A 72,089-nucleotide genomic window follows, 5' to 3' on the forward strand; every position below is an offset into this window, starting at 1 on the left:
GTTATCTGGTCCATTACATCACCCATGTGGGAACAGGGGGAGACGGGAAGTGATGAAAACATGCCGATGCTCATGCTCCTTGCGATAGCATTAATAATAAAGTCCTTTGTCTCTGACCTAGGAGGCTCATGTCTGTCAGCATCCATAAAATTTTGCTATACTGACTTATTAGCTTGAAAATGGGGGGAAATTCCATATCCTCACAGTTTTTGAAAGTCCCATGTCCTCCTATCTTGTTCTATCTCTCATTCTATGCTCCAGGTGTACTAAACTGTTTCCTGCCCCTGTGCCTTAAAGATACTTGTCTGTCTTCCCAAAATTGTATTTCCTTTGTTTTCAACCAGCTAAAAGTGCTTCTCTTTCAGGAAGCCTTCCAGATTGTTAGTGTGATTTTGATGCTCTCCATTTCTATTCCCATAACACCATGTGCCCATCTCTATGGAGCTCTTGACAGAGCAGCTTATTTCACTCCTGCAGCTTCTCCACCGGGCAGAAAGCTTCCTGAGGGTAGGGGTCATGTTTTATGTTTCTCTGTATGCCTGGAGCCTAGAGACTTTGTATCCTGCAACACTTGGCATGGAAATGTTCAATAAATGTTATGCTATTGAGTGAATGACTGGGCCTTAATGGGTCTGGTTCCTTTTGAAGGATGAGCTTAGAAAGAAATTATCTTCTGTCTCCCTCTTTGCCCTCCACAGTTTCTCTCTTTTACCTTCCCAGAGCTCTCCCCGCACCCCGCGCCCCACTCTAAGCTACAGCCTACTCTGTGTGCTTAGCTAGATGCATAATAGACTTAAGTGCAGCAGAAGTGTGACAGCCCAGCACTGATTCCGTGGGAGAATTAATCTCACCAAATATAATCTGTGACCAAAGAGAGAGGCTAAACTTCCTCCCCTCTCCCAAACTGCCTGAGAAATTGCAAAAATGGATTAAGTAGCAGGGATGAGGTAGTGTTTGTATTCTTTTAATATTTTAAAATTGATGCACACACATACACACACACACAGAGCCCCCTTGGTGATAAAGAGTGGACTATAGTAAAAGAAAATTGCTTAAGACCCTGGCTGACTTCAGACAAATTTGTTATGGCCACAGTGGAAAGTTTTGCTTTAAATAATCCCTCTCTTCCATCTACAGAATCCTCAGGCAGCAAACGCCATAAACCTAGAAGGTATATCCTGACATGTGCTAAATAAATGCATGTGCTAATAAATAATGTTCATAGTATGAATGTCTAACCCCCAGAAGCTGCGTTAGAAAGAGACCTTCTCAAAGGAAAAGTGACAAGTTCTGTCCCAGCTAAAGTATATGACCTCTCCTACTTCCTCAATTACTGTCCGGATTCTGACCACGTCTTCTAAGTGAACTAAAAGATAAGTGGCCTAGATTTCACACTAGTGCACGTTGTTCGCGAGCCCGTTAGTAAACGGTTCTCTCTCAGCTCCAGTCTCACCCTCCCATGCCCAGCGTGTAATTCTGGCACTGACTCTGCAAACCCCACTCCTGCTTCGCCCATTCTTTCCACGTTGCCTCCTCCAGGCGGAGGCGATGCAGGAAGGGGCTTGCTCCTTTTTGCCCTGGTTTGTGAACATTGCTGTCAGTGTCACCCAGTCTCACTTCATAAATTTCAAGAACCTCACTCTTCTCCCATAAAGGGCAGGGGAGCCCATCCCCATGGGCCAGCACCTCCGCAGAGCTGGTTTCTGCTCCCTCCTTCTTGCTCCTGGCGGGCTCGCCGCTCCCCTAGTCGGTGCATCACTCTGCCTTTCCCCTGTCCCCGCCCTCCTTATAGCACCCTGTGAGATCACAGCTCTGCCTATTTATAGGACAATTGCTAAAATAGCAACTGAGATGGGACCAAAAACTAGCAGCCAAGACATAAATGTTTGTGCTTACGTGCTTAAAAATAACAAGGCTGAGATGACGTCATAGGAAGAGCAGATAAACAGCATTGGCCCTGCTATGAGGTCACAAGTGGCTTTACTGCTGCGAGCGCTTTTTCCCTTCTGAACCAAAAATGTTTAAAAGCAAAAATAATCTCTTGTATTTCTTAGTCTTTTTCCCCTCTGAAACACACTAAAGAATTAATTTTACTCGTTTAGTGTCCAGTATTACTTATTCCATTTTAAAAGGGAATAGATTGAGGAGCCAGCAGTTTTAGTAATATCTCATAATTTTCTACTCAACTAAAAACTCAAAGCCTCATTAATTTCTTGAAGAGATTATGCAGCTTTAGGGGGAAGAGGAGGGGAGAGTAAAACAGAAGGAAAAGCAGCAGAAGCAGCAGCTGCCACTGCTGTCCCCCCGTCCCCTGCTGGCGTCCCTTATCACACAGGCCCCGCCTTGCTCTGTGCCCCCCCCCTCACCACCCTTCCATGTTCTAGAAATGCTCAGGAAGCTGGGCGAGCAACCTTAAGAATGCTGATCAGCAGCCTGGTTGCTGCTCTTGGAGTTGTCTGCACAATCTATCCTAGGGCTCTTGTCAGTTTTTCAAGGGTAAATGATTTGAACAAGAATGTCTATGATCTCCTCGGTGAACAGAAGTGGCATGCTGGAAGAAACGCCCGCTGAACTTCTCACGGGCACATCAAAGTCCAAAAAGACCTCAGCAAGCAGACCAATGAGGTTGATTAGGACATTTAAGTCCAAACTGATGTATAAGATAAGGGAAGGTCGGCAAAAGTGATAGGGATGAGGCAGTTTTATTGATTGAAGATTCAGTATCAATCATTCATAGGACATGGTTGTTTATAGGATCACACAGGATCCCTTGGCACCCTTTGCTGAATCTTATTACAATGCTCATCACACAGTAGGTTCCCTACTGCATTTTAAGCACTTTGAGGGCAAAGATTATGTCTTTTTTTTTTTTTCTCCCTTCCCTTCCCTTCCCTTCCCTTCCCTTCCCTTCCCTTCCCTTCCCTTCCCTTCCCTTCCCTTCCCTTCCCTTCCCTTCCCTTCCCTTCCCTTCCCTTCCCTTCCCTTCCCTTCCCTTCCCTCCCCTCCCCTCCCCTGTCCTCCCCTGTCCTCCCCTGTCCTCCCCTCCCCTGTCCTTTCCTTCCCCCTCCCCCTCCCCCTTCCCTCTTTCTTAGTATATAACCTACTGTGGGAGCTTAATGGCAACTATCGAAATGAAGTGGATTATAACCTTTAACTATAAAACTCAATACCATTTATACTATACCCAAATGAAATTATTTGAAGACTGCAATACTATTTGTATTGCATTAAGATAAGGTTATATGAGATGGTACAATAATTACGGATGAGTGCTCTGGGATTAGACTGCCTCAGTGCTGGTCCTGCTTTTGCCACTCGCTGGGTGAATGATCTTGATCAATTTCCTTAGGCCTTTCTGTACCTCAGTTTCTGTATCTATTATAACCACCTACTTCATAGGCCCATGATGAGAATTAAATGAGGCCCATATACATAAAGTACTTAAGTAGGTCTGGCACAAGGGTAAGCACTCAGTATAATTTAATTATATTATTAGTAGTAGTAATATTAAAATGACAATGACTCTATAATTGAAGTTATAAGACAGTGAAAGACTAGAAGGCAATATTTGCAACATATAAAACAGACAAAGAAGTAGCATATAGAATATATAAATAACTTCAAAATTCAGTTCCAGAAAATAACATTAAAATGAGGAAAGGAAATAAGATGCTATTCATTGCAGTAGAAGCTCCAATAGCCAGCAAACACATAAGCCCAAACTCATTGATAACTTGGAAAATGCAAAGTGAAATCCATGAAATAACATTTCTTCCCTAAGGAGTTGACAGAAACTTCAGTCTAATGATATCAAATGTGGTTGGGTATCTAGAGTGCTGAGAACTCTCCTGCACAGACAGAGCAAGTGTAAACTGGCACAAACACCTTGGGGGCATTTGGCGATATTTATTAAAACTGGACTTGTCCATATCCAAGAATCTGGTGGTTTCACACCAGGACTGTTCAAGGCCCTCACAAGCACACAGAGATTTGCTGGTTTGACCTAAGGTCTGCCTGTTCACAAAGATCTTTCCACATCCATCCCAAGCCTCACTTCAGTGCACTGCCCTTGAGTTCAAAAGCTTTGGTAACCAAACAAAATAGAAACCTCCTTGAATGATTACTTAGGGCACCATAAAGGCTTCGGTCTTCTAGTCTTTCCTACATCACACACATTTCCGTTAAGAGTGAAGCTTTGTGTTAAAATGGAAGGTTCCGTTACATGGTAGAGGGTGGTGAAAATGATAACATTTTTCCTCTATTATTTCCAGACTAATGTTAAAAACTGCAACTCTATTGGAGGTGGGGGAGGAGTTCATGAGAACAAAGAGTAGGAAAAATATTTTTAATATTCTATGACATTTTCCATGTGTGTAGGTATAGCCAGTCTGTTAGGCTAGCCTCAATATTTATGCCTAAAATGTATCATCAGCTGGAAAGAAAAGCACCTTTGAATAATCAGAGGAGTATATGTTAGTGACTGAGTTTTTTAAATGCACCTGAAATGTTTTTCTGGAATTACCAACCTGCCCAAAGTAAGTTGGATAAAAATCCACAAATAAAAAATGTTCATAATTTCTTTCTTATCTGGGGTATGCTCTTCAATAAAGCAGTTAAAAAGCACATTATAAAACCATATTATTAAACATCTATTCTAGTTGAAGATAATGCTAATATAATTATATTTATGAAATGCTTAATGCTTTCTACTACCATTAAGAAAAGAAAATAAAATTATATGGTTGTTTCTAGAAGGGAGTTTTAGCACTCGGTAGCCCCTTCCTTCCTTCCTTCCTTCCTTCCTTCCTTCCTTCCTTCCTTCCTTCCTTCCTTCCTTCCTTCCTTCCTTCCTTCCTTCCTTCCTTCCTTCTTTCTTCTTTCTGTGTAATCCTCACCCAAGGACATGGTTTTTTTTCTTTGTTTGTTTGTTTTTAGAGAGAAGGAGGGAGGGAGAGATAAGAGAGAAACATCAATGTAAGAGAGAAACATCTATTGGTCGCCTCCCTTTTGCGTCCCAGCTGGGACTTGAACACACAACCTTTTGGTGTATGGAGACGATGTTCCAGTCAACCCAGCCACCTGGTCAGGGCTCATTCTCTTTCTTTAAATACCAGGAAAATTTCATCCTCAGGTTTAGAAACTAACTGCATTATTTATGATATTTATACTTGGTTCTAATTTAATTATCCTTATAGCAGGAAACCAACAATCAATATGTGCACAACAACACAGACCAAAGTAATACCATGCTTTTTAAATTACATATCTCACTTCAAAAGTAATTACAATTCTAGCCAAATAGTACACTACATTATTATAAATTAATGAGAAACAACATAATTCATTTTCTTGTTTGCATAACTTATTAGAAAGTGAATGAATTAATTATATCTACATCATTTAAATCTCCATGATATGCATTCTGAAATTTACTTCTCGGTCGTTCTACTAGTATTTAATATTTATTCAATATTAAATTCCAGAAATAGTTAATGAGATTTTTGACTCCTATATTGCCATTCACTTGAATTAAAAATGAAGGTAAACTATTTGTGTCAGAAAATAAGTCTTATTTTGCTAATAGATTTAATACGGATATTAGTTTTGTCAGTATAGGGAAGATATTTTTATAAATTAAATGAGATAAATCTGCAGCTTCAATGTTTTGATAAAAATGTATTTTAAAACATGGTAAGATAAATATTTTTATCAGTAATAGAATTAACAATGTTTCTATTTTTCAGCTATCACAGACCCTATTGATGTCCCTCTGTGTATCCTAAATGGCCCACCTCTGACTTCATGGCGCCTTCTAGTCTTAAGGGCCCGCGTCTTTCTGCTTCTCTGCCTAAGGTCTCTCTCTGGTACTCAGCCATGGACAGGGGCAGGCAATGAAAGTGCCTGCGTCCCCAACTTCTCTGTCCTTTGTTGGAACAGTTCTAAGGTACATTCTACATGATACTCACAGAGTCCTCATTGAGATACAGTTTGTGGGTCCAACTCTCAGGTAAACTTCTAGAACCTAAGCCCTACCTCATCTTAGAGTTTGCTGTTGGGAGAACCCAAACTAAGACACCACTCTGATCTACACAAGGTGCTTCAGTGACGAGCAGCAGGTCTAACTAGGAGTTATTGGGTAGCTTAAGTATATCTCCCAGAACTTGAGACTTAATAACACTCATAATTGGAAAACAGATCTTTTGCATGTTGTGTGGTTTTCAGCTTTTACCAATTTGAAGAGCTTAATAGAATGTTTAGCAGAGAGAGGACTTAAAATAATTTTTGATGATAAATTACTAGGTGGTGTTTAACATATAATTTGGATGAAATTGAAAGACTTGGATGAAACTGCTATAACAAATGCCTTTCATTCCCATTTATTCATTACCATAAATGCATTTTCTCAGCAGTTACCTCTCTTAAGAAGATGGGGGACACAAATAAAATCAATGCAGAAATCTGCTGTTTTAGCATTGAGCCATCCATCAATGGACACATGAACAAATTAAGAGAGAAGCACCATTCACATCAATTCAAGAGGAGCATTTTCAATGAAATTTATTCTGTTTAATAAATTACAAAACAGTAATTATTTTATAATAGTTTTGTTGTCTTGATCAGTTGTGTAACAATAACGATTGCAACAACTCAAGCTAGAGTATTTGTCAAAGAGTTATAATAGGTGGTTGAAAAAGGGGCTTTCTGGCTTGAAAATATATTATATGAAGATAAACTATATTACATGAAGAGAATTGGCATGGAAAGAAGGAAAAGGAAAGATACAAAATTTCCATAGGAAATTATGCATGCATTTTCTAATAAATTATGATTATTAAATCAAATTGCTATGGTATTTAGATTCCTTTGGATGCACTTAAAAGAGTAATCATTTTATTTTAGTATCAATATTTACAAAACACCAGTTTATCTTTTGGAGCTGATTTAATCCATGTTTTAAATTGTCGATATTTAAAGTGTCTATGTTAAACAGTGTGAGAGGGACATAGTTTTTCCAGATTCTTTTAAGGGCTTTACAGAAATAAATTCGATGACTTATAGGTTAAATTGTGTCCCCCAACATTCATTAATCGACGTCCTAACCCCAGTACCTCAGAATGTGACCTTATTTGGTGATAGAGCCTTTTAGAGGTAATCAATTAAAAGAGGTCTTTAGGGTGGGCCCAAGAAGTGTCCTTAAAAAAAGAGAAATTTGGGAATAGAAACCAGACAGAAGAAAGTCAGTACCAAGAGATACAGGGAGAAGATGGCCATCTCCCAGCCAAGGAGATGGGCTGGAACAGATTCTCCCTCATAGTCCTCAAAAGGAACCAACCCTGCAAACACCTTGGTCTCAGATTTCTGGCCTCCAGAACTGTGATGAAATAAATTTCTGCTGTTTAAGCCCCTAGTCTGTGGTGCTTCTTATGGTGGCCAGAGCAGACGAACAGGAAGACCGTTCGCCTGGGAAAACCCTCACGCCTGCGGGCAAGGAGGCAAAGGGACTTCATTGCCTCACTCTTTGCATGAGCGGCAGTTATGTAAAATGCAGTATCCCAGGCATTCTCTGTTGAGTGCTGGGGATGGGTTCCTGAAAATGGGAATGAAATTCCGGGTCTTTCTCACATAATCCCTTTGGAGACATGCTCCCGGCATCCAAAATTAGCAAATGGTCTTCTGGTTTTTTCAAATGCCCTCAAGTCATTCACGCAAGACTTGGACCATAGTTTCCTTTAGCTTTTTCCATGCGATTGTTTGGCAATCTTTGAGGTTACAGTGACACTTTTGCCACACTTCATAATGTTTAAGGACTTTTCTCAGCTCCTAAATTGTAGGCTAATTTTTACTCTCCACTATATTCTTAAATGTGCCCCCTTTCCCACATCTATAACACTTGAGTTTTAAAATCCAACATGATTCTCTTCTTTTGTCTCATTACAACAAACCTAGTTCAATTTCCTCACATAGTGTGGGCAAAATTGGCAGAATTTGAAATAAATTACAGAATAAAAAAAAAGAATAAATGGATTGAAGTGATGAATGCTGGAATAGATAGACAGGTAAGTGATAAAGTGAGAGTAGTAAAAGACCATTGTAGAATCTATGTTGGGTGTATATATAAAGTATTATTATAAAAATTTAAACTTCAAATCATAATAAGATATAGGCAAAAATGAAAAACTAAATTGCAGAGTGGCTACAACATAAACAGCACACATTACAGAGCACATCTAACTCGGGTAACCAAGATCGATGCCAACTGTAAGTCATGTTGAGAGCATGTGTCCTGGATATGTTGTGATGAGAATGGCACTTAATCTCTGTAATTTTCCTCCCACAAACATATAACCCCAATTTAATCAGGAAAAAAAAATCAAACAAATCCCAATTAAGGGACCATCTACAAAACACTTGACCTGCAAACCTTAAAATTGTAAAGCCATCAAAAAACAAGAAGAATCTGAGAAACCTTCACAGCTAAAAGGAGCCCAAGGAGACATGTACTAAATACAATGTGGTATCGTGGATGGGATCCTAGAAGAGAAGGAGCTACTGGGTAAAAACTAAGAAAATCCGAATGAAGTCTGATCTTAGTTAATAGTAATGTATCAATACTGATACATTAATTTTAACATACTTATACCATAATGTAAGATGTTCACAACAGGAGATGTTAAGAATAGGGTGTAGAATATATGGGAACTCTGTTTTATCTTCACCATTTTTCTATAATTCTAAACTGTTCTAAAATAAATTTATTTTAAAAATACATAGCAAACAATTACCTAAAGCAATTAATGTTACTTTACAATAACATGCAGGTGCTGTTAGATATATCACCCTCTAAATGCACTTGTACTTTCTTTATTTGTGTGTCCCTAAGAAATAAATGCTTTTCTTTTCTTTTTTAAATACATTTTTACTGATTTCAGAAGGAGGAAGGGAGAGGGAAAGAGAGAGAGAAACATCAATGATGAGAGTCATCGATTGGCTGCCTCCCGCACGCCCCCTGACTGGGGGTCGAGCCCGCAACCCGGGCATGTGCCCTGACCTGGGAATCGATCTGTGATCTCCTGGATCCTAGGTCAACGCTCAATCGCTGAGCCACGCTGGTGGGGCTAAATGCTTTTATTTTCAGTGTTGGTCACTGTAGTACAAACTAAAAGCAGGGCCAAGGCATAAGAGTTATGAGTGGAATAAAAGTATCTAGTTCGCTTGGTATCATCAAAGTTTGTTGGTGGTTTTTGGAGGATGAACTTGCAAAATGGTTTGCTGAATTATGGAGAACATACAAATTCGAGTGGAAGCGGCAGCATTTTCCCAGACTTGAATTGGTAATACGTTACACAGATGCAAGCACAGTATTCTTATTCAACTTATTTGCAATAGGCACATACAAGAGTTTAAAGTGCATAAGTGCATTAACTTTAGTGCTTTTGCTTAGATATCCATTATTGTTGCATTTTAAAGCTACAAAAATAGCTACAGAAAGAATGTCCTTCAGGGAATCAGTTCTCCTTCCCTTCTTTGGGGCCCTCTGCTGGTTCCTTGTGAATTAATGATGACTGATGATATGGATTTAGAATTGACACCCCCAGGTATTTACCTGTTTTAAACAGCACATTATATATATTATAACACTAAATGTGCCTTAATATTTTGTGAAAAGTCAGAAGGCGATCCATAAGCATGGCATTAGCTGCATTAAGGACTAATTTTATGCCTCCAGAGATGGAGCCCGAAGCAGATTCCTTTTCTTGTGAATGAATGTGCCTTTCGCTAAGAACACAGGCTTGTGAGGAATCCATAGTATGCGAATTCCAGCTCCCAAACTTCCAAGGCTCGGTGCTTAAAAGGAGGAAGCCTGCAAAACCGAACTTCACCATGAGGAAACATTAGATAAACCCAAACTGAGAGGCAGGCCTCAAAACGTCAAGGTCATGAAAGACAAGAGGACACTAGGAGCTGTCCCAGATTGGAGACGTGACTCCTAAGTGCAATTGTGAGATGCTGGCTTGGGGCCCAGAACACAGAAAGAAACAGTGTGACAGCTGGCAAAGTCTGCATAAAGCCTGTCAACTAATTCAAGGCATTGCATACAGTTTTTACTTTCTTGGTTTTGACCACTGCATTATGAATACATTTGCAGGAAGCAGAAGAGCATATGAAAACTTTCGAGACTATTTTTACAACTTGGTTCTAAGACTGACGTTATTTCATAATAAAGTTTTTAAGACATCCCTAAAATAAATTAATAGACAAACAAAAAACACAAACAGATAAAAACATAAAATGAGAGGGAGACCATTTCTATGCAAAGAAAGTTGTAAGGATTTAAAATTTCAGGCAGGGTTGGTCCAAAGCACAAAACGAGATGAGTGGGACCTGGCCTGCGTGGCTCAGGGGGGAGCATCGACTTATGACCCAGGAGATGGTGGTTGGATTCCCGGTCAGGGCACATGCCTGGGTTGCGGACTCGATCCCCAGTCGGAAAAGTGCAGGAGACAGTGGATCAATTACTCTCTCTCATCATTGATGTTTCTCCCTCTCTCTCTCTCTCTCTCTCTCTGTGAAATCAATAAGAACATATTTTTTTAAAAAAGATTTAGCTTTTTTAAAAAAACAAGACAAGATGAGCAGAAAAACAGAACTGATCCTATTGAACCTCTGGCTCCTCTAGAAAACGGAGTCTTATTTATACAACAGAAGAGCAGAGTCATCCCCACTGGTCTCAGCAGATACCACAGAGAAGGCACAGAACAGGCACTAGCTCAGCAGATGGGACCCAGAAACCTTCATTCTATGGAGCCCACTGGGTATGGGCCTAAGGAAGCTGAGGGTCCTTATGACTTTAACTAAATTTAGTTTTAAATCTTAGCTCTAGAAATCACATACCTCTCTCTGTATATACACCTCACAGAGACCTAACCTTTGCCCCTGGATAACCAGCACCCCCAGGGCAGCAGAAGGCAGCAGCCTGGGCCTCACTAATGGTAACACAAGTCGTGACCTCTGCAGGTGAAAGATAACATCTTGACCTAAGTTGTGTTTCAGCTCCTGAGCCCTAAGGTGGAATGACCCGTGGCTACTTTCCCATGAGAACAGAGAGGGGGACCCTGGAGCAGACCTCAGAACTGTCCTCAAGGCCTGAAGACGTGATTCATTACCCTTCCCTCCCCTCTGACCAATCAGCTCCCAGCGTGACCTCAAAGCCCTACCCAGGGTGTGTGGTGATTTTGCCCAATAGAATATGTAGCCCACACATCACCAAGGACTTCGGGCTTTTGAGCATCAGCTTCCAGTTCTCCTGGGCGGCACCGTTCATAAAACAGCTGGCGTTTCCCCTGCAATTCTCATGTCTAGTGTTTGTCTCTGCCGGCACTGAGTGTCAGCTACAGTGGCCAGGGACCAGGCTATGCCGCCCAAATACAAGGAAGCCACCAGTCCTTTATAAACAGGCACCTAGAAGCCAGCAACATGCTTAGGTTTCAAATACAGCACTGGGGCCTCAGCTCCAGCTGCTGTACTGAAGTCAAGCTATTGGTCCAGTTTTTCCCCTTGAGACCTCTGAAGCTCTAAATAGAGAAACTGGTGACCAGAGAAATAAAACATTTTCTCAAAGTAGCAACAACAAAAAGGCACCGCCCTCTTTAAAACAATTATGATCCATGTTGTACATGAAGAAACCTGGGCTCCAAGGAGCTTACTGACCTGCTGAAGATGAGCGGGGACCCAAGAGATGCAGCGACTGAAGCCCAAATCCAATACAATATTGGGAGGAATAACTCGTCTCCTCCCCCCAGGCCTCAGTTTTCCAATTGGTAAAAGTAGTGGCTGAGCTAGGTCATTCCCAAGGTCTCCTCTAACTTTAATGACCTATCCTTTGTGAAAGAATATTCATTCAGGACAAAGGATACAGGCTAAACCAGTTGCCGCAATGCCCGCTGCAGCCAGAAGCGCGCTCGGCACTGCTGGACCAGGGGGGTTCTTCTCTCTCGTGAGAAAAATAGCCTGCTGGGTCTCCCCAGGGGTCTGGAACCTCTGGCCTCCGAGCTTATCATTCCTTTTCCCTGTGCATTTGCAGTCCTTCCCCACTGGCATCTTTACATCTCTTCTCTTCTACCTCAAAAGAACACAGAAGTGAGCACCTCCCTTCATAGCTCTCTCCACCCGCTCACAGCCAAACTTCAGGAATAATTATAGCTTCATTATATCCATTGTGCTCCCTTCCCCTGGCTCCTTAATCTACTCTGCCATGCTGTGGGAGAGACATTCAATAAGGCCACCAACAGCCTCTGTGTCGTGAAACCCAAGGGTCATTTTCAGGTCTAGCCTGATAGACTTCTCAGGCTGTTGATTGCTGGGAATCGCTCTGTCCTGGCCTTTCTCCTATTTCTCTGGCAACTCCCCCTCAATGTCTTTTGTGTGCCTGTCCTCCACCCAGCTTATTAAATGTGGGAACGTCTGAAGACTAAATTGCAGGATCTCAATTTTTCTACTTGTTATTCCTTCCCTAAGCAATCTCACCCATCATTTAAATATCATCTGTATGTTCTGGACCTGCACATACTTAACTCTGAGTCCCTGACCATCAACTCAACAGCTTCACTCTCGCTAGCACCCAAAATTCAGCATGTCTAAGATTAGTTCACTCACCACACCCAAATCCCTGCACACGTGTCCTGTTCCTTCCCCACTGCCTGGGTCACCACCGTCCTTGCAGTTGTGTCCTCCAGAAACCTGGGAGTTTTGCTGACAATTTCCTCTCCTTCATCCCACATCCAACACCAGGGAAACACTTCCCACCTTACTACCTAAACATCTCACACCCATTCACTTTCCTCCGTTTCTACCACTATAATAAATGACTGCAGTTTCATGAATGACTGCAGGAAACTTCCTAACTGGCCTCCCATCACTTACCCTGCACCCACCATTCTGCCAGTTCTTCTCTTCAGTCTCTTTTCCATGCAGCATCCAAAGTGCCCTCTGCTTTTTTAACTTTTGCTTTTGAAATAATTATAGATTCGCATGAAGTCTCCAAGATAGTACAGAGAGGACCCACGTATTCTGCACCCAGCTTCTTCAATGGTTGCATTTTACATAATTATGGTACAATATCAAACCAGAAATTTGACATTGGTGCAATATGTGTGTAACTCTGAGTCATTTTATCCCAGGTATAGATTGATGTTACCACCATTGCAACAATCAAGATACAAAACTAGTCCATCACCACAGAGATCTGCCTCATGCTAACCTTTATAGCCATACCTATCTCCCGCTCCTGCCTGCCTCCACCATCTCTAACCCCCGCAATCTCCTATCTGTTTCCACCTCTATAATTTGGTCTTTTTTAGAATGCTACATACATAAAAATCATAGAGTATGTGACTCTGAGATTGGCCTTTTGCACACAACATAATGCTTTTGAGATCCCTCTAAGTTGTTCCATGTATCAATCGTTTGCTCTTTTTTATTGCTGAGTAGGATCCCTGCTATGGATGAATGAATTCATGTAATTCATTTTTGTTGTTTCCAGTTTCTGGCTATTATAAATAAGGCTGCAATGAACAATTGTGTACAGGTGTTAATGTGGACATAAATTTTCACTTATCTGAAAAGCCCAGGAGTGCAACTGCTGAGCTATATGGCATTTATCTATTTGGTTTTAAAAAAAGCTACCAATCCAATTTTTAGAGTGGCTGTATGTATCATTTTGCATTCCTACCAGCAACATATGAGAGATCCACATTTTCCACATCTTTGCCAGCATTTGGTACTGTCACTATTTTTTTATTTTAAGCTATTTTAATGGGTGTGTTGTGATATTTCATCTTGGTCGTATTTGCATTTACCTAATGGCAAGTTGTGTTAAATATTTTAAATGTGCTTGTTTGCCATCCCTATATCTTCTTTGGTGCAATGTGTCTTCATATCTTTTGTTTATTTTCTAATTGGATCATTTCTTATTGCTGTTGTTTTTGAAGTTGTACTTTGAGAATTCTTTATATATTCTAGATATGAGTCCCTTATCAGATATGCGGTTTGCAAATGTTTTCTCCCAGCCTGTAGCCTGTCTTTTCAGCCTCCGAACAGAGCTTTTTACAGAGCAAAAGTTCTCCATTTTGATGAAGTCAAATTCATCAGTTTTTTTTCTTTTGTGGATTTCTTTTAGTGTCACGTCTAAGAACTCTTCACAAAGCCCTTGGTCTCGAAGATCTTCTCCTATGTTATCTTCTAAAAGTTTTACAGTTTTATGTCTTACCTTTAAATTTGTGATGCATTTTAAGTTGTTATATAATGTGTGAAGTTTAGGTCAAGGTTCATTCTTTAGCCTGTGGATTTCCAACACCATTTGTTACACATACACACACACAATTCTGTTTTTCCTCCACTGAATTGTTTTTACAGCTTTGCCAAGTGTCAGTTGGTGTACTTGTGTAGAGCATATTTGAGTTCTCTAACCTATTCCACTGATCCTCTACTAATATAACTAGTCTGGATAATTGTAGCTGTATAGTCTTGATATTTCTTTTTAGAATTGTTTTAGCTATTCTAATTCCTTTACCTTTCTTATGAATATTTTAGAATAACCTTATCTATATCAACAGAAAACCCTGCTTGGATTTTGATAGGAAGTGTATTAAATCTGTAGATCCATTGATATGTTTACTATGTTGAGTCTTCCAAGTCATGATACAGAATACCTCTCCATTTATTCAGATGTTTGATTTCTTTAGTCACTGTCTGGAAGTTTTTAGCATATGAATCCTGTACATATCTTGTTAGATTTACACTTATGTACTTTATTCATTCAGTGACTGTAAGTAGTATTGTATTTTAATTTCAGTTTCTACATGCTAGTATATAGAAATACAATTGATTTTGTAAGTTGGTCCTGTATCCGTACTGAACTCAATAGCTGTAGCAGTTATTTTGCACATCCCTTGGGATTTCTATGTGGAACATCATGTAACCTGCAAATAGGGACAGCTTTAGATTCCTTCCTTTCCAATCTGTATTCCTCTTAGCTCCTTTTCTTGCTTATTGCACTGGCTAGAATGTTCAGTTCTTTGTTGAATGGAAGTTGTGGGAGCGTCTATCCTTGATTATTCTCACAGCATTCAGCTTTTCACCCTTGAGTTTGATATTAGTTACAGGTTTTTATGAACATTCAAGGAAGTTCCACTCTTGCCTATTTTGCTGGTAGTTTTTATCATGGATGGATGTTGAATTTTGTCAAGTGCTTATCTTGCATTGACTAATATGACCATGTGGCTCTTTGTTAACCTGTTATTATGGTGGACTACATTGACTGATTTTCAAACATTGACCCAGACTTGAATCCTCAGAATAAACCCAAGTTGGTCATGGTATATAATTATTTTTAATTTCATTTATTGTTGTTGCTATATAACAATAATTTTTTATTCATATATATTGCCCCAGGATGATTTTTTTATAATATGTGTAAGTTTATATTTTCTAGGAGCCACATTTTAAAAAGTAAAAAGAAACAGATGAAATTAATCTTAATAATATTTTATTTAACCCAATAAATCCAAAATATTATTTCAACGTTTTTTCAATATAAAAATTATTCATGAGATAGTTTACATTATTTTACCATACTTAATCTTCAAAATCTTATGTATATTTAATGCTAACAGCTCGTTTCAATTCTGACTAGCCACATTTCTTTTTTTTTTAAATTTACCTTTATTGTTGAAAGTATTAGAAATGTCCCCTTTTTCTCCCCATTGACCATCTCCACCCTGCACCCCTCCCCCCAGGCCTTCACCACACTACTGTCTGTGTCCATGGGTTATCCACATATGCATGTGAGTTCTTAGGTTAATCTCTCCCCACCCATCCACCCACCCCCACCTTCCCTCTGAGATTCCCCAGTCTGTTCCAAGCTTCTGTGTCTCTGGATCTATTTTGTTCATTAGTTTATTTTGTTCATTAGATCAGGATGATCTTTTAAAATATAAATATAACTATGTAATTCCTCCGCTTACATCCATCAGTTGTTTTCAATTACCTGTAGGAAAAAAATCAAAGCCTTTATCTGGCCCTGGTCATGGGACAACCTGACCCACCACACCATCTTGTCCTATGGTCTGGGGCCCTGGCTCCCTTTTTAAAAAAAATTTAAATTTATTGATTTGAGAGAGAGAGAGAGGAACGGGGAGAGAGAGAGGAACATTAGTTTCTTGTTCCACTTACTTATACATTCATAGGTTGCTTCTTATATGTGCACTGACTGGGGATGGAACCTGCAACCTTGGTGTATCGGGACAATACTCTAAGAAACTGAGCTACCCGGCCAGGGCCCTGAGGCTCCCTTACAGCCGTCACTGTTCTCTCTGCCTCTGACACTTCCCCGACCTCCTACCAAGTTAATTCCTATATACCCTTCAGATCTTGGTTTAGGGATACCCCCAATTTGGGTCCAACCCTTTTTATTTAACCTTAATGGTTTTTTTACCAATTTCCTCTGCACACAGCCTATAGTTACATAATTCTATGTGTTATTACTTAATGTCTTCCTCCCACACAAGAAGTCAGGTTTCACAGTGGACAGGGACTGTGGCCATCTTAGTTTCCATAGCAACCCCCTTACCGGGTCAGCAGAAGGCGTGTAAATGCTTGTTGAGTTAGTGCCTCAAAAAGAGTCTAAGCAGAGGGGTAGGCAAAGGCTCACAGAGGGAAGAATAAGTGAGCTCAGGGTAGTTGCCTACTTTGGGAAGGTATAGAGCCCGGGGGGTGGGGGTGGCGGGGCAGAGCCCAAAGGGTGGGCCTCTGATTTCCGGTTGGAAGGAGGCTCTGGCTTGTACACAAAGTGGAGCCATTGGTTTCTGGGTAAAGGATGTGCCTGAACTTGTTGTTATCAGTTGTTATAAACTTACCTATGCCTTAACGTTTAACATCTTTTCTCTCATGTTTATATCTATATAAATTGATCTTTAAGTAATGAGTGTTTATTTCTCAGTATTTGTATGTATACAAATTGATTTGATCTTCAGGGTCAGCTTCCAGAAACAGAGAAAGCTAACAAGGCACCTTGATAATCTCAGAAAGTTAAGATGAGAAGCAATATTCCAACGCTTTGCTAATGACTTTCAAAAGCCAAACCTAAGGCCTTTTGAAACCTGTTTTGTTCTTTCACTCAGTTGTATCTGATTCTGATGGAATTCCCTTTCCTCATCTTCTATGACTCAGTGCTTTCCTGAGACTGCTCTCAACTTCTGTTCCACTCCATCTTTTTTGTCTTTCCCACCCCCACCCCCTAATCACAAGCCCCCCCCCCCAGGGTTTGACCCTGGACTTTGCCTCTCCTCACCTTTTCCCTCCCCACTGAACATCTCTTCATCCAGTATATTTATGGGAATAAGTCCCTCTCTGGATGCTCTTCAGGGACCACTGGTTAGAGGTCATATCTCTGCTTTCAGGGCCCCAGGATCTCCCAACCCTTTAATTTAAACCCTCCCACAGTCGGCTCTACTACAGTGTAGGATTGGATAAAGAATTCCCTTTGCTACGTAGTATGTGGATGATAAAACTTTTATTGCTACTATTTCCCCACAAAATCTATGTCTTTCAGAAGGAATGGAGAACCCAAAACACAGTGAATAAAATTCAACTCTACCTCTGGGAATGAGCTATTTTCATCTATCCCAAGAGGGTCCTGAGAAAACGATTCATATTTCCCTAAGAAAATAAAATTTGGTTCTAGCCCAGAAACATTTAACCACAGGCTTATCTTATCATAAGCATTAAAAAGATATTGATTACCTATACAATACTGACATCCATTTCTTCACAGTTACGCACTACTCCACTGATTCACGGGAATGTGCATATTGTAATGATAACCACTCTGTGACCTCAAGATAAGATTTCTTATTGCCTCCTTTTTGCAAGATTAGCTAAAATAGTTGTGTGTGTCTGTGTGTGTGTGTGTACATGTATACAGGTCGGAGATTTTTAAAAAGTTGCAACTGCTCTTGGTTGCTTTCTTAAGTCTTGCTTCTGGTTTTCTTTCTGGAAAATGCACAGGTTCCCTGTGTACATATCAACAACTCTGAAATTTACATTTTTAGCCTTCACTTCTTTCAGAACTCTTCCCGCAAATTTCTACCTGCTTGACAGACCCTCCCACTTGAAAATTAACTGTGAATTCCTTACAATATCAAATTTAACTTCATATCCTCCATGCCTAGCACAGTGGAGACACTCACAAATATTAAAGAAATAAACGAATGTTATATAAAATTATGAGATTATGGAATAATGTCTGTGGAAAGCAAAATAACAAGAATAACAACCAATACTTGAAGATATGTTAAGATCTAAATAATGGATTAACGCCTTAAACATAATTTATCACTATCATAATGTGTCTGCAACCTTAGCTCCTACTCACATAAACTAGCAAAATTAGTCTAATGACTCTCTTTGGAACACATTTATCTTTATTTCTTTGATAATGTAATCCCCATCTTGCTAAAGTTGGATTCTTATTACTCGTGTTTAAATTTTCTTCAAGATCCATCTCAACTCCCACCTCCTGTACAAAGTGTGCCTTACGCCTTCAAGCCAACACATCTCTCCGTGTCCTCTTAATTCACAAAACTCATGGTGTAACCTCCTAATGGAAAATTGGGATACAACTGTGTGTCTAAATTCCAGCTTTATCATATTCTATATAAACTTTCTCAGTTATTTCACCTTCCTGAACCTTGTTTCCTGATCTGTGGAGAAGAGATACTAATATCTGCCTCTAGAGATTCTTTTAAGGGCTGGCTGAAATAATGTTTATAAAGAACGTACCTAGTATGTTCTACGTGTTCGATGAAGGGTAGTTCTGGCACGTACGATTTACCGTCTTATTTTGTTGTGGGCTTTTCTTGTAGTTTGGAGATATTTCTTCGTGATTCTTTAGTTACCAAGAGTGGTGCCTTACAGAAGGCCTTGCTGATTTATTTAATAATGACTGTTACTGCTGTTATCTTATTACTATATCTCGGGTTTATGTAATACTTTACAGCTTACAAAGCACTTTCATGGGCATTATTTCACTTTATCTTCAAAACCATTTAGTGAAATGGGCCAGGAAATATTGTTAGAACCCACAGTTTATTGAATAAGAAAGAAACTCAGAGGAGTTCCACTTCCATTCAAATTGAATTATCTAGTAATAGACTTGTTCTTCCACTGTAAACAAATGTAAACTCACCCAGCTCCAACCCAGGGGCAGGAGAGAAAGATCCCAGGAGCCCCTTCCCAAGACCTGCGGGGCGAGTGGGCATGCGAGGCGCTCAGGCCAGCCCCACCGTGACCACACCGTGCGCCCTTCCCCAGATGCTCACCAGGGACTTCGCAAAGTGCGGGCTGTCCGCAGGGATGGAGGCCTCGGCCGAGCAGCAGGCACGCAGAGGGCCCTCAGGCTGGCGCAGAGCTCAGAGACCACCACCCGCACGCGGGGCTCCTGCAGCTGCGGGGACCTGCGGGACCTGGTGCACCCAGGGCCTGGTGTGCAGAGTCAGCGCTGGTCCCCGCAGCACCGTGGCCGGGGCTCTCCAGGAGCCCCCTCGGGGCGAGAGGACACGCTGGCTTCAGTCTCCTAGGGTTCCTCCACGTCCAAGCCTGTGGGAGCCAGGGGAGGGGCCGGTGGGTGTGAGGCCCACCACATGCTGCTCTGTCCCCAAAGTCGATGGTGGACTCCATGTAAACAATCCGGAGACTTGGCCAAGCAGGGCCACACTTCCCGAGGACCAGCTTCTCCACGTCCAGAGTCACCAGGCCGCTGTCCTCCACACGCCCTGCTCAGCTCTTGGACTGGGAGCGGGTGCTGAGGCCTCTGGAACTTTCTACACACACACTCTGGCTGGGGAAATGCCAGGGTCCTGGGCTGTGTTCAGGTCCACCAGGTGCAAGGCATCATCCAGGAAGTAGGAAATGGTGGCAGTGTCATGAATGGGGACAGAGATGGTGTCCTCCTGGTCCCTCCAAGCCAGCTTGATGTTTGTTGTAGGCAGACAGGCAGATCCCCACATCGTGATCCTGAGTCAAATGTTGGGGAGCTAGTGGGATTCCTACACTGTCTGTGAAATGCACAGTTTCATTCCTACTGAAGGCCTTCAGGTGTCCTTCTCTGGACGTTAACTGCCCTAAGGACTTCACCTCCTTCTCCATATGGTCACTCAGTTGTCTGTCAGGTTCCACATGCTCAAGGGGAGGACAACACCACAGTGTGCAGAGGGTGGCTCTTTTTCTGGGCTTTCTTATCTCTATTCTTTAACCTTTTAGGAATATTCCTTTAAATGAGTGGATTAAAAAGTTGTGAGACATTTACACCATGGAATACTATGCAGCTGTAAAAAAGGATCTCTCACCCTTTGGGACAGTATGGAGGGACCTGGAGGGTATTATGCTCAGTGAAATAAGCCAGGCAGAGAAAGACAAGTATCACATGATCTCACTTATATGTAGAATCTAATGCACAAAATAAACTGATGAACAAAATAAATCGAGAGACATGGGAAGCATGAATCAGACTGAGGGATCTCAGAGGGAAGGGGAGGGCGGGGCAGGAAGAGATTAACCCAAGAATTCATATGCACATAAGCATAACCCATGGACACAGACAAAAGTGCGGCGAAGGCCTAGGGGGCGGGAGCAGGCTGGAGGGGATTAATGGGAGAAAAAAGGGGGGACATCTGTAATACTTTAGCAATAAAGATAAATTTTTTTTAAATGGTGATGTAATTCCAGGCTCCTTGTGCTTCTTCCCCACCTCTTCCATGTCATTGTCAAAACTGAGTGAGATTAAGCAAAAAACATTTACCAAATGTTAATACATTAACTATGTCTTTTTAATTTTTTTTAATATATCTTTATTGATTTCAGAGAGAGGAAAGGAGAGGGAGAGAGAGAGAGAGAAACATCAATGATGAGAGAGTCATTGATCGAGCCCACAACCCGGGCATGTGCCCTGACCCGGAACCAAACCCCGATCGCCTGGATCCCAGGTCGACGATCAACCACTGAGCCATACCCGGCAGGGCTAACTATGTCTTAATTCACTGTTTAATCCTAGTAACAGAGAGGATGACTTTAAATATTAATATTTATCATGATAGATTTTGATGTTTTCTATGTTAAGAAATAGTTTGTAGGGTAGTAAAAAACACACTTTCTTCTCTAAAATAATTGATTATTTAATAGGTATTTGTCACTAAAACTGATATCTCAAATTCACTTACAGAAAGAGTATGATTTTATACATTTTAATTTTATTTAACAGGATAATATGCATAGTTTCCTCTTCCACTCAAGTCTCCCAATAAACAAGTCTAAAGAACCTGAGAAAGAATATTTAATAATTTATTTAATAAAGTAAGTCAGATAATTCTAAGTTATGTCAACATATTATAGTTCTTATTTAAGTTGTTTTTCCCCAACATTAATAGAAAAGCTTTTCTCTTGTGAAAACATTTAAATATAAGATACCTAACAATTATTTTTTCTCCTCTGGTATGTAATTTAGACTCAAGTTTTTAATGGAAGTTTTAAAACTTAAATATGTCTTCATTTCTAAATAATAAAGCAAGACAAGTAAGTGAAAGACATGCATATGAAAAACGATGAAATGAAACTTCCTGTTAACATATAGCATTATTATATGTGCATAAAATTTTGTAGATTCCATAGATTATAGAACTATGGAATCTAAACACGCCACTGAAACAAATAAGTGCATTTAGCAAGGTCACAGAGTATAAGGTACATATACAAAATCAATTGCATATACTTAGGGATAAATTTAACAAAATATATGTGAGATCTGTACACTGAAAACTGTAAAAGAGTACTGAGAGACATTTTTGTTTATGGATTGAAAGACTCAATATGGTTAAAATGTTCGATTATTCCAAATTTATCTATAACCTCAACACAATTCCAATTCAAGTTCGAATAGGACTTCTGAATACACTGACAAGTTGGTTTTAAAATTTATATGGAAATACAAAGGTCATATAATTACCAAATGAACTTTGAAAAAGAGCAAAGATGGAGGACTTATCTTAGCTAATTTTAAGATTTAACATAAAGCTATAATCAAGAAAACATGGTATTGGTATAGGAAAAGACAAACAGATAAATAAAGAGTTAAAAATTATACCCACACATATATGGCAAACTGGTTTTCAACAAAGACAATTATGTAACACACTGGTGGAAAGACCCTTTTCAACAAATGGTACTGGAACTGAATATTCTCGTGGGGGAAAAAATTAACCTCAATCTTGCCTTGCACCATACAAAAATCTACTTGAAATGCACAATAGACCTAAATGTGAAAATTTAAATATTTAAAACCTTCTGGAAGAAAACATGGGAAAAAGTCGTCATGACCCTGGTGTGGGCGATAATTTCTTGGATAAGACACAAAAACCACTAACTATAAAAAAACAAAATTGATAAATTGGATTTTATCCAATTTAAAACTTAACTACTTGAAAAACACACCATGTTGGACAACATGTTGGACCAAAGACTTATGTCCAGAATACATAAAGAACTCTTACAGCTATATAACAACAACAAAAACCCCACAATTTCTAAAAGGTCAAAATATATGAACATATGTCTCAAAAATGAAAATATATAAATGGTCAATAGCTCATAAAAAGATACAGTCATTGAGAATATTAAAATTAAAATCACAGTATACTTCACAAACCACTTGACATGTATTGGACTAACTAAAATTTAAACTATTGACAATAACCAGTCTTGGCCAGGATATGGAGCATCCAGAATGCTCATAGAAAATGGTACAGTTTGGCCCTGACTGGGTGGCTCAGTTGGTTGGAGCACTGTCCCTTACACCAAAAGGTTGCGGGTTTGATTCCCAGGCAGGGCACATACCTAGGCTGCAGGTTCCATCCCTGGTTGGGGGGCTCGGGACTTGTACAGGAGGTAACCTATCAATGTTTCTCTCTCTCTCTCTTCCTCTCTCTCTAAAAATTAATTTAAAAAGTACATATCTTCAGGCAAGGATTATAAAAAAAAAGATACAGTTTGTAAAAGTGTGGTTGTTTTTTATAAATTTAAATATACATTTATCATAAGACCCTACAATTTCTTTCCCAGGTTTTTGCCCAAGAGAAATGAACATAAACACCAACAAAAAGACTGTTGCATGAATGTTCATAATGGTTTTGTTTATAAGACACAAAACACCCAATACCACCAATAAGTGAGCAAATAAACTGAGACATATCCATATAATGAAATATCGCACAACAATAAGAAGGAATAATAAAAAAGAAGAATTATTGATAAATAAAACAACATGGATAAATTTTAAAAACATGCTGAGTGAAATGAACCAGATACAAAAGAATACATACAGTATGGTTCTATTTATATGGAATTCTAAAGTAGGCTAAACTGATTTAGAGTGACAGGAATCGACCAGTTCCTTGTTGAGGGGGGAAAGATTGACTGCAAAGGGGCAAGACTGAAATTTGGGGGCTGATGGAAAAGTTGTGTATCTTGATTATAGTGGATGCATACCTTTATCAAAAGCTATGGACTACCCACTTAAAATGGGTGCATTTCATTGTATGTAAATTATACCTCAATAAAGTTAATTTGATTTAAAAGAAAAGAAGGGGGGGGAAATGGGAGGGGTCACTTGATTTGCTGAAGACCAGGGCCCACGCCCAGGTCCTCTGATTCCCAGTACACTGCTTTCCCCACCGGACCGCACAGCCTCTGACTTACCTCTGAATGGCACAGGGCAACTCTATTCATTACACTCTGAATGTTGAGAAAAGACAATCATATCTTTTCAGAAATTATAACTGCTCATCTGTTTCCAATCCAGTTTCCAAAATTGGAATCCAATCTGTGTTCTAACCTCCAGTCAGAGAAACACGTAACACTGGTGAAAGACCCAGCCTGGGGTAGGCCTGGTGGGCACCATGGGGTGATGTGTGACTGAGTGAGGACACTGCCCAGGGCCTCTCCTTCTCCCCTCCTGTTGCTCCGCACCACACTGTCCTTCCTGCCAGAGCTGGTGCTAGGGCTCTGCTTTCCCAGCTCATAGCCCAGGGCTTTAGCTGCTCTACCAGAAGCAAATATCTACAGTAGTGCCCCCCATCCTCAGGGGTACATTCCAAAACCCCCCGTGGATGCCTGAAATGCCAGTAGTACTGAGCCTTATACACACAAACCTTTTCACTTAAAGGAAGCACTTTATGGCTTCTCTCTGGGGTATCCAAATTGCCAGCATCACTACTCTTGCGTTTTGGGGACATCATTAAGTACACTAAGGGCTACTTGAACACAAGCAGTGGATCTGATAACCAAGGCTAGCTGCTAAGTGACTAACAGGCAGGAAGCGTGTACAGCATGGATGAGCTGGACAAAGGGATGATTCACATCCTGGGCCGACAGCGGGGCAGTGTGAGGCTTCATGAGGCTACCGAGAATGGCCCCAGTGCCCACCGCTGGATGAGTGGATAAATCCGCTGCGCTACTTTTACACAAGGCCATACTACTCGGCCTTAAAAAGGGCGAAAATTTTACCCTTTGGGACAGCATGGATGGACCTGGAGGACATTATGCTAAGTGAAATAAGCCATCAGAGAAAGACAAGTACCATCTGATTTCCCTCATATGTGGAATTTAAATGAACAAACCAAACTAACAAGCACAATAGAGACAGACTCATAGATAGAGAGCAGGCAGACAGCTCTGGGGGGTGGGTGGAGGGATTGAGCAAAAAAGAAAAAAATAGAGAAAGAACTCATGAGCTTGGACAACAGAGTGGTGATTGCTGGGGGAGGCAGAAGAGGGTATGGGGGGATAAATGGTGATGAAAAAAATGAAATAAAATACAGAAAAAATATTTTTAAAAATTAAAAATAAAATGTTTTAAAATATTTTTTTCTTTCTTTATTTTGATTTTCCCATCTTTTATGATCAATAAAATCTTTCTAAATTAAAAAAATCCCATAATTTTGAAAATGAGCCAATATCGCCCGGCCGGGCGTGGCTCAGCGGTTGAGCGTTGACCTAGGATCCAGGTGATCAGGGTTCGATTGCCGGTCAGGGCACATGCCCGGGTTGTGGGCTCGATCAATGACTCTCTCATCATTGATGTTTCCATCTCTCTTTCTCCCTCTCCTTTCCCCTCTCTCTGAAGTCAATAAAGATATATTTTTTAAAAAAAGAAAATGAGCCAATATTTTAGAACATGGAATGTAGATTCCATGTAGTTTAAAGAAAGGACCGTCTGTGATCCTGTTTCCAGGACAGAACTCTTCCATGCCTTAGTATAGATGTCTGCATTTTCTATGTTCTAATTATGTTTCTAGAATGTATTCAAAGCTATATTTTGAGGGAATAAAATAAAATGAAAATTTATGAGCTGTTTCATTCTGGAATTTTCCATTTAATATTTTCAGACCGCAGTTGACTATAGGTAACTGAAAGCACAGAAAGCGAAGTTGCAGATAAGGGGGGACTACTGTCCTGTGAGTTCATGATGTTCAGCTCTATACTCAGAATTTACGTGGATGAGTGCTTTGGAGATCCTGGGTGGGAGGGAACATCTCGTTCACTCCACAGCTTCAAGGCAAAAAGACCTCCAGCTGCTTTATCTTTCCCCAGTGAACACACATGCTCACCAGACGAGCAGGCTGTCAACCAGCACTCAGGCCTGAGAGCCTGGGCATCTCATGCGGAGCATTTCCCAGCCTCTTACCTGCATCTCAGCGGGAGCAAGGAAAGCTGGAAGCAGAGGAGGAAGGAGGGTGAATGTGAGGCACCCAGGATGAGGCAGCTCAGGATCTGAGCCACGGCAGACACCCAGGCACCCAAGAGAGGGTGCCCGCAATCAGGGAAGGAAAAGCACCTAAAGCATAGCGGTGCTGACTCTGATATTTCCCCCCAGAGCATGGACAGTGTGGTTTAGTGGAAAGTACACGACTTTCAGAGCCAGGCAGATTCTGGGTGAACTTGGGCTGATGATTTAACCTCTCTGAACTTCCACTTCCTCACCATGCAATGAAAATAATAAAGTCTTCTCTTTGGTATTATTAGGAGAATTAAAGGGCCATGGCACATGAGGTCACAATAAATTTTGTGTTCCCCCTTCCCTTCCTTTCTTCCTTCTTTCCCCCATCCTGTCTTCCTACCTCCCTTGATATATAAAGTAATGGAAATAGAAGAGACCCTAAAATCCTTTGACAGGCAAGAGAAACAAGAGACTTGCTTGTGACCCCACTGCTGGCCACTGGCAATGCTGAGATCTCTTTAGCATTATAATCTTTCCACCATGCCATGAAGGCTGGAGAATTAGCAATTTTAAGCTCCAATTTCAAAAATGTATACATGCATGCACTTAAAAGTCCAGATCCAAAGCGACATCAAAGAGAACAAGTCTCTTATCTCGCATTTTTCCCTCAAGAACACCAAATTAGACTGTCTCCTCTTTTAAAAGTTGCTCTGATGAATAGTTTATAAACCTCTGGTACTTTTATAATCCAAGATATACTTGCTGCCTCTCCACAAGCACCTCTGAGTACACTCTATATTCTGGAAGGAGGCGGTATCAGGAGTTTCCCAAGACAGAGCTCCTCAAACTCCTCAGAGGTGAGCCATTATCACATTGAGGGGCTGCCTCATATCTAGGTCTCCTTCCATTTTTCAGAGAACTTACCTATTTTGTGAGTCTCCGGGGAAAGCCGGACTCTGTCAGGCACAACAGAAGAAAGAGACAGATGTCTCTTCCCACCCCTACAGCTAAAACTGGGTCACCTGACTTGCCTTCTGCCAGTCAGACAGTCTCATCAGACCATGATCCTTATGCGAGTGATGCTCAGTTTAAAATTCAGGGCAGCGATGTAGCACTCATGGCAGCAGTGTCTCGAGCTGTTTCTCAACCTTTTAATCATTATTGCTTTCCTAAGGAGACATTTCCCCCTATATTGCCTTCCCATGAAATCTTAAGACAACAGACACAGTATATACGTATATGCTTATGTACTGTATGTATGTCCATGCCTTATACGTAAAGAGTGGGATGTATATATGTTGCTCCCATAGAAGGAGATGATATGTCCCTGTTGAGAATGCATGGTCTAGAAGATGTGGAGTCCAGCAGGGGACTATCCCAACCAGATGTTCCTATATATTAATAATGGAAATATATTTTATTCCCTAGTGTCTCTTGTCCCCTACCTATTCTCATAGCCTGCATCTTTATTCATCTCTGACTGGCCTGAGATTTTCCCAACAAGGTCCCATCTTAGTTTGCACTTGTCTGGAAGCAGACTCTGAGACAAGGATTTAAGTGCCAGTAGTTTATTTGGGAGGTGATCCCAAGAAAACCCAGCAGGAGAGTGGGAAAGTGAAACAGGGAGAAGAAGGAAGCCACACAATGGACGCATGTCCAACCAGTTACCTCCATGGGCAACGAGGGCTCAAGCCCATGAGGGTGCTTTAGGAAAGAGGGTAAGTAAGGCATGTGCCAGTCTCATCCACCCAACGGGACAGGCAGCTGGAGAGTTTGTGCACCAGTTCTCACCAGTCACTGGCTGAGTGCTGTTGCCAAGGTGCTACTTCACTGGTCTGTGCATGAGCAGAGCAGCTCCGAGACCAGAGAAAGTCTGCAGGTGCAGAGATGAACACGCGGGCAGCTAGAAGTCTGGTGTGTGCGCACTGAAGTGAAAAGGGTCAAAAAGACATGGGTAGGACACTGACATCGAAGGACAGATTAAAGCATAAATCATGGACCTTATGCAAGTATTTCTATGACTACGTCAAAAGAATGGGACTGAGATAGCTGGGGCACAAAAGCAAGGTTTGCCCTAAGGTTAGTGAATTACACTGTCAGTTGAACTTACCTCATCATGTTTCTTCTTTTGTAGGTGTAAGCACATTGATTAGAAGAGAGCTGGAATGGAGGTGTATGGGAAAATTTAGAAATCTCCAGTTTTCCCAACCCCCAACCCACTCTTAGTTCCCCCACCTCTGGCTTTCCTCAGCATCCCCTTCTTCCTGTGTACTTAGGCTCTTCATGTCTGAACTAAGGACACCGCTACCTTCTCCCACAGGCCATTGGTTACCTTGGAAGAGGGAGCAGATTCTCTTCATTCTCTATCCACCCCCTCCCACCACACTCGTACATATTGACCCCTGATATCCCAGAAATGTAACTAAAGTCAGAGCCCAGCATTTCCTAGGGGGAAAGGGAGATTTACGAAGTCAAACCCAATAGAAGATTTACCCACCAAAAGATGCACAAGACTTTACTCGAGTATACTGGTAAAGATCTGGGAATGTGTGAGGAAAGGGATCCTGAGGCCATTGATCAAGGAGAAACAGACATCATTTTGCTCAGGATAAATATGAGCACACTCACCAATGACTCTGATTCTAGTGATGCTGGCTTGAGTAGCTCAGAGTGGTTCTCATAGCTCACTTGCTCGCCAAGGAAGAAATGGGTTCAACTGGAAGTACAGTCTAGGGAAATTTGAGGTGCCAGAAATGGCGAGGTTCAATAGAAGAAAACAATTCAGAGACATTGAGAGATAGGAAGGGGGCTATAGGTTTAGCCCTATAAATGATCTCATCATCAAAGCCTGGAATGTACGCTGGGGAGGGAGCACCAGCATCTTTGGAAAGCAGTATAGTGGCTATTCCCTGTGGGCTGGGGATACTGGCAGAAGATGATGCCTTTGAAAAGGACTCCTTGATTATGATGACCATGGTCAAGTCCCAAAGTGCCAAAGGACAAAGAGTTACACTTAAATAGCCAGATACAAATGGATATGGTTACATCAGTAGACATTTAGGGCTCCTCAGAATAGACTGACCTGCAGCATCGTAGGGTGCGGTAGATTAATCTTTGGTTTGCTCACCAAGCTTGATGTATATGACTCAAAAAAGTCCAGGTCTGGTGAATCAAGGCTGCCACAATATCAGAAAATTAAGGCCATTTTTAAACCCCAGTCAGTTCACAGATCCATATCCCCTATTGGGAGTGCATTCTATGAATTTTCCTTCCCCAAATAGATTTGTGTCCATTTACCTGGGTCACTGTACTGGGGAAAGGGGAATGCCCAAACTTTTCAGAAATATTTGGACACTAGCTTCAAGCCAACGGTACTATAAAAGCAGGAGACTAGTAGAGATCAGGTGATCAGTAGAATTTTGGAGTGCGGGTGTGTTCGGCCTCTTTTTTCCTCGAGAGGGAAATATAATAAACATGGAGAAGAGTGCAACAGTCACAGTGAGGTTTTGTTCATTTAACAGCCCCTGGTCTACCCTTCCTTCACTGAGTTCCTTGCCCACCTGTATCTCAGTGTCTCAAACTCCCCATTCTCCCTCCCATCTCGGGGTCTTTGAACTTGCCGTTCCCTGGTCTGAACATTCTCCCTGCCTCTTCCCATTCCTTCACCTAATTAACTACCCACTATCCTTCCAATCTCAGCTCCAGGCAGGGCCGCTTCCTTAGGGAAACTTGTCTGCTCCCATCTCCCCTGGAACCTAGGAATCAAGGTCAACTTCTTCGGTTCAATGGCATCACAGAACAGCGTTGCTGTCCTTCAAAGCACTTTCCTCAGTTTGCTGCTGTGCATTCCCGTGGACAACCTGGTTAGCTTCTGGGTCTTTCACTAGACAACAAGCACCCCAATAGCTTGAGGCACACTTTTCCTTCATCGCTGTATCCCTGGCTCCTAAGTACAATGCCTGGCATGGTGGGCACTCCATAAGTATTTGTCAGATCAATGAATATGCAAGTGAATTACATGTTGTGGTGTTGTTTTTTTAAAGTCCTATAAGAATGAAAATTTGGCCTAAATCAGCCAATATTTTTCAGGATATTTTATCTTCTGGTTACTATGAGCAGAGGCAGAAAAATCCATGTCCTTCAGCACACAGAGCCGGAGGTGTGAGTGCGCCCTTTCACAACAGGGCCTGGATCAGTGAGGTTCCACTGTGATACTCTCTTTCCTAAACAGGGCGAAATTTTAACCAGACCATAAAAGCTGCCTGGGAAACTGAAAAAAAAAAAAAAAAAAGATTGTGCAGCAATGAGAAAAAGGGAAACTCAAACCATCCACCATCCCGCTGTCTTTGGTTTCGGCACCTCGCATACTCGCAGGCCTAGAAGGAGCTATGGAAGGGTTTGTGGGCCGACAGGCTGGATTTTAATTGTCTACAAAACCCTAATAAAGCTTTTAAGTCTTTCATTTCGCCATACTTCCCTTTTTAACAAATTTCAAGGAAATAACTCATCCTGAACTGCAACCGTGTCCTGCCAAAGCGCCACCAAATAAGAAAGGCGCATTTCCTGAATGTGGGTGAATGAACCACAACACTCACTAAAGAGGCATTTTTACTAGCAGAGAGGATGCAAAAGAGGTTTCAATTCACGCCACTGTTTTTCTAAAGAAAACATTTAGTGCCACCTGCTGGCAAAATTCATGCTGACTTCTTAGCACTCAGAGGATGACCGTCTCAGACAGGAAAAACCCTGCTACAACTAATCTGGTAAGTTGCTAAGAATATGGAGAATTTAAATTTATTATTTTTTATTGAAAAAAAAATCCCTCATGAGATACTCCACCACTTGAGGCAATTGTGTTTCTGCATGGGTAACTTTCAGAGAAAATTTTCTTTAAGGTAAAATACTTCATGATTGTTCATTTTTGAGCTAAAAGAAGGACAAGAAATTGCCCAGAAATTCTTAGGCCCCTTTCAGCTCTAACATGCTAGGATTCTAAGAAGGTTCAGAAATGTTTCTGATGCAAACGCAAATGTATCTGGTTGGTCAGCTTTCCCTTTGAGAAAAGTCTCACATTCCACATCTTTAGGTGAAACCTAAACAGACCCAGCTACTTTTGCTGATGTTTTATGAACTGGAATTGTTTTCTACCACTCATTTCTGAGTATGAGAAAAACAAGAGGGGAGATAGTTAATGCCTGAACAAGCTCATGTTATGATACCAATTTTAACTAGCTGACAAACACAAATTATATCTCAGAGTAAGTCACACCCTTACAAATCAACAGTGTTTAAAAATCTACACATAAGCAAGCCACGTGTATAAAGAGCAAGGATGAAAAGTAATTTTCCTGGAAATGTGTAGGTTGATGAGCCTCATATGCCAAAGGAGCATTCGCAGTAAAGGGGTTACTTAGCGTGCTGGCCCCATCTGCTGACTGTAGGACATTTGGGTCTAAGTATCAGCCAGTGCAGAAAAACGTCTACAAGACTTAGTTAGCAAAGTGGTGGTCTCTGAAGGAGCTTTTAGTTCAAGCCCTTCTATTTACAGACAAATAAATGGAGGCCCCAAGAGTTCAGGTGACCTTTCCATAGGCCGTTATCAAATTAGACCAGAGCCAGAGAGAAATAGATGATAGATAGAAGATGACTGATAGATAGATAGATAGATAGATGATAGATGATAGATAGATGATGATAGATAGATAGATAGATAGATAGATAGATAGATAGATAGATAGAGATAGATAGATAGATAGATAGATAGATAGATAGATGATAGATAGATAGATGATAGATAGATGATAGATAGATAGATGATAGATGATAGATAGATTAGATAGATGATAGATAGATAGATAGATAGATAGATAGATAGATAATAGATGATAGATAATAGATAGATGATAGATAGATGATTGATAGATAGATAGATAGATAGATAGATAGATAGATAGATAGATAGATGATAGATAGATAGATGATAGATAGATAGATAGATAGATAGAGAGATGATAGATGATAGATAGATAGATAGATAGATAGATAGATAGATAGATAGATAGATAGATAGATGATAGATAGATGATAGATAGATAGATGATAGATGATAGATGATAGATAGATAGATAGATAGATAGATAGATGATAGATAGATGATAGATAGATAGATGATAGATAGATAGATAGATAGATAGATAGATAGATAGATAGATAGATAGATAGATAGATAGATGATAGATAGATAGATGATAGATAGATGATAGATAGATAGATAGATAGATAGATAGATAGATAGATAGATAGATGATAGATAGATAGATAGATAGATAGATAGATAGATAGATGATAGATAGATGATAGATAGATAGATAGATAGATAGATAGATAGATAGATAGATAGACAGATAGATAGATAGATAGATGATAGATAGATAGATGATAGATAGATAGATAGATAGATAGATAGATAGATAGATAGATAGATGATAGATAGATGATAGATAGATAGATGATAGATAGATAGATGATAGATAGATATAGATAGATAGATAGATAGATAGATAGATAGATAGATAGATAGATAGATAGATAGATAGATGATAGATAGAGACAGATCTCCTGATTTCTCACTTTCCACTGCTCCCTCACCACCATGCTTCCTGTAGCCAACGTCCTCCTGCAAGCTGATGCAAAATACAAAGGTGGTGGGAGAAGTGGTAAAAGCCAGCTGTGAGTGTATCTAACACATTACTCAGACTGGGTGTCTTTCTTCTTTAAAGAAATAAATACAGCTCTAACGTAACATGAAAGGGAAGGGAGGAAGCGTGCCTCAGCGAAGCAGAAGGCATGCAGCAAAGCACATACTGAAGCCCATGCTGCTGAGCATCTACTCTGTGCCCAGGCACTCTGCACGCACTATCTTCAGATCTCATAAACGCAGCTCAGTGGAGCATGATTATGTCCATTTCAGAGGTGACAGACTAATGCTAAGAAGGGTAAAGTGCCCACCATCGTGTGGTGATAAGGGGCAGAAACACACGTGAAACCAGGACGCCCTGACTCCAAACCTCAGCACCGGCTCACTTCCCCAGGCCTCCTTCCCCCGGCGCCTACAACTACACCCATTCTTAAGGATAGGAAAAGAGGCAGAGGTCCTGAAGTCCACGTAAGTATGTCCTGCTTCAAGAACCTAAGAAGGTGCTGTTTCTAATAAGCCAAATTAAGACACAGTTACTTACTCCAGGCAGTGCAAACTGGTTAGCTGTTGAGCTCAACATTTGCCTTTAAAATGTGAATTATTGACTCAGGGTAAAGACTTCATCAAACATGAATCATGCAGCCTAGCAGACCTGTTTGTCTTTAGCCAAATGTGGGGGGTGTGTTTCACCAGCAAAGCATGTCACAGAGGATGCAGACTTACACACTCGTCTGCCTATGATAGCTGCCCCAGGCATCTCTCCCCTGACAGAACAGGGTCTGTTTCCAACCCCCACACATCCTGCAGGAATGTGATCTTTGCAGAGATCAGGGACAGGAAATGACCTTGAGAAAAGTTACTTGATGTCATTCCTTGAATGTTCTGCTGTCAGCTCCTAAAACTGTCAGGAATGAGGTCATGAGTGTCTCCTTCAGCTGCACAAACAAGCCACCGAAGGATTCCAGAAAAGAAAAAAGCAGTAATCACAGTCATTCACATTTCAACCAGTCGCGGCAGCACCGATGGACGGCTGCTTGGGATTGTGATTCAGACAAATGCGAGATCAAGCTCTACAGCTGCCGTTTTCAGGGAGTGGGATATGGAACAGTGTATCTGACGCCTCGTTTTTCCCATCTGCTTGGTGGCCCTCAGAGCATGATGTATCATCTCTCTGACCCCCAGGATGTGGCTAAAGATATCCGGTGCCCACCTGAAACAAGAACAGTGGCCCACGCAAAGGTCTCACCAGCCCAGCTCCCCTGCCATTAAGGTGACACTGATGCTAAAATGGAGCAAACCTTGACATTTAATATAACACTGCTTGCAACAGATTCTCAAAGGGATCCATCACCCCCTAAACGTTTAAGAATAACTGTTATAAATTGTTCGCCCTCACAGCTCCCGGAAGCTCCCTCTTCGCTCAAGTTCAAGGCCTCATTGTCTCTCCCCAAAGGCCGCAGCACCTCCTCGCTGTCTCCGTCTTCGGTCCGGGCCCATTCTCCACACTGCTGCCAGAGTGATCTCTCTGGCATGTCAGCCGAGGAAACTGGGCATTACCAGTTGTCTCCCAGCACCCTTCCCTGTCTCCTCTCAAACAGAGCCTGGATTGTATTCGGTATCCGTAACTCCCTCCTTTGCCTGTCCTTCGAGGAAAGCTGTCCCGGCCCCCATCTCCTTGGATGGGTCTGATTGGTCTAAGAATCAGTCCACTTGCTTACCAGTCATTGGTTTAGGGTTGACCCACATCTTAATTCTGGTCAATGATACGTGAGGAAAGGTTTTCAGCTACCTCCGGGAATGTGAGTGTTCCTCATCACTCTTACCTGTAGACCATGAAACATGTATAACTTTGTCATAAGCTATCTCAATGCTTTATTCGTTGGTGTGTTTTGGTCCCTACTGAGACTGTAAGTTCATAAGCAGACCTCTTCTTATGCTACTTTTCATCCCATTCCTAATACAATACCTGGCATATAATAGGCCCTCAAATAACATTTGTTAAATGAATGAATGAATGAATGAATCAATCAATCAATCAATCAATCAATGAACAAAATAATGTTATAAACTATCTAAAGTGGTGAATTTTCCTATTGTGCTTTCTAAGAGACAAAGATCCTAGTTCACAAAGAATATCCACATGGTGATTGTTTGGCTACAAATTCTCATTTGTTGTAGCTATCTTTTTTCCGGATCATATGGCAAGGCCAGATTTCAACCTTCTTTCCTAATTAGGAAATGGTCCCTAAGTGACACAAGAAGACTTCTCTACATGATGTTATGATCACAATAAATCAAGGTTTTAGGACACCAAAGACAAAGAGACTTTCCACACCCTGTCCTCTCAACATAGACAATACCTCGTCCTGGCATGAGTCATTAAAATCAATAAGACAGGCATTTCAGAAGGGATCTTGACTATCACCTGGACATTAATAAAGTAGGTAGAAGGTATAAGGTCTACTCTCCTAATCACCAAAAACATTAAATTAAAAATCCTGACAGTACCTATACAGTCCAGAGGACAATTTAGCAGCGGAGTACAGTCTGCTATGGAAACATTTGCAATTAAGAGCAGTAACTTAGCTTCTGTTCCTGTAATTACAACTTGTCCTGTGTGGACAGACAGATCCCTCATTGTGTCTGGAACAATCACAGCATTCCAAACACAAAGCATGCCAAAGCAGAGTACCCCAGGGCTGGCTCTTTCAACAATCTATCGCTCAACAGCTCCTGGCTGCAGTCGCTGGAGGACCCAGTTTCCTGCCATTGTTAGCATGTTGAGCCTGGAATTCCATCCAAATGGATTTGACCCCTTTACTAAACAGCAGTGCATATTTCCCTGATTAGTATATTCCTGTGTTTAGATGGGAAGTGGCAGGACTGGAGGAGGTAAAGGGAGAAACACAGGAAAATAACAAGGAAAAACCACTTTCTTTCTATTTATGCTATAACGATAACCATCTGAAAATCTGGCTTCATCCAAAGTGTAATAAAAATTATCACCCTTACGTACATACACATACGTCTATCAAAAATCCTGTGTTATACTTTATGTAACTGGACACCTGACTTCTTTAGTAAACAATTATTGCTATGAGGACTCTGTTTATTACAAATAGGACACAGAAAATTATAAACAATAATCTCTTGTGATTGTTCTTACCTACATAAGTTCTGATCGTTAAGGATATTATTTCTTCTCATGGTGACACTGAATAGGGGCCTTTGGTATTAGGTAACTGGAGTAATTCCTAGATGTGCAAGATTGCTAGGGCCCTTCTCCACACAACACCTTCTAGCACACCCTACTTTTCTGCTCTTTCCTCTAACCCTATTGCTTCTATCTATTTTTACTGCCCTTCATATCAAGCTAAAATTACCTCCTATAGATGGATCCACAGATGTTCTATAGCAAATATTTCATGACCACATATATATTAAGGTCTACTTATAAATGACCCAAAGGCAGAGAAAAAAAAATTCACCCCTTAAAAAACTATGAAGTTATCAAGATTTAAAATGTATCTGCTTTAAAATATATCATCAGGAAATTAAAAAGACAACACACAGAGTGGGAGAAAAGTTTTGCACACCATATATCTTATAAGGGACTCTTTCTACTATAGGAAACTACGACAACTCAAGACAACCCAATTAAAAGTAGGCAAGAGTCTGAGAAGACATTTCTCCAAAGATATACAAATGGCCAACAAGCACATTTAAAGATGCTCAACACTGCTAGCTATCAGATAAATACAAATCCCACCACAGTGTGATGCCACTGCACACCCACCAGGATGGCCATAACTAAGAAGACAGATAAATCACAAGTGCTGGTGAGAATGTGGAGAAGTGGGAACCCTCATACGCTGCTAATGGAAATGTAAAGTGGTGCAGCTGCTTTGGAAAATAGTCTGGCAGTTCCTTAAGCAGTTAAACATGGAGTTACCATATGATTCAGCAATTCCACTCCCAGGTAGATACCCAAGAGAAATGAAAACATTTGTCCGCACAAAAACTTGTACATAAATTTGTATAGCAGCGTTATTCGTAATAGCCAGAAAGGGGAAACAATTCAATGTCCAGCAACTGATGAGTGGATAAATAAAATGTGATATAGCCATACACTGGAATATTATTCAGCAATAAAAAAAAATGAAGTACAGTTGTGCACTGCAAAATGCTGTTTGGGTCAACGATGGACCACATATACGACAGTGGTGTACCACCTCGCCTAGGTGTGCAGTAGGCTACACCTATAGGTGTGTGTAAATAGACTCTATCATGTTCACACAACCACAAAATTCCTAACAACACATTTCCCAGAACATATCCCAGTGGTGAAGCGGCACATGACTGTACAGAAACATGCTACAACTTGGATGAAACCTTGAAAACATATTAAGTAAACGAAGTCAGTTGCAAGAGACCAATATTTTATGACTTTGTTTTATGGAATGTCCAGAATTGACAAATGATAGAGACAGGAAGTAGATTGGCAGTTTCCTGGGGCTGAGGGAGCAAAGTATCTGAATAGAAATGCTAAGAAAATAGGGAAATGGCCAAATGGGGCTGAGAGCTAAGGGGTGCGGGGTTTCTTTTTTAGGGTAATGAAAATGTCCTAAAATTGGTTGTGGTGATGAATGCACACCTCTGTGAACATATTAGAGGCCATCAATCTGTCAATTTAAATGAGTGAATTATATGTTGTGTGAATTATATCTCAACAAAACTTCTTTTTAAAAAATTGTGTAAGGTAAATTAAATACTCATTAGTTTCCGGCAAACTTCATTAAAAGAACATAGGACTTAAGCCCAGAATCTTTGCCGTCTTGTCCTAAATGTTGACCCTGCTCTAAACAGCTAAGTAAGCAGGGTAAGCCTGCTAAGTCTGACCTCTGTGTCCTCACCTGTAAATGAGAAGGGTGGACAGATGCTCCCTGAGGACCTTCCTCCCCTAATTCTTTCAAATAGCAGTGGCCTCCTAAACAACTATGCTGGTAAAATCATTTGACTGTTCTTTGAACTCTCTGAAGTTATCATATTTTTTCCTTTGTTTTTAAAATTCTACCACAAACTCCCCTGGGTAGTTAAAATAATAAGTTAATTGTGTTTGATTTCAATGAAAGAGAAGTGTTTTAAATTAGCATGATCTGTTTATGTGCTGATAACAGCCTGTTTCTGTGTAATGGGCTAGAGGGCTGACTAAGTGAAATCTGCCCACTTAGAGCCAGGTTCTGGAGGCGCCCATCTGAGGGCCTGGGAAGCCTTTCCTACTCACTCTAGATAGGACCCGTCAGTCCTCCTGTCTCGCCAATTGTCATTTCTCAGTGCCTTCCTGTATGATTCTGAGTCTCTTTGGTGGTTGGCCCAACACCACATAGATTTGCAGATTAACCCCGGCCTGTAGGTGAGTCATCTCATCACCTAACTTATTTTTTGAATATAAGTTTTGTTTGTTATAGTCTTGACTTTTTTTGGCTTAATAGTAGTAGGGATAGGGTGCTATCTCTACCAACCTGCCACATAAATGACTGGCCAGATACCTGCTTGACACAATGTAATTCAGCCAATACTGGCCACAGAGAGTGGGGACCACAGCCCCTGGTCTCCCAAGTCCTCCCATTTATGGGTGACATGGCTGCATCAATGTAGAGACTTTATTTTCCCTCTTCCCCATGCCCAGCCTGTTGGCTCTGTTCCAAAGAGCCTTCTTTCCCCATCAAGACAAATATTTATACTTTTAAACTACAGCTTCAGTTCAAATCCTATCTTCTCTAATCCTACCTGCTTGCCTACCTACACTGATATCCTCTTGTAATAATGGTCATGATGATAAAATGCACAGGATGGGTCACTAGTTATTTAAGGTCTATGAAATCAGCATCGGAAAACAGCTGTTGAGGTTAGAACTGAGTCTAATATTTCTCTGCTACCCCCCTAACTACCTAGAGCAGTCACAACAGACATTCAACAAGTATTTATTATGGCTTTGCTAAAAACTAAACTCTGAGAACAGCTATAAAGATGTGGTGAAAGCAGATGTGAAGAAATAGAAAATAGAATTGAAGGAATTACTTAAGGGAAAGGGAAATAAGGAGATGGAATATATGAAAGAGACATTAAGAGACATGAAGGATACTCCCAGCCAGCATGGCTCAGTGGTTGAGCACTGAACCATGAGCCAGGAGATCTCAGTTTGATCCTGGTCAGGGCAGTTGCAGGCCGGATCCCCAGTGAGGGGTGTGCAGGAGGCAGCCGAGCAATGACTCTCTCATCATTGATGTTTCTGTCTCTCTCTCTCCCTCTCCCTACCTCTCTCTGAAATCAGTAAAACATTTTTTAAAATGTAAAAAAATTAAAAAAAAGATGTGCTAAACACCATCATCATGAGATAAGTAAAATGCTGACAGTTCTCAAATGTATTTCTGAAAATGGAGATAGAAAGTTTCCGGAAATATTGGTGATGCCTGTTAGAATTTTTCTTGAGGTATATTTAAGTGTTTCTGGACATAACGAAGTCATCACTTTCTTTAACTTATCTACTGGGGCTGGGAGCGGGGTAATGCTTCTGTCCAACGTTTCCATTCATTCCGTCCAGAGATAAGGTCTCCATCTGCCTGTGCCTGTCACCACAGAGCTTTAGAGCAGATCTTCATCTGCCCTCTGAAGACCTCCTCTAAGTTTTCTTCCTATACTTGCCTTTGTATCCCACCTTCGTCTCACCAAATCTTCTCCTACAGTAGCCTTTTTTCCTCACACTATTTTTTGGAGTAATAAAAATGTTCAGAATCAATGTAGGTAAATTTACATTACAGATACAATTAGCAGCCCTCTGAAAATTAGGATTATTATAAATTGCTTCATTCAGTTTGGTCATGGGCAGCTTTTAGAGTTTTGTTTGGTTTGGTAGATCACAGTAGCCTTTAAGAACATTTGAGAGCAATAATTAGCTTCCCTCCGCAACCTGGTTAGCAAGTCATAATGAAAGCAAGATTTAGGCCAAATTTTTGTACACATGCTGACATCTATTTGATAAACATTTATTAACAAGGCAGGCTCGGAACAATTTACAGACCAGTTCTCTAAATGTAATAAAGTTCCAGCTCCCTGTCCTTTTAGAATGCTCCAAACATGCCTTGTAAAAGGTTTGCTCAGCAGACACAGCAATATTGCTTGAGCAAGATTCAAAACAATGTAATGGACGCTATTCCACTTCTTAAACCAATGATTGGACATAGGACCAACTGGAACTCAAGTTAAGAAAATATTCCCAAAGAGGACAGGTCCACGGTTGAGTGGATTTATAGACTCTGTTCATTCAAAGAAAAAGTACCTCTAAGCTCTAATTTACACATCTTAAATCCCTTCAACCTCACCAATGAGAACTAACTGACAAGACACTACTTTCATCAATGAAACCACCTTGTTGATACCTAATGTAATAAAAGCAAAGCAATGGTAGTCAAATAAGGAAGCCTCATGAAAGATGTGTCTGGCCTTCCTGATATTACCCTGCTGGCCACCTCCTCACTGGGCATTCCTGGTTAGCACCTGGGGTTGACCTAAGCTAAAGTAACACACAGAGTATCACTCTTCTTACTCAACTTTTTCTAGATGATGTACAGGCATCATAACAAGACTGGAAATTAACATTTTATAAATTGAACCTCTTTCAAAAAATATTTTGCATCATTTTATAAAGAATTACCCCATTCCATATTTATCTTTTAAATGATTTTTAAAATGTAATTTTCATTTTTTTCATTTTTGAAGTGAACATTTAATTCAACATTGCAATAATAATTGAACAATATTAAAAACAGAAGCATATTAGTGGCTTAAAAATGTATATTAATTTTAGTTTCCTTTGGAAGGGATTTTTTTTTTATTGCTAGTCCTCTACAGCAAAATGATACTAGGAAAATATCTTTGAAGAAAGAAATTCTCTCTGAATGCAAGTCTAAAATGCTTTAAAGGGATTAATGGTTTTAAAGACTCAAATCAGATATTAGCGATATCTCATTTGAAACCTAAAAATTTGACATAATAAACATTACATATTTTTTTAGAAAGCTGGCCAACAGATTAACAACTCTGCATTGTCTAGAGACTGGCATCCCACATCATCAGGACTGTTACACCAGCACCTGGCTGTGGTTCATTCACTACCGCCTTCTCTGTTCTTCTAGATCCTTCCTAGCTTCCATCTGGCAGCTCCAAAGGCACTATGAGAAAAATAGATGCAGAGATGGCTGCCCATTTCTCCACCTGTCCCTCTCAGCATAGCAATTAGGCAAATAATCAATGAGAAAAAGGTATATAATCCATACCTTATGGTCCCCAAAAGGCTTCGCTCAATTAGAAAAATTGCCAGTTCTGTCAAATATGCCAACACTCCAATAAGTTATTTGACACAGAATCTTTACTTTTCCATCAGTATGTGCTGAAGCTATAGATGTTAAAACATGAACCAACTTTATGGCTGATAAATGAATTTTGAAATGCCTATAGAAATGTGAATAAAGGCAGTTCATGAATAAGTCACCTTCCCCCTCGGTAACTTCCCCAGGTGGTGTGTGGACACTGCCCCACAAAGCTTGTCATCCACTGGATGTATGAAGTAAGAAATGTCCAGACATTGAGGGCTATAGGGTATAGACCAAAGAAATTCAATAACAGCCATATAATGGTCTACTTTGCATGCAGTCTACATAACAGCCAGGAAAGATTAAACACATTGATTCATAAGGAACTGAAACAACAGTCAAAAGTTTTCTGAAACCAGGTTCCAATTATGACTGTATTAATCTCTGCCCATTTACAAGGAATAAGGGCAAACAGTTAAAGTCCTCTGAGAGTATCCAGAAGATTGTTTTCAAATATACATCAGAACCAACTAGTCCACAATATTTCACATTCTATTCCCAGAAGGCAATTGAGATTTTTACAGAATCTGGACAAGAAATGCTTCAGGGTCTCTTTGTGTTCTTTCGTTCCTGGGAAAGTAGAGAAAACCACTCTGATGCTGAAGTCTTCTCCCACTTCCACAGCAAGTCCTCTTTGCTCAGCAGCAATAAATGCACTCAGAGGTTTAGGATACTCTTGGAGATTAGCACAGGAGAATTTATATAAGGGAGTTAAACTATATAAAGTCCATTGTTTATGCAAAACAAATACAGCCTTCTGAGGATCAACATCTTCCACAACTGCGAACACTGGAAATGCCTTCGAGGTGTAGTTGGGACAAAGGAAGTCAGCTTCCTGGCTGATTCTGGTCGTTTCTGCAGAAGGGTGGCACCTATAACGTGGCACTTTAAGTCCTGAGGATGCACTTTGTCTGGGAGTCGATTCTGGTGCATCAAAAGAATCCATGATCAAGGGTTGTGCTTGGAGAATTTTTTTCCATACCACTCCAGGTACACACTGAAATGCCTGAAGGTCTTAAACTTTTGTAGTTCAAGGAGCACTTTGAGAATGTAGTGAAAATCTCTTCAATAAAAATGCACATATGAACATGCAAAACATAATCTTAAATATCACTTCAGAGAGTCTATAGACCCCATAGTTACCACCACTACCACCAGCTTCATTCTTCAGTCTCCCAGGAATCCCCTGAGGTGCTCAATAGACCACCTCAGGCATTGTGACCTGCAGAAAACCAGTTAACCTCCCTGAGCCATGAGTTTCATCTCCTGTAAGATTTGCTGTCACAGTGCGCTATCGTGCTCCATCACAATACGCTGAGGAGGAAGCGAAATATTGATTATGGAAGCACATTGAAATTATGGATTCCTGTGTAAATACACAGTGATTTTGTTAATGAAATTAACTCAAAATAAGGACAGTCTTCCCTCTCCTGTGCCTTTCCTGGACACTATGATGTTGATGTTACCTGATACTGAACCTGCTCAGACTCTTCTGTGTTTTATCAGAGCCAAACAAGCAATGCTTTCCCAAAACTGTCCTCTACAATGATAGAAAATAAGTGTCTCCCCTCTTGAAACATTGCCCCTTGTTTCCAACCTCTCAGTTTTCCTTCCCTCTCCATCCTGATCCAGAGCTGTCATAGGGCTCTGAGTTCCTGAACTGCTGAATTAATTCATGCTGAAGCCACCGTGACCTAATGAGGTATTTATCTCCAGCAGTATTTCACATTTTAAAAGCAAGCTGCACTGTTAGGGCTACAGCCAATGCAAAAGAATAAATCACTAATATTGGAGTTCCAATAACAGTTCCAATAACAGTTGCCCTGGTCTGGGGAAGCTATTTTTTAAGGCAAGTCCTCAAGTCAATCATGTAGGCTATCGCATTTTCCTCATAAGTCAGAAGACTAAGTTTGTCACTTGCTTGAAATTTTTAGAGGTGAGAAGATCCTCCCATACCAGGCAGTATTTTGAGAGAGTAAAGAATTCTGCCCCTCTTTCTATAAAGAACACAGCTTTTATCTAAAAAGAAGAGGAAGGGAGGGTCTATTTCAATACCTGTACTGTCAGAACCCAAGTTGAATGACATTGGTTATCCCAAGGTCTTCCACTTCCATTAGTCTTGGTCAAGCCCTCTTGGCCACCCAGAGCTCATGGCACATGATCTGGTTGTACAGGGATCACCAAGGGATCACTTTGGGGGGGGGGGGGGAGACGCATCCCTTACCCCCCCTTTTAACTGAAAAGCACTGAAAGATTCAAAGCCTGCTCCCACCTGACCCTTTCCCACTTATCCCCCATAAACACACACCAGAGCAAATCTAAGCCCAGACCCCTCTGTTACAGTTCTTGCCTCACCCAGTTATCTTGTCTGACTTCTGATAGCCTGTCCCTTGCCATTCTTGCTCCCTTACGGCATTTTCCCCATCCACAACTTCTCCCTGCCCAGGATCCTGCTGACCTAATCAAGTCTTGACTTGAGTTAATTTGAGAGCCTCTAGATCCAACTCATGGCCCTGACAAGTCTGAGCCCACCCCAGTCCTACAAGAGGAGCAGGGCTCTTCCTGGCTCAGGTTGACCAATTCTCTAAACATACAGCCAGTTCTGCCAATTTCTCACCACAGACTTACAATCCAAGGGAGAAACTTGTAAGTTCATACACTACTCTAGAAGCTAATGATGATGGTGTAAAAGCTTCAAAAGTAATCATGTCTTAAACAGACACACACACACACACACACACACACCTGAATCTGCATTAATTTCATTTTTTATGTAATCCATACATGAATCCTGGACCCTGTATTTCCTATTTACCTTCCTTTTCCATTTCCCTTTGCTTTCTGTGCAAGTTTTAATGGCTGAACTGGAACACTTAGGTTCTGTGAAAATATTTGCCACCCAAATTCCCAACAATAGACAGTTGTCCTAGTTCATTGCTGTTGTTTTATGAGTATCTTGGCAGGGAGAGAATTGGCTTCATATTTCAAAGAATCCCCTTTCTACTAAAAAGTTCTTGTATCACCACACATAAGCACTTATAATGTGTACTCAGGTAGTGGAGCCACCAGGACCCACTAAAAAAAAAAAAAGACAACTCTTTGTCTCTCAAGTCCTGCTAATTAGCTCAGTAACTTGGGACTTAACCTCTCTAGGCCTTGGTTTCCTCATTTGTAAATGAGGATTTGTTTGAATGTCCAAGGTTTCTTCCTGCCATGACCTTCTACAGTTCTATCAAAACAAGCCACAGCAAAGGAAATTATAATTTAACTCTGTGCACAGGGATTTTAAGAATATTACAAATCTGTAAATAGAGTTTAAGATGTCATCAATCTCCCTTTGCTAACAAAATGTATTTCCATTTGCTCCCACTGTACTCTTTCACTGAGTTATTGGAAATAACCTTGAGGGGTAAGAATTTGATGGGTTTCTAATAGAGCGGGGTTCATTCTCTTGCCTTTAGATTCCAAAGTTAAGAAAGCATTGAAGCCAGCTCCTCTCACCACGAGGGATCCAGCAGTAGCCATCTCAATTGGGTCCATCTCAGTGTCAAATGAAATGAATATAAACACATGTTTTCATAGACGGAACACACACAGGAAGGACTCTTGGCTCAGCTCTCTTCATCCTTTGTTTCACCAGCAAGGTAAATCCCTTCTGGAATCAAAAAAAGTACAGAAAACCCATGTTGTTAGCAGTGACCTTTGATATGCATCCACCCAATCATTTGTCCACTGAGTCAGGTCCCACTGGCCCCTTAAGTCGTGGAGTTGGGGGTGTGGGGGGATAAAGGCTGAGGAAGCAGCGTTGCCACTCACGATGGTTTCTCCTGGCTGGATAGTTGATTAGCTGAGCTACAACTGTCACTTCGCTTCCCACAGCCCCTAACTTCCCAGCACAGCTCTGAAATGCCTCTGCATAGCAAAGGTCAACTCAGTAAGAATGTCCCTGATCATTTTAACAACATCGTGAGTCTAAGAAATGCCAAGGGATGAACTATAAAGTCTTTACCTGCAGAGACTTGGCCTGCTGCCTGGATGTTATTTGGTCTTTTTTCTTCCCTTATTCCCAGGACACTGGCTCTGTCACTTTACTGTTCCTTTGGGTTCTTATTTAAACTCATGGGCTGTGTTTCTATGTACAAGAAATAAGTGGAGATCTAGGTCTTCAGTTTCATGCAACACTCAGAAGAAATGGCCAGTCTTAGCCCTGCCCTCTTACAGAGCTACAGTCACACAGGATTATTTCTGGCTCACCATTCAGCCCTCAACCTCTACTTCTCCACATATCTCTTTTCTAACAAAAAACAGCCTGAAGGAAAAAAACAACTAGCTGCATCTTCATTTTCTTTATTGTTTTCTGTGAACAAAAATATAGCTTTTCATTTTTTCCCATTAAGTCCATGGTTGTGTGTAGGGGAAAGTGTTGGAAAGAGCTATATCATGTTCAAGATTTCATATTTTTAAAAAATATTTGCTGTTAGAATATTAGAATTCTCTCTTCCAACTATGAATTCAAAGGGGTTAGGAAAAATTTACTGCCAATGGCTTGGTTTATGAAGGTCTAGAGAAATAGTCCACATAGGATAAAATAAGACCAAGCAAAGAGGAAAATGGAAGCTTTCACTACCAGAAATAGGAAAGGGACCCTGGAACAAACCAAGTGACAGGAGCATCCCATAAGAAAAGCATTTTTAGAAGCTTGCGCACACCCCCTCCCCCCACACACATCATCCATACAGACACACATACACTCACATGTATCTATGGACACATAGACACACACCTAGATCTGGACCCAGCAGGATGGATGGTGCAACCAAGCTCATGTTTCATGGGCTCCTTTTGTGCTTTGTCCATGATAAACCAGTACTTTCTAAATTCTGCTGCAGAACCAAAGTTCAATAAAGTTAAAACATGATTCTATATCATTTTTAAAACATAGAAATCCCTGACTACCAGAAATCCCTGGTGTCCTACCAGAGAAGACCATTTATTCAACAAATATGGTTTTTGAGTGTGAACACTGGAAATATTCTAGGCACTGTGGATACGGCATCATAGAATGCTGGCCTTGCCTGTGGCACTCCTTTCTGGTGAGATGGGCATACAAAGAGATCATTCAAATTCAAGCATTTGGTGTGTGAAAACCATATGAGGAAGTACAGATAAAGGAAAGGCGGCTAAGTCTTCCTGGGGAAACATTTGTGCTGAATTTAGAAGATTGAGGAGGGGTTCACTAAGGGAGCAGGAAGGGCATAGAGAGCAAAGGGAAGAGCACTGGTAGCAACAGAGGAGAGACCGAGTGTGGGGTGTTCAGTGTGGGTGTTCAGTGTGGGGTGTTCACTGTGGGTGTTCACTGTGGGTGTTCAGTGTGGGGTGTTCAGTGTGGGTGTTCACTATGGGTGTTCACTGTGGGTGTTCAGTGTGGGGTGTTCAGTGTGGGTGTTCAGTGTGGGGTGTTCAGTGTGGGTGTTCAGTGTGGGTGTTCAGTGTGGGATGTTCAGTGTGGGTGTTCAGTGTGGGTGTTCAGTGTGGGGTGTTCAGTGTGGGGTGGTCACTGTGGGTGTTCAGTGTGGGTGTTCAGTAGATCACAAGAGATTTCACGTGGCTGGAGTTTAGGAGGTGAGTCAGATTGTGAAAGACACTGACCATCATGCTAAGAAATTTAACTTTATGGCACAGACAATACTGCAGCATAAAGAAATTCTCCTCCCCCCTCTCTCTCAGCCTGTCATCCCCTCTCTCTCTCCCTCCCCACCCCCACACACTGAAGCTATTAATTTGTGGATTTGTGGAGATCTTTGTTGTTGCAGGATAACCTTGGCAGCAATGGGAAGGAGAGACAGGAGGCAGGTGAGACAAGAAAGTCAGGTAAGAGGCTGTGACAGGAGTCCTCATAAGAGCTGGGGAAGAAAGTCCTGACTTGAGGAAAATAATAGAAAGAAAGATTCACAGACAAAGGCCAAAATTGAGCCAGACCATCCCTGTGTCCTTGGCCTCCTAGATTATCCCTACTGGGGTCATCTGTCTTCTTCCGGGCCCAGTGACCACAGCATGCCCCAGGAGACTTCTGGGAACAGCTGCCAAGCCTCACTGCAGGGGCTCTGAAAACACCTGCCTGAAGATTCAGGGGACCCAACCTCATGGGACAAGAACTCGAGCCAAGTTTAGAGTGTGGAGAACTCAGATGGTCTTCTCAGAAACAACAAAACCTTCGATCTGGCTCATCATGAGGGTGAAGCCGATAGTGTAACTCACTTTTAAAATCAGTTTTAAAAATAAAGAATCAATTTCCTGGGTCATCAGAAGTAGTTTAGTACTGAAGATGAAAGATGGACTCATTTTATCGTAGCTCTGCCATCACACATCAGAATCTCTCTCGCCTTGAATATTAACTGTCAATTCACAGTTTTTGACAAGGCGATCCAGTTTTGAACAGATGAGAGAATACCTAGACAGATTGTCCCACAATTATAAATGAGATGGCTGTAGGGATGAAGGAGCATTTCGTGAGAATGGGCATGGGGGAGGGTTGAGGTTTATTACACCTCTGAAGGCATCAGGAAAAGAAAATCAGCCAGATTCAGCAAAGGAGAGTGGATGGTGCAAACCTTCACTAATGGAGAGCTATCACCATCCCAAGCAATCTTCAAACATGGAAGCACAGTTAAAGGAGAAATCAATAAGGATGTCTGACTTTCCATAGTTAGCTTTCCCTTTAAGCCCCAAATATGGAATATTGTTGGTGTTCAATAAATGCTTTTTGAATAAATAAGAGGGTTGGACTGCACAAATGGTTTTTGAACCAAGGCCTAAGGTTTTCCCAGAAAAACCCTGGCACCTGCTGTAAGGAAATGAATGCTGGGGCCCAGCAGAGCAGCTTCATCTGTAGCCTCGTGACTACCCATATCTTATTTTAAGAAGAGTTTCCACAATTAAGACTAGGTAATTGCTAAAATCCTCCCATTCCTAAACTATTGTTTGGATCCGATACAGCAGTAAGTCCACAACGACCTGATTACCAATGCTCCATGTGCTCTAGCCAGTCATGTTTAATGTATTTTTATTCATTGATGACAAATAAAAGCCATCTCTCTTCCCTCATATTTTGGGAAAAGGGAATTCTAGAAGTGGCTTTGGTTTGGGAGGAAGGGGGCTGCCATCATGGGGTTTGCCGAGCTTGCTTTATAAATATTATCCTACCCCCGATCGCCAGTTCTCTCAGCAGTTGTTGATATTTCTGTGGCTTAAAATGAAAAACTCTTGGTTGCACCCTGACCCTTGCTGGTCACCCCCAAACCTCTCTAGGGAATCTGGGCTTTCAAGCCAGAATGACTTCGTCACCACCAAGGAAGGAGGCCTGGATTTTTTCCCTCTTAGGGTATCTTTCTAACATGTTATTTCCATAATTAGCTTTAATTACTCACCTCCTTCTCTTTCTTTCCAAACAACACTCTATTTTCATTCTTTGTGGGGGTGGCAGACCTTCAAGCTGTTGGCCTCTCTCCCTTTGACCGAGGTCCCAGGGAAGAATTCCAGATGGTCAGCTGAGGGCATGTAAGACATCTGCATGAAGAGTGAGGGTTCGATGGGGAGGAGGGGATGGAGAAGGGCAGCTCAGAAGAGAAAAGACGTTTACATGGGAAAAAGGCTCAGAGCATATTTATTGCAAGTTCCATTTCACATATGAGAAATCTGAGACCTAATGATGTGAAGCAACCCACCGGTGGGGGTCTTAAGCGACAGGAAACTATCAAATCTAGGGGGCAGGGTTGAAACTGAGACTGCCCATGGTTGACTCAGGTGGTGACCTGAATGGCTTGTCCTTTTCGGAGTGAAATGTGGCGGCAGCAGTGGCCAGAGTTTTCTGGAAACTCCAGTTCATGTCTTGACATTGAGGGTGTTGAGCTGGTGAGGCCTCTTCTGTAGATGCAGCCACATCTCCCTGCTGGCTGCTCCTCAGGTTTCTAGGCCAGGATGCTCAAGGTCTCCAGGACCCAAGGAGGTGAGGAATCTTCTGGTGTAGAGAAGGGGGTTCACCTGCACAGTCTCCTCTCTCCCCCTACAGGAGCCCACTAGGTTTCACACGCGTGTTTCTGAACTCGATCTCTCTTTCACTCATTGGTGAATCTTAGTTTACCAGGACAAAGACACACAAGCACCATTCCTTGTGGGTGGCCCAAGGACCTTAACCCCTCGCAGCCTCCCCAGCCTGGGACCTGCTTCCCACATAGCCCTGCTGAAGGCAAGCAATAGGTTACACTAACTTAGGCTCCGAGCACCAAAACTGGGGTACCCACGGCACAGACAGGAAAAGATGGAGGGAGGCAGGGCAACTGGCAGAGAGGGCTTAGGGAAGGAGAAAGAGGGTTTTGTTACAAAGGCCGAGTTGAGTAAGTAGCTTCATTACTTGGTAATAAAGAGACAGAAGGTGATGGGATCCTGTAAGATTTCCCTGGAGAACAGAAAGGTTGGTCAAGGTCTGCCCTTTAGAAAAAAGAATTTAGAAGGCATGACCCCATAAAACTAAAGACAGGGGAGGGAAAGAATAAAGCGATTTGTCTGCTGGAAGCCAAGGGTCTTGATGAGGGGCCCTGGAAGCACAGAATCCAGGAGGCAGCACCGGGCCCCTGGCCGCCTGATGGGGCTGCCAGGGCAGCCCAAACCCCGACAGAGCTGCCCTTCAGCTCCCCCCAGCCCGGCGGCCCGCACACTGCGGCAGAAGGAATGGCATGAACACTCACAGTGCATTGCGCTTCCTATTTAATACAAAGTAATGATTTATACAAGTACAAATAATCTATCGCAGAGCAATAAATACAGCATGAGCCCATTTATTACGAGCAAACACACAGGTACACATACTCGTACACACATGCACACAAAACACCCACGTTCCCCCAACCACCTCAGTCTCTGGGCAGAAATGCAATCACTTGACCAGCAGTTGCTGAAATTTCTGACCCTGTGCCCCTTTTGCTAATGGGGAACTCCCCGCCTTCCTAAGGCACCCCCAAGCAGTCCTGGGGCCCTGAGTGGCTTTCACCTGGCACATCACCACGTCTCAGAGGCTGGCTCTGCCCGGCTCCAGCGAGGCCCAAGCAGCTTCGGAACAGCGAGGAAGAAAGTGCGAGGCACCCAGGGGCTCTGGGCCCGGCAGCCCCCCTCAGCACAACCACCGCCCCCCGTGGGCAGGCGCACACTTGGGCCTGTGACCTTCAGGGTGAGTGTTCAGCCAGCACTTTCACTGTTCTTCGTGCAAACAGGAGTCTGGCAAACCTGTCTCAGGCAACACCTCTTAAACTCAACCTGAGACCCAAGGAAACTGAACACAGACACACGGGCCTGGGTACAAACACACACATGTGCACAGACATCACGAATGAACCTAGAAAACAACAGCGGAGGGGGGTTATTGTCTTCTCTTTGTTTATCTTTCCTAAATTTTTCTCGAGTTCGTTTGAATTACTAATTCAACTTGATTACCTAAAGACAAAAATAAATGTTATTTTTAAAGTGTCTATAAGTGAGTTAAACGGGCATAGTCTCTCCTTCAGGTATATTTCATTAAGAAAGGTGGTTTTCACCTCCGTTTCACCTGCACAATGAAGTACAAGGATAATAAAACGGCTGAGAAGTTATTTCCCTTCTCAATCTATCACTTATCAAGGGAAGAATACATTTAAGACATTGGTTGAATAAATTGTATAAGTCCAATCCTGATATTTAAATATGATCACACAGATTTCTTAGCACCGGTTAATGATCACTGTTACACATTGAAACATCTCACAAAAGAAGTTTCTGGCTCAACCAAAATGTCCCTCAGGGCACATAGGTCATGGGGCTCGACCTGAACAAGGTGTGACTGGTAAGGCGACTTGAGGCTCGGCTTTCCCTTTGTTTATTTGCCAACAGACCAGAACTCTTGTCTCCAAATAAACGGTCCTTCTATGTAGTCACCATGGAAGGCTGCGTGTTCATTTTAACCGTAACTGTGCTTTCAGGACTTTGCTTATAACCATTTTATCAGCCACATGGGAAAATCAGTCACTGTTTTTATAGTCTCTGCTTTATAATTCATATAAAAAGAAAAGGGGGAGATGGGGTGTTGGGGCGGTCACTGGGGAATCAGTACACACAAGATGTCAGTGTAATGGAGACAGGGGAGCCCAGACCCGTGAGTGCTCCGAAGGCAACCACAGCGCATGGCCTCCCTGGTGCCTAGTACAGTGCCTGGCATACAGTTGACAATTAATAGATACAGGTTGAAAGAAAAACTAATTGAGGGAAGGAAGAAATGAGGCAAAATTACGGCAACATTATGGTGAAATTGGTAATCTCAGTATGCCATGCTTACAAACTGTCTGGACCAGCTAAGGCTCCTGCCCTAAGAGATGGGCTGTTAAAGTTCAAAAGAAAAGAGGGTTACAACGCCCCTTTTTTCTCTTTTCATTTTAATTTCTAATGAAAGCATAGAGCTAGGCTTTAACTAAAAATATTCTAGGTCTCAATGTTCATAACCACATATTTGACACAAAGGCAAAGAGATACCAGAATCATCATAATAGCTAGAGGCAAGAGAGTTTCAAAGCCAAATGTTTCACATTTGAGCCAAAGCCCACAAGTCAAGACAGGCTCTGATGGTGGCCAGAGGCCTCGCTGATCCTGCCTTTCATGCCTGCCCCCTTGTTCGGGGTCAGGACTTTGAGGTGTGGGTGTCAGCCAATGACAACCAGGTCACTGTGCACTGGCCCTGCCCCCAGGCAAAGCAGACATCTGTCTGTGGAGGGGCCTTGTTTTGCTCCTGAGAAGCCTGACATTCCTTGAATTTAGCCAAGGCCCATTGAAGCCCCCTTGGCATCCCATCTGTCAGGGGACTCTGGAGTTCACTTCCTCCAGGCAGGGGACTACCAGCCAGGACTGGCAGGGGGCTACCGGCAAAGGCTGGCAAGGAACAGCAGCTCTCTCCAACTTTTTCTCTAAAAGAAACGGCATTCAGAAGACATCCCTCCCTAGGGTGGAGTCAGGAGTGTTGGGAACAGATAAGAGGTGAGCTTTGTCCAGACAACCAAAATCTGCTGTTTTATTTCAGTTTTCTGGGAACATGAATAAGAAAGGCTTTTTTCCACCATTCAATTGTACGCACCTCAAAGAAAACAATGGACTGCAAGTGCCCTAGAAATCCCTGAAATGGGCAGGACAGGCAGTCCTGGCAGTCTTATCTGGTCCCATCAAGAAAATCTTACATCAATTCAGAAATTCCTTGAGTGGCCCTCCCTTGGACATGTTGCAATTTTTATCAGTAATAAGATAAAATAAAATTATTAATTATATTATTGACTACATTTTATTAAAGACTTATAATATGCTGAACCCTGTGCTTAAAGTCAATTATCTAATCCTCATAAAATGCTATGCAATAGTATTTATTCCAGTTTTATAGAAATAAAAATAAGGTATGGAGATGGCACCCCAAAACCACAATATGCTGGCCTTCCTAATATAACTAATACATATTGCTACAGGTTATTTTTTAGGGTTCCCTGGGAATCATTTTGTTACTCTGTGTTGTGATAGTTGAAAGACAATAATGCTGTGTGGGCGGAAAATAAGACCTTTGAAAGCACAGAGTACAGAGTTGTGATCAAGTAAACTTCAGAAACCAGGTTAATCTGACACCTGAAGCTGGTCATAGCCAGAGCTTGGCTGTCAGGTAATTAAGTGCCCACTGTTCATGAGGTGAGTAGACACACATAGTCTTCCTCTGCTTAAACTCGAGTCCCTTCTCACCTGCAACCCAATTTCCCAATGCTGGCTTAACTGACTCTGGCCTGTCTTATGCTGACTCCAAGGCAACCTGTTGACCATGAAGTTGTAAGACGCAGAGGAAGTGATTCACAGTCTGATCCACTAAAACCTAGCTTATGCCGCACACATAATAGATGCTCAACAAATACTTGCTGAATTATTGATTCTTTGCCAGAGACTCTGATTAGCCAAGTGATAAGGGACCCACTTTACCTCCCTGTGCTCCTCAATTGAGCTTTCTCAAAGAGACCCAAGGTACTGTAGATGTTAAATGGTTACTGAGTCATCATCTCCAGCTGGGTCCTCTAGAAAAGCAAGCATGGTGTACAGAGGTCCATGTGTTGGCCTCCACTGGCTTTTCCCAACCCTGAGCCTGATCTCAGGCAGCCAGGACTGCAGGCTGCTTCTGCCAGGGTTGGGAGTGAAGCCATTCAGGAATGGTCCTGGCCATTCATGGAGCAAGCATTTGTCATGGCTGCTGCCTCCCCTCCTCTCTGTTCCTAATCTTCTTGGTGTCCAGTTACTCATTTCTTTAAATATCCCACTAAAGCATTCATTAATAACCAAGGTAGGATATTTAAATTTTAAATGTAGAACTCAAGTCTGAAAAATTCTCATACCCAAAGGCAGACAGCTCTGATGGGGAGATGATCAGTGAGGATGGAACAGCTGAGGTCAGGAATCCTCGCCTGATATCCCTAAAATCACACACTGGCAGTAGTTGGAGCGGCTACTCAAAAAGGCTAATGCTCTACAAAGCACTCTACAAAGGACTGTGTACAAGAAGGTCCCCCTTCTCATAGCCTCACTAGGGAAATACTGGAGAGAGCCAGCATCCCCTTTTATAAGCCACCACCCGTTTGAGGAGAAGGGATAGGAGAAGCACCAGGAGGGGAGAGAGAGATTGATTTAGCAAATAGTTTCAGGGCCTCCTGTTTTCTAGCCCCTCTGCTGAGCCCTGGTCCTAGGCATAGAGAAGATAGAAGATAAATGTCCTCAAGGAGCTCATGAATTAGCACAGGAGACGACATACACAAGCAGACACTGCAGCATTATATACCAGGTCTCACCGAGCCAATAGGATCCCGGAACACATGGACAGGATTATTCCCCCCTAGCCTGGGTTTTCAGAGAAGTTTTCCCAGAGAGATTTCACTCATGTTAAAGATATGTGTTTGGCCCGGTTTCGGATAATTTAGTGGTGAAGATATCCACCACCTGGCTTTCCTCTGTCAACACTCTGCATTGAGCGGCTGTTTGTGCATGCCCCTGTAGCTGGAAAGCACACCAGCTCGCCGTGGGAGACTGGCTGCCTGTCCTGCCTGGCCAGCAAGCCTCAGGCCCATGAAGGAGAGGAATGCCATGTGTTGGGGGCCGAAAGTGTAAGGAGGAAGAAAGGCACATGTTTGCTGAATTTCTGGAAATGTTTGTCAACAAAGCCATCTCAGAGGCAAGGGCTGATCCAGGTTTTGTGGGCCCTAGAGTTTAGACAATTTGGGGGACCATTTTTAAGAACAAGAATTTATTTGAAAGGATTCCATATACACTTTCCCAAAAATGTGGTTTTTGAACAATTGCTAGGGCCCTTTGCAGAAAGGGGGCCCTTCTAAGTGAGAGACCCTAAAGATTAAGCTTCATGGACTTCATGGAAAACTACCTTTGCTCAGAGTCCAACAAATGGTCTTTCTCTAGAGGAAAGAATTGGGATCCACCGCACCTCCCATTACTTAATCATCCTGAACCCCAAAGGCAGAGCAGCAGATTGTCGCTAAAGAGAGAGGAACATGAACCAGATCAGGGCTTCCTCTACCTGTTCCTGTGGGGCTATTTTTGGAGTACAAACTTGTTTTAGCATTTCAGCTGGGCCCCTGAAATTTTCATAGCAAAGCAAATTACAATAGTGAGCAGAAACAAAGTAGCTTTCATATTGTCTATGCTGCTGTTATTCTAATGAAATAAGAGCAGAAAATATTAGTTTCTCTTAATACTTTTATTATTTTTTTAAATTTTTGGAGATTAAAAAGGTCAGAGGTTCACACATCTCACATTAATGGCAATAACGTATTTATTGCCTTTTTTTCCATCTAACATACAGAGTTGTTAAAGATTAGGAAAAAGAGTCTAATGCGAACCAGCCTGGACCAGCATGTGTTGCACTCTTTCTTAAAAACTCTGGTCAAGCTTGGTGTGGGGTAGGGGGGTTTGTTCTTAGACAAATCGGGAGAAAATGAATTGTGAGGCTTCAGGGCAAAGGCTGAAAGGACTGCTGCCATTGTCCCTGTGTTGAGCCCTCCCCTCACACAGACAAACTTGATTCTGCATGAGCTTGGGGAACTCCATTAGCTCCACCCTGATGACTCCCTGAGACTTGTGTTCTGCCTGAGGCTCTTTCAGCAATCGACCCTTATGGGCAGTGAGCAGGGAGCAGTGGGATTCCTGGCGCCTTGGGCTTTTTGCTGACATGTCCTAGGCCCAGTAAGGGTGGCAGCCAGCCTTGGTTCACAGAGTGGCCCTTCACATACACATCCAGGCCCAGCATAGGTAGCTATAAACTGTGGAAAGCTTTGTAGCTCTAAACAGGTATCCCTGATCTGGTCACAGGCAGTGTCTGACATTGACCTGCACTGGAGTCCCTCCTAAGAGGCCCTAGGACCAACACACCAGTGGCCAGCTTCAGACCACAACAGAACACCACCTGATTAGCTCTACCAGTGGAACACTAAAAGGAGGTATCAGCTGGTACCAGAACCCCTGGGGAAAATCCCACTCAGTGGGTCAGCTCATATGCTGGGGTCATGAGCAATCCTCACAGCCAGTTGGCCTTAGGGTCAATACCATTCACTGCCATGCCAGCAGCAATCTAGGCTCATCTACAACAGGAGAGCACAAGCAACCCACACAAGGGACACTCCTGGAGCTCAGGTGATCAGGGAGACTGCATCACTGGGCCTGATAGGACACTTATTACATACGGCCATCTTGGCAAGACTTGGAAACATAGCAGGTTTATCTAATACATAGAAAAAACAAATCAAAAAACAAAACAGAGAGGCAAACAAAATAGGGAGACAAAGAAACATGTCCAAATGAAAGAACAGGAAAAATCTTTTGAAAAATAACTAAATGAAATGGAGGCAAGAAGTCTACCAGATGCAGAGCTCAAAACAGTGGTTATAAAAATGCTCAAGGAAATTAATGAAAACTTAGACAAAGAGATAGTAAGCATATAAAAGGACACAGAAACCATAAAAAACAAACAAAGTCAGAAGTGAAGAATATAAGAGTTGAAAGGAAGAATACACTAGAAGGAATCAATAGGAGATTAGATGAAGGAGAGGATCAGATCAGTTATTTAGAGAACATGGTAGCAGAAACTCATTCAGAGCAGCAAAAAGAAAAAAGAATTTTAAAAAATGAGGACAGTTTAAGGGACCGCTAGGTCAACATCAAGCACAACAATATTTGTATCATTGAGGTACAAGAAGAAGGAGAGCAAGGGAGTGAGAATCTATTTGAAGAAATAGTGACAGAAAACTTCCCTAACCTGGTGAAAGAAACAGACAAACAAGTCCAGGAAATGCGGAATCCCAAACAAGATGAACCCAAAGAGGCTCGCACCAAGATACATAATTAAAATTGTAAAGGTTAAAGACAAAGATAGACTCTTAAAAGCAGAGAGAGAAAGACAGTTAGTTACCTACAAGGGAGCTCCTATAAGACTACCAGCTGAAATCTCACCAGAAACTTTTTAGGCCAGAAAAGATTGGCACAAAATAATCAAAGTGATGAAAAGTAAGGACCTACAACCAAGACTAATCTACCCAGAAAAGCTATCATTTAAAATTGAAGGAGAGATTTAAGGATGGCGGCAGACTGAGTGGAAGTTACATTGACTCTCTCTCAGGACCAAACTGGAATTACAACTAAAATATAGAAAAACCATCCTGAATAATCAACTACAACTGAAAATGAGCTGGAGAGCACCCTCATAACCAAGGAGGAAATGTGGAGACCGCATAGAGACTGGTAGGAAGTGCAGAGGCACTAGAGGGCTGGATGGGCTCCCACAGACAGCAGCTGAAGGTCCTGAGGGATATCTCAGCTGGGGGTGGGGGTTCCCAATGAGGAATCTGGGGCCTAAACCCCAGGCTGGGCTTCCCAGCCAAGAGCACCAGAACTGAGAAAGGTGCCAACATAACATCTGGCTGTGAAAAGCATCAGGGTTTCTGTGAATCAGAAAGAGACATGGAGGGAGGGCAGAGTGGACTGGAGCTGTGTGAGGAGAATCTAGGTTTTTGGGCTCTGGAGATAGAGCTCAAAGGACACCCCTCTGGGTTCCTATGCTGAGTCATTCCCCCATACTGAAGAGGACATCTTCCTCAGGCACACATTTTGCTGCTTTTGCCTGGGGGGAGGGGTAAGCAATTCCCCACCCTGCTGAAAAATCTCTCTGCCTACCTTAAGGAATTTCTACAGACTGAGGTTCCTTAAGAGAATCAGATTAATCCGCCTGCAACCAGAGGCTGATCTCAGAGTGCTTTGACTCTTTGCCTGATCTACTTCTGGACACAGGCCTTGGAAAATCAGACTTTGGTGGGCATCTTGGTTCTGCCCAACCACACCCAGTCCCAGCAGAGGAGAAGTCAAGCCAAGAGTTGTTGATAGCTCCAAACAGGGTACTCAGTGCCAGTCACAAACTGTATCTGACATTGACCTGCACCAGGGACCCTCCAAAAAGACTGAGAGTCCTATCAGATTTACCTAATACCTAGAAACAAACCCAAACAGGCAGCCAAAATGGGGAGACAAAAAAACCAAAGCCCAAATGAAAGAACAAGAGAAATCTCCAGAAAAAGAGCTAAATGAAATGGAGACAAGCAATCTAACAGATATAGAGTCTAGAATACTGATTGTAAGGATGCTCAACAGCATGAAAAAAGATATGGAAACTATGAAGGAAATTAAGAATGACATAGCAGAAATAAAGAATACATTGGAAGAAATAAAATACAGATTAGAGGAAGCTGAGAATCGGATCAGCAAATTAAAAGACAGAGTGGAGAAAAAAATCACTCAATCAGAGATCCAAAAAGAGAAAAAAATTAAAAAACAAAAGGAACATGGCCAGGAGTGGCTCAGTGGTTGAGTATCGACCTAGGATTCCAGGAGATCACTGTTCAATTCCTGGTCGGGGCGCATGCCCAGTCTGTGGGCTTGATCCCCAGTCAGGGGCGTGTGGGAGGCAGCTGATCAATGATGACTCTCTCATCATTGATGTTTCTATCTGTCTCTCTCCCTCTCTCTTCCTCTCTCTGAAATCAATAAAGATATAGTTTTTTAAAAATCAGAAGTAAGATAACTGACATTAATTTGAACCGTTTAAAACAAACAAACAAAAAACAAACAAACAAAACCAGAAGGACACTTTAAGGGAGCTGTGGGACAGCATGAAATGTAACAATATTCTCATTATAGGAATGCCAGAAAGAGAAGATAATAAGCAAGGGATAGAGAATTTGTTTGAAGAAATAATGACAGAAAACTTCCTTAACCTGGTGAAGGAAAAAGTCACACAAGTTCAGGAGGCACAGAGAATTCCAAGCAAGAAAAATCCAAAGAGACTCACGCCCAGACACATAATAATTAAAATACTAAGAATTCAAGACAAAAAGAGAATATTAAAGCAGCTAGAGAGAAGCAATCTGTTACCTACACAGGAGTTCCCATAAGGCTGTCAGCTGACTTCTCATCAGAAACTCCACAGGCCAAAAGGGAATGGCATGAAGTATTCAAGGTAATGCAAAACAAGCATCTGAAACCAAGACTACTCTATCCAGCAAGGCTATCATTCAAAATAGATGGTGAAATAAAGCGCTTCCCAGACAAAGAAAAGGCTAAAGGAGTTTATCACCACCAAACCAGCATTGCAGGAAATGTTAAAAGGGACTGCTGTAATAAGAAGTAGAAATAGAGAGAGAAACATAGGCATAAAGAATTAAAAAGGTAATAAATAAGGGCCTATCAATAATAACCTTAAGGACTTTAAGGGAGAGGTCAACAGCAATACAGTCATAGCTGTGGACTTTAACACCCCACTGACTTCGCTGGACAGATCTTCCAGACAAAAAGTCAACACAGAAACAGAGACTCTAAATGGCACACTAGATCAAATGGACTTAATTGATATTTACAGGACATTTCACCCTAAACCAGCAGAATATACATTCCTCTCAAGTGCACATGGGTCATTCTCAAAGATAGACCACATGTTAGGACACAAAACAAGTCTCTACAAGTTAAGAAGATTGAAATCATATCAAGCATCTCAGATCACAAGGGCATGAAATTAGAAATCAACTACAATAAAAACACTCAAAAGCATTCAAACACATGGAGGCTAAATAGCATGTTATTAAACAATGAATGGGTTACCAATAAGATCAAGAAAGAAATCAAAAATTTCCTGGAAACAAATGAAAATGGACACATAACAACTCCAAATCGATGGGACACAGTGAAAGCAGTCCTAAGAGGGAAGTTCATAGCACTGCCAGCCTACCTCAAAAAGCAAGAAAAATTTTTAGTAAACCATCTAATCCTACAACTTAAAGAATTAGAAAGTTCCCCTGTGAAGTCATCTATACCAGGGCTTTTGTTCGCTGGGAGTTTTTTTTTTATTATTGCTTCGATTTCTTCATTTGTTATTAGCCTATTCAGGTTTACTGATTTTTTCCTGATTCAGTTTTACATGATCTCTCTCATATGTGGAATCTAATAAATAAAATAGACTGAGGAACAAAATAGATCCAGAGACATAGAAGTATGAGACAGGCTGATGAATCTCAGTGAGAAGGTGGGGGTAGGGAGTGGGTGGGGAGAGATGAATCAAAGAACTTATATGCATATATGCATTACCCATGGACACAGACAGTAGTGTGGTGAAGGCCTGGGGTGGGAGCGGATGTGAGGTGGAGGGGATCAACATGGGAAAAAAAGGAGGATATCTGTAATATTTTCAACAATAAAGACAAATTTTAAAAATAAATAAAAATAAGAAATAAAAAAATAAATACAATAAAATAAAATTGAAGGAGAGATAAAAATCTTCCCAGACAAGAAAAAGCTAAAGGAGTTTATCACCACCAAACTAGTATTGCAAGAAACATTAAAGGGACTTATTTATTTTTATTTTATTTTTTTTAAATATATCTTTATTGATTTCAGAGAGAGGAAAGGAGAGGGAGAGAGAGAGATAGAAACCTCAATGATGAGAGAGTCATATGATCGGCTGCAGCACTCAACCCAGGCATGTGCCCTGACAGGGAATCGAACCCTGATCTCCTGGATCCTAGGCTGATGCTCAACCGCTGAGCCACTCCTGGCCGGGCTAAAGGGACTTATTTAAAAAGAAAGGGGAAAGGGGAAATAAATATGAATAATAAAATAGTAATAACTATATAGCTATCAATAACCACTTTAAATGTAAATGGATTAAGAAGAAAGGGAGAAGGAGGTGGCAGGAAGACATTAACCAAAGAACTTATATGCATATATGCATAAGCTATGGACACAGTAAAAAATGTGGAGAAGGCCTGGGCAGGAGAAAGGGTGAAAGGGGGTCAGTGTGGAAAAAGGGGGACATCTGTAATATTTTCAACAATAAAGATAAATTTTTTAAAAAATGTAAACGAATTAGTTGCTCCAATTTAAAGACATAGGATAACTGAATGGATAAGAACACACGACCTATACATATGCTGTCTACAAGAGACCCACTTCAGATCGAAAGACAGACACAGTCTAAAAGTAAAGGGATAAAAAAGATATTTAGTGCAAATGGAAACAAAAAAGCTAGGATAACAATTTTTATATAAAACAAAATAGATTGTAAACCAAAGGCTATAATAAGACACAAAGAAGGACATTATGTAATGATAAAGAGGGGAATCCAATAAGAGCAGATAACCCTTATAAACATTTATACACCCAACATAGGAACACCTAAATATATAAAGCAAACATTGATGGACATAAATGGAGAGATTGACAATAATACAGTCGTAGTAGGGGACTTTAATACCCCATTGACATCAATGGATAGATCTTCAAGAAAGAAAGTCAACAAGAAAACAGGGGCCTAAGTGACACATTAGACTAGATGAATTTGATTGATATTTTTAGAGCATTTCACCCCAAAGCAGAATATATATTCTTCCCAAGTGCACATAAAACATTTTACAGGATAGACTACATGTTAGGCCACAAAACAAGTCTCAATAAGTTTAAAAAGATTGAAATCATATCCAGCATCTTCTCTGACCACAATGGTATGAAACTAGAAGTCAGTTTCAAGAAGAAAACTAAAAAACACACAAGCATATGGAGGTTAGATAACATGTTGCTAAACAATGAATGGGTTAACGAGATCAAGAAAGAACTCAAAAGATACCTTGAGACAAGTGAAAATAAAAATGCAACAACCTCAAATCTATGGGTCACAGAGAAAGCAAGTCCTCAGAGAGAAATTCATAGCAACACAGGTCTATCTCAAGAAATAAGAAAAATCTTAAATAAACAGTCTAACGTTACACCTAAAGTAACAAGAAAAAAAAAACAGCAAGCAAAGCCTAAAATGAGTAGAATAAAGGAAATAATAGAGATCAGAGCAGAAATAAACACAATAGAGCCCTTGACCATACTCATCAAGGAAAAAAAACAGCGGACCTAAATAAATAAAATTAGAAATAAAACAAGAAGTGACAACTGGAACCATAGAAATACAAAGGATTATAAGAAAATTTAGAAACATGCCAACAAATTGGACGATCTGGATGAAATGGATAAATTCCTAGAAAGTCAATCTTCAAAAACTGAATCAGGAAGTATCAGAGAATTTGAATAGACAGATTACAGCTAGTGAAATTGAAGCAGTAATTCTAAAAACTCCCAACAAACAAAAGTCCTGGACCAGATGGCTACACAGGCAAATTTTACCAAACATTTAAAAAACAATTAACATCTATCTTTCTCAAAGTATTCCAAAAAATTCAAGAGGAGGAAAGGTTCCTAAGTTCTTTTTATGAGGCCAATATTACTCTGATTCCAAAACCAGACCAAGGCATGAAAGAAGAAAGAAGAAGAAAGAAGAAAGAAGAAAGAAGAAAGAAGAAAGAAGAAAGAAGAAAAAAAGAAAGAAGAAGAAGGAAAGAAAGAAAGAAAGAAAGAAAGAAAGAAAGAAAGAAAGAAAGAAAGAAAGAAAGAAAGAGGGGAGGGAGGGAGGGAGGGAGGGAGGGAGGGAGGGAGGGAGGGAGGGAGGGAGGGAGGGAGGGAGGGAGGGAGGGAGGGAGGGGAGAGAGAAAATAATAAATAAATAAATAAATAAATAAATAAATAAATAAATAAATAAATAAAAGGCCAATATCTCTGTGAACATAGATGCAAAAATCCTCATCAAAATATAAGAGAACTGAATTTAGCAACACATTGGAAAAATCATGCATCATGACCAAGAGGGATTTATTCCTGGGATGTAAGTTTGGTTCAACAACCACAAATCAATTAACATGATACACCACATAAGCAAAATGAAGGATAAAAATTATATAATCATATTAATGGATGCATAAAAGGCACTTGACAAAAATCTAGAGTTCATTTATGACAAAAACTCTCAGTGAAGTGGGAATAGAGGAAACATATCTTAACATAATAAAGGCTGTATATGGCAAACCCACAGCTAACATCATATGCAATGGGGAAAAGCTAAAAGTGTTTTACTTAATTAAGACAGGGACAAAAGAAGGTTGTCCACTTTCACTGCTTTTATTCAACATAGTATTGGAAGTCTTAGTCACAGTAATCACGAAGGAAAAGGAAACAAAAGACATCCAAATTGGAAAGGGAGAAGTAAAACTATCATTATTTGCACATGACATGATGCTGTAGATAGAGAACTAGAATCTAAAGTTTCCACCAACAAACTACTAGAACTGATAAATGAATTCAGTGAAGTAACAGGATACAAAATTAATATTTAGAAATGGTTTGCATTTTTATACACCAATAATAAACCATAGAAAGGAGAAATTAAAAAAAAACAAACACAGTTGCATCAAAAAATATTTAGGGCTAAATTTAACCCAGTAGATAAGGACCTTGTACTCAAAAATGTATAAGACATTGAAGAAAGAAATTGAAGAAGATCTAAATGAGTAGAAACATATACTATGCTCATGGACAGGAAGAATTAACATCATTAAAGTGTTCTTGAAAAAGAACAAAGTTGGAGGGAATCACGCTACCTGATATCAAACTATATTGCAAGGCTATAATAATCAAAACAGTATGGCACTGGCATAAAAACAGACACAAAGATCAATGGAACAGAGTAGAGAGCCCAGAAATAAACCCACATCTATGTGGTCAATTAATATAAGACAAAGGAAGCAAGAATATACAATGGGGTAAAGACAATCTATTCAATAAATGGTGTTGGGCCTTGGCCAGGTGGCTCCGTGGGTTGGAGCACCATCCCATACACCAAAAACTTGAGGGTTTAATTCCCAGTAAGGGACATATCTAGGTTTCAGGTTGTTCCCAGGTCAGGGTACATGTGAGAGGTAACTGATCAACATTTCTCTCCTGCCCCTCTCTAAAATCAATAAAAACATATCCTCAGTGAGGATCAAATATAAATAAATAAATAAATTGGCCTGGGAAAACTGGACAGATACATGCAAAAAAAAAAAAAAAAAAAAAGGAGCTAGAGCACCTTCTTACATCATATACAAGAAAGACTCAAAATGGGTTAAAGACTTAAATGTAAGACCTCAAACCATAAAACGTCTAGGAAAAAACATGGGCTTTAAATGCTCTGACATTTCTCTTAGCAATATTTTTTCTGATATATCTCCTTGGGCAAGAGAAACAAAAGAAAAAAAATAAACATATGGGACTACATCAAACTAAAAAGTTTTTGCACAGCAAAGGAAACCATTAACAAAATGAAAAGGCAACCTACTGAATGGAAGAAGATATTTGGCAATGATACACCTGATAAGGGGTTAATATCCAAAATTTATAAAGAACTCAGACAACTCAACACCAAAAAAACAAACAATCCAATTAAAAAATGGGCAGAAGGCCTGAAATGACATTCCTCCAAAGAGGACATACAGATGGCCAACAGACGAATGAAAAGATGCTCAGTGTCACTAATCATCGGAGAATGCAAATGAAAACCACAATGAGATAGCATCTCCCACCTGTCAGAGTGGCTATTGTCAATAAATCAACAAACAAGTGTTGGCTAGGGTGTGGAGAAAAAGGAACCTTCGTGCATTGTTGGTGGGATTGGAAATTGGTGTAGCCGCTTTGGAAACAGTGTGGAGGTTCCTCAAAAAATTAAAAATAGAATTACCTTATGACCCAGCACTTCCACTTCTGGAAATATAGTCTAAGAAATCCAAAGCACTAATTCACAAAGCTATATTACCCCTATGTTTGTTGCAGTGTTATTTATAATAGCCCAGCTATGGAGGCAGACAAGTGCCCATTAACAGATGATTAGATAAAGAAGATGTGGTACACATATACTACAGATGGATATTCCTCAGCTATAAAAAAGAAGGAAGTCTTACCGTTTGCCACAACATGGATGGACCTGGTGAAATAAGACAAAGACAAATGCCATATGATTTCATTTATATGTGGAATCTAAAGAGCAAAATAAATGAACAAACAAAATAGAAACTCAGCGAACAATCCAAGGGTTGCCAGATGGCAGGGATGGGTGAAAAGGTGAAGGGAGTAAGAAGCTGCAAAATAGTCATGGCGCGTCCAGTACAGCACAGGGAGTTAGTCAGTAATATTGTAATAAGTATGTATGACGCCAGGTGAGTATTAGAATTATCAGAGGGATCTCTTTGCATATAATTGTCTAACCACTATGCTGTACACCTGAGATAAATTTAAAATAAAAAAGTAAAGAAGAAACAAATAGACATAAAGCAAAATGTAAAAAAAAAAGTCTAATGAGCAGATGTATATTACTAACTCGATCATTATTATTATCGTTAGCATGAACATTATTGATACTAATTATTAATAATAGTAACCAGCCCTCCCTAAGCCTTCGCAAGTAAACTAAAAAGTGAATCAATTCACGAAGTGCCAACCTACCTGCCCACCCCTCTCCCAGTCATTCCAACCTGGCAGGCCTGGAAATCACATAGCTCTCAGTTTTGGTCTAACCTGGGAAACCCTGAGCCCTTGAGATGACCTTAGTCATAGCTTCTTCCCACAGTCGTCCCCACAGTGACCTTTTCTGGTTCACCATGCACTGCAGTTCACTGAGCTTCTCTTCGCTGCTTCTGAGCCCTGTCCTGTCATCTGATGGAGCTCTCCAAGATGACCTATGGGGCCGCCACCTTGCACTTGCCAGGCTTCTCAGATGCCACCCCTTCCCACCGTCTTCCCTTGCTGAGAGACAATAGACATACCTTGGAGAATGCTGAGAGGAACTGAGGCACAAGGAAGGAGGGTTTATGAAGTGGTTGATGTTGACCCACCAAGTATCAAGGCCTCACACAACCACTAGGAAGTCTGTGGCAAGTGTCAAATGAGTGGGACAGACATGAAAGCCCTAGAGGAAGCTATGAAAAGGGAGTGACCACCTCGGGCGTGGGGGACCTGGAGTTTGACTTAGTGAAGAGAAGGTTCTCTGAGAGTTCTTGGCTGTCGTTTTCTTCTCACACTTTTCACAACGTCTTACCCAATTGTATGACTGATGGCCTCCTGGCCTGTGTCTCAAGCCCTGAGCTTTCTTCTCAGTTTTGCACCTGCTATCCAGAGCTCTACTGGACACCTCCACCAGGACCACCTGGATATCCCCCAGGACTGCAACATCAGTACGGCCAGGCTTGAACTCCTTGTCTTTCTCTTTGGTCTTCCCAAAGCAAAAGTCCAGCAATCACCTTCACCAGCTTTCTCTCCTTTACCCTCTTATCCAATCAAACAGGTATATAATAAGTATATTTAAAGGAGGGAAAGAAGGAAGGGTGTAAAGGAGGAAGAAGTGCAGGTGTTAAGCCTCAAGCACTAAGTTCTGCATTAATGCAAAGGTTCAATTTGCACCAGGGGCCTTAGAGCCAACCCTGCTCATTGCCTGCCTGATAACTATGCATTCTTTCTTTCCATGATTTTTTTTTCTTTGGGAATGCAAAGTACCCAGCTAAAATTACTATATTTTTTAACCTCCGTCACAGCTAGGAGTGGCCATGTACATAATGCTGGTCAACGAGCTATAAAATGTCGAAAGTCCCCAAGAAGAATGTCCCTTCTCAAATTAAAAAAACACAAGGTCTAGATAGAAGAAAGCTATCCCTCATTCCTGCTTAGAAGGAAGCAGCCATCATACAACCATGAGGGGATGAGCACAAGAGGTGGGTAGCTGGAAAAAAGAAACATGGAAAGACAGAGCCCATGTCCCCAATCCTGCCGATGTCGTGTTGGACCATTGCTGCGTGCCCATCTGCAGACTTCTTATTGCATAACCCAAATGAGCCACTCTGTGTTCAGTCTGCTGTAGTCTGGCCTTCTGCTATTTGTGCTCTTGATATCTGCCATTATTTTAACATTTGTATTTCTTTTTATACCTTTTTATAAATCTGAAATTTCCTCAATTATCTTCCACAAAGCATAAAAGAATGTCATGAATACTGTGCTACTGCCCAGTGCTTCCTCTTTGGGAATTAGCTTTGCTGAAGAGAGCCACTTACCAGTGGTCACTCCTCCCAGGGCAGCACAATCTAATAGGTGGCTGATGCAGGTGGAAATGCGTGGCCTCTCCCCCCAGCTCAGGACATCTCTGTAGGGTCAGCCTCCTGCTCCTCCCTCCCCCAGCATTCTCTGAGGCCTTGTGGTAACTGCATTGAGCCCAATTTCTCCTTGTGCCCCCAAAGATGATGACCCTGAGAGCACCCCTCAATCAAACCTCTGCAGGCAAATGCTTCCAGGGAAGCCAACATGCAAAGAGTTGCCCTAATTATAAAATGTAAAAAGCAGAAAGCTCAGCCTATACTTAAGGTGGTCTAAAGTGCTCACATTAAGGCATTCTCAATCTTACAAGGAAATGACTTTTTTCCCCCTTTTAAACAATCAAGATATAAAGTAGTTTTGCACAAATAACATTGACATTAAGCCAGGTCTTAAGCAGCACCCATACTGGTTTGATAATAAGGGCCCACCGTGATTTCTTAGCTTACCATGGGCTCTTTCAACTTCATACCACTTGGCTTAAATGTTAACAATCTATTGTCTACATTTTATGTACTTTTAAACACAGTTGTCAACCCTCCTGGAAAAGAGCTGGCTTGTGTGTGTGTGTGTTTTTCAGCAATTCAGGCATGAGTATTGGAATTTGAAAACAAATAGAAAAGGTCTAGTAAGCTCATGAGATTTCACCTTCCAGAGGAAGATAGTTCCCATGGATATATTCTCTCTCACAGGCATGTGTGTTCACCCTACAATCATAGGTGTATCCACAACCAGATGTATTCTGTGTAGGGCTGGAGTAATCAAGTATAATTTAGATTAGATGATTTTGTGCCAATATTTGTCTGAGCCATGGAGCCACAATTTTGAATTCCATGCTGCCCAGGTGGGCTGGGAGCTCTGGGTGGTCGTAGGAAAGAATCATAAGGACGTTTCAGAGCCTTACAAAGAACTGTGAGCTCAGAGGAAAGTGAGGGAACTTTAGAGTGAGTTCAGTGCAAAGGACTTGAGCGTAGGAAATGTGACCAGAGGAAAGTGGAATTTGGTTCAGGGGAATTCCATGAGCAGGGTCCTGAGCAGTCCCTGAGTTTCAGCTCAGGTAACTGACACAGAGGAGACATTCAAAACAGGGAGTTTTGGTCTCGGAAAGGAGCCTGGGAGAATTTTAAGAGAAAGATTTTGTTGTCAAGCTGAACAGAACTGGAAACAGCTTTTTTTAAAAGTTGGAGCTTGAAGTCAATATTGAGGTTTTTCTCAAGCAGAGAAAACAACAAAGAATAATGGTTGAAAAAGACAAAACGGGCAAGCGTTCTGTCAGTGACCAGGGGCCTGATCAGAGATAGAGGAAGGCGTCAGACCCTGTGTGGTGGTGGGAAGAGCTCCTCTCAGTGTCCCAGAGGTGGAGAGAGGGCCACATGGGTAGGTGTCTTATTTGGAGTCAGTGGTTTCACCCATATCACCCTGTCACACCAAGTACTTCATTTGTATGAACAAAATGCCTGGTTCTGTCCCCAAATTTTACAAAAAAAAACCAAGAGGCATAGATCCTGTGCAGAGGTCCAGGCTTTTCTTTTTTTTTCTTTTTCTTTTTTAAATATATCTTTATTGATTTCAGAGAGAGGACAGGAGAGAGAGAGATAGAAACATCAATGATGAGAGAGTCATTGATCGAGCCCGCAACCCGGGCATGTGCCCTGACCGGGAATCGAACCCCAATCGCCTGTATCCTAGGTCGACGCTCAACCGCTGAGCCACGCCCGGCTGGGCGAGGTCCAGGCTTTTCAATGCCACAGATGGGATTTCTTCCTGGTCAGAGGGTCTTCATAGCTAGCTCAGTCAGGCATGCTGGCGTCCTGCGCCCATGAGATGGCCTCGTCAGGATCAGTAGGTGGGATGGGGCTGCGGTTACACAGAATCTCGCAGACTACTTTCTGGCAAGGTGGGCTGTCAGAGAACAATCTGTTATGGACTGAATTGTGCTCCCGCTCCCCCATTTATATGGTGAAATTCTAACACCTAGCATCTCAGAATGTGACTGCATTTGGAGTAGGGTCTTTCAAGGGGTATTTAAGACAAAATGAGGTTGTATGGGTGGGCCCTAATTGAATATGACTGACATCTTTACAAGAAGAGGAGATCAGGATGTAGACACAGAGAGAGAGAAGATTTTTGAGGACACAGGGAGAAGACAGACATCTGCAAGCCGAGGAGAGAGGCCTCAGAAGGAGAGAACACTGCCATACCCCGGTAGAGGATTCCAGCCTCCAGAACTGCGAAGAAAGAAATGTCTACTGTTTAAGGCCCCCAGTCTGTGGTACTTCATCATGGAAACTTGAGGAGACGGATATACTGTGTATGAGGACCAGAGTCTTAAGAGGCCTCTGAGCGTGCTCATGGTAGGAGGACTCTGTCTGTCTAGTCTACCCTGTGCTCCCAGGGCACAGCCCAGTGCCTGGCCTACCGGATACTCAATCAGTGTTTGTGGAATACATGAATCACTCCAAATAGACCTTTCTGGGATTGAAACTTTCCAGGTGGTTTCACTCCATTAGAGAATCTTATTGGGGTGGCTGCCAGGAATCTTGCTGTGTCCCAAAAGGCTATAAATGCATAGCAGTAGTAACCTATCAATGATAACAAGTATCTGGGAGCAGGGGGTGGGGACCAAACCCTTTTTAATTTGCTTTCTTCTGGCCCTCAGCACAATAGGCTTAGTCAGGTCAATGCTTAATCAGTATTTCTTCTCATGAAACTAACTTGTCCCATGGGCTGGTATTACAAAATTCATGTCTAGTAATACAAGATTTTTTCCCTATGCATTTCTTGCTCCATCAATGATCCCACTATATTCCTCTCAGCTTTTGTCAGTGGTAAATGCCGCTCCTCCACGAGCATTCTCCCATGGCTCAGGCTCCAACCCTTGGAGTCATAGTTGATTGTTTCTTATGCTTGAATCCTTAAATCTAGTCCAAAGGAGTAACACACTCCTTTCCATCTTTTCACTTGCCTCTCCTAGGTCATCCTCTCCAGGCCCATCACCATCACAGCCCAGCATGGCTCATGACACAGGGACCCTCCTGACTGGTCTCTGTCTCTGACCTCTCCACTCCATTGCATGATGTGTTCTGCTGCCAGACTCACCTTTGTCAGGCCTCAAAAACTCTCTCTAGGGCACCTGGATCAATAGTAAAGAAGGTAAGTCTTAGTTATTTCATGCCTACAAGCAATAGCTAAGAAGTTTGTAGAAGGAGGGAGAGTGAGAAGCTAGTAAATGCTGAAAATATCTGCTACACTCATCTCCACCCACTGCTGTGGGGTCTCCTGGAATCACAAACCCCATTTCCAGTTGCTACTAATAAAATACACACAACCAGATTCCCCTTAGGTTGCTGGATGCACTCACTCAGCTTTTACAACATACCAGAGATCGTATGTAAACTGTTAATTACACCATCCTTCCTGCTCATTTATTTTCCCAAGGGTTGTTATAAAACGGGGTGGGGTAGGGGTGAGAGGTGACATGTGGAGGCCAGAGGGACGTGGGGAGAGGAGACTACTCCTAGGAACACAGAGTGATCGCCAAGAACTATAATTCTAACCTTCGCCCTACATGGCTCCGTGGCTTGTGGGCTCGAAGAAGAAAAGTGACATGTATGATTTAGTCCATATGAGATGCTTGACCTCCCCAGCTTCATGCTCCCACAGGCTCAGTGTGGGGCTGGGGCCAGTAGACAGAGCAGGAAGTGCAGGCAAGGGAATGCTGACAGGAGACACATTCATATGTTCTTCTCTGGATATTAATCACAGAAAGCCTTCCCTCCTACAGTCTGTTTTGTGGTAGAGTTTCTGCTTATGTAAATTTTTAAAACAAAGTAATCTGTTTGGTTTGGTTAACCATGGAAGGATGATTTCCTGAGCAACACTGGCATAATCAAAAGCATGGATACATGGAACAGATTGGCAGGAGCCAGATGGGAGGGGAGGGGAGGGTGACTGGATAGAGAGGGTGACTGGATTAGCTAAAGAACATATATGAATATCCCATAGACACCTACCATAGTGTGGTGAAGGCCAAGGCACGAGGAGGTGGGGTAGGTGGGGGTGGGCAAAGCAGGGGGAAGTCTGCAATAATAATATCAACATTAAAAATTAGAAAAACAAAAAACAAAACCACCTTCCTCTGGCCTGGATTTCTCCTGAGACCATGTCCATACATGTGTCACAGTTCCTGTAGCTGAGAGTCAGTGGCTGGCTCAGCTCTGGGCCTAGGATCTCCATATTTGACATGCAAAGGTGAGTGGAAATTAATAATAATAATAATAATAATAATAAAGAACCTGTGAAAAACAGAAATTGTTTTTCTTGTTAATCATTATAAGTCTAGGCAGAGGTAAACCATCCCTGACATGGCCACCAAAACCCCCGCATCCTGGATTCACTCCCTGCTCTGCCTCCCCGATCCTACCACAATGACACGTTGAATACCCTGTCCCTACAGATACCCACTACCTGTGAACCCCAAGAGCTGATACTTTCGGGAGAAGCACAGGAAGACACCTCCAAGAGGACCTGGCCTGGCTCATCCAAGAAGGACACAGTGCTCCTCGTGTACAGGGTCAGTTCCGCTTCCTCATCTGGCAAATGGAAAATATCCCAGCTGACCTCCAGCATTTCCTTCAACACACAGATCTATGATTGTGAGATATTGCTCTTGTAAGCAGTTAAACTATTAATGCTAACAAATATCAATATTTCTTTGTCTCATTAATTAATTACTTCCTTTAATTGACTATGGTGAACAGTCACACAAATTGTATGTGTTGGGTACATGTATGTGTTGTTGTATGCTGGCAAACTGGCTCTTCAGGAGAGGGAGGGAAGGAAGGAAGGAAGGAAGGAAGGAAGGAAGGAAGGAAGGAAGGAAGGAAGGAAGGAAGGAAGGAAGGAAGGAAGGAAGGAAGGAAGGAAGGAAGAGAGGGAGGGAGGGAGGGAGGGAGGGAGGGAGGGAGGGAGGGAGGGAGGAAAGAAAGAAGGAGGCAGGGAAAGCCCTGATTTTGTAGCATTTTCAGAATTTCATGGCTTAAATAGCCCTACCATGGCCTATTTCAAGCTAAAACCCAGCATTACTAAACCACCAAACAGGGAGTTAGGAAGACATGCATGCCATTGGCTCTCAAGAGCTAGCTCCAGCTGGGTCCAGCAAGCCACCAGTTGGCTCTAACCTAAAAATGTCAAAATTGGCTGAAATAATTTTAAATTCCTATATTATGCTTTTGCTTTTTAATTTCTCCTTAAGACACACAAAAGTTTGTGACAGGTAAGTCTAGCTTGACACTAGACAGACACATTTCAAAACTGAATTTCCATGGAATTGGATGAGAAGCGGTGAAAATACTGAAAACAGGTTGGGGTCCAGTCATCCAGCTCTTCTCACACAGGTCAGAAAATAATAGAAGTAGCCAGACCATGAAGTTCTCCTTATCACTTTCAGCCACTTGTCCTTTTACCTACTGGAATGGCATGCTCTGGCACAGCACCCTTCCCATCAAACTCA

At 41.6% G+C, this 72,089-nt stretch overlaps 1 pseudogene across 1 annotated transcript; it reads right to left on the bottom strand.

The window, feature by feature from the left end:
• Positions 1 to 38,004: 38,004 nt before the first annotated feature.
• On the bottom strand, positions 38,005 to 41,884 carry LOC308560972 (centromere protein L pseudogene; annotated as a pseudogene). The gene is made up of 2 exons: positions 40,856 to 41,884; positions 38,005 to 38,068 (listed from the first exon to the last, which is right to left on the bottom strand). The product of its transcript is annotated as a centromere protein L pseudogene (transcript).
• Positions 41,885 to 72,089: the final 30,205 nt, after the last annotated feature.

The sequence above is a fragment of the Miniopterus schreibersii genome, assembly GCF_964146895.1.
Source record: "Miniopterus schreibersii genome assembly, chromosome: 8".
NCBI classification, from domain to species: Eukaryota; Metazoa; Chordata; class Mammalia; order Chiroptera; family Miniopteridae; genus Miniopterus; species Miniopterus schreibersii.